The sequence below is a fragment of the Uranotaenia lowii genome, chromosome 2 (assembly GCF_029784155.1).
Source record: "Uranotaenia lowii strain MFRU-FL chromosome 2, ASM2978415v1, whole genome shotgun sequence".
NCBI classification, from domain to species: domain Eukaryota; kingdom Metazoa; phylum Arthropoda; class Insecta; order Diptera; family Culicidae; genus Uranotaenia; species Uranotaenia lowii.
In genome coordinates, this window is record NC_073692.1 from 31,751,748 (window position 1) to 31,823,836 (window position 72,089).

Below are 72,089 nucleotides of genomic sequence, written 5' to 3' on the forward strand. Positions count from 1 at the left end.
CAAATGATAAAAAATCAAACATGAAACTCTACAAAATTGAACCATACCTTTCGGTGGCTCAAAAATACTAAATTTGTAACTTTTGGTCCAGTGGATCCATAGATATACAATGCTTCATTTCGATGTTTCTTGGTTTACATTTTGATCGCGGTCCAAAAATAAACAACATCACGACTCTTAATGAGTTGAGTCCAAACAACAATTAAAATCGAAAGATGGACAATGATGCTGTATAAATTAAGGGGCTTGATTTGTTAACATTACTTAAACTTTACATTTTAACTTCAAAAAATGGCCCTCGCACTATTCCCCTTTATTTTTTTCCTTCAAACTTTACCATTTGACAGGGTTTCTAAACTTTTGTTCTAGACTGGCTTTCTCTTGGAAAATGTCCCTATTTTAAAAAATATCAATAAAAAACTACACCTGAACTATATATTTACTACCTAATACCGTGTTTGTTTTCATCTGGTGGCCAACCAGTTGTGTACTAACTGCTGTCATCTTCATAAAAAACGCTTTGACTGCACTTGATGCATGACCAGTGGGCCACAAGGATAAAAACAAACACGGCATAAGGAAAAAAGTTGAACTCTCTCAATTATCAACCTGCTGCTTCTAAACTAAGCTTGCCAGATTGACCGGTTTTATCCGGGTTTTCCCGGATATTTGATGCAAAATTTCGATAAAATCCGGCCCGGCCCGGTTGCTCGGATATCGTGAAAAAAGTCCGGATCTTTTCACAATTTTCACAAAGAAACAAAAAAAAATCAAAGTTTTTGAGTAAGTTTCAGCAAAATCGATTAACGGTATGGAAATTTTCAACGGTTCTTTCAAAAAATTTCGCTGATTTACTTTTGTTAACCTTTAAATATTTAAGTGTTCCAAAAAGTTTTTGGAAGTTTGCAATTACGTTAATAAAATATTAATTTCAGTTTTTGTACATTTTTCCTTTGCTTTTATGTATGATTACACCTAAATTTTGCCCGGTTTTTGGATTTGAAAAATTGAAATCCATGCCCGGATTTTGCCAGGTTTTTTTTTTAAATGCCCGGAATTGCTAGGCCCGGATGGGGATGGAAAAAATTCTTGCAACATTATTCTAAACGCTTTGATTTGATCAGAAAGGGTGTTTGTTTTGAAGTCTTCGAAAAAATAGATATTTCCAGATTTTGCCCAATTCGAAACTGAACTTATAGGTTTTTCAACATAGAAAAAGTTTTGAAATATTCAAAATTTAGACTTAGTTATTGATGATTATGTGGAAAAATTTCATGTTGATCAAAGTTACCCCGGTGATCAATGTTACTTGTTTTACGGTACCCATTTTCAAGTCGGAGAAAAAGTCTGACACTAAAAATTATCGGGGTATAGAAATCTTATCGTGCATACCGAAACTATTTGAAGCAATAGTGAATGAAAAAATATATAATCAAGGAAATTACTTTCAGGCTCGATACACGGATTTCATTAAAGCTTCTAATAGAATCAACATGGATTAAGTCCTATTTGTCAAACCGTACACAAATGGCTGGATTAAATGGTTCACTTTCGAAGAGCACCTTCTTTACATCCGGTGTGCCACAAGGCTCCCATCTCGGTCCCTTATTATTTATCTTATAAGTCAATGACATTACTTATCTACTAAATCAGTTACACGTGCTTATATATGCAGACGATATAAAGCTTTATATGAAAGTCAATAACGAAGCTGATTTCAGGGTGTTTAAAAATGAAATAAATATAGTTAACAAATGGTGCAGTAAAAGTCCACTTGAACTAAACGTGAAAAATGTTCAAATATTGTATTTACAAAGAAAAAAAATACCCATCATATGGAATTGTTATCTATATTAGGAAACGAGCCTGTGAAGAGAACTAAAAAGCGCGCGCGCGTGTGTATGTGTGTGTGTGTGTGTGTGTGTGTGTGTGTGCGTGTGTGTGTGTGTGTGTGTGTGTGTGTGTGTGTGTGTGTGTGTGTGTGTGTGTGTGTGTGCGTGTGTGTGTGTGTGTGTGTGTGTGTGTGTGTGTGTGTGTGTGTGTGTGTGTGTGTGTGTGTGTGTGTGTGTGTGTGTGTGTGTGTGTGTGTGTGTGTGTGTGTGTGTGTGTGTGTGTGTGTGTGTGTGTGTGTGTGTGTGTGTGTGTGTGTGTGTGTGTGTGTGTGTGTGTGTGTGTGTGTGTGTGTGTGTGTGTGTGTGTGTGTGTGTGTGTATGTGTATGTGTGTATGTGTGTGTTTCAAACTGCTCAAAGTTATGAGTTTGTAATCAATTGCATGTTTATCGGAACTTTATTTTAATCGAGGCGCTTAGGATCAGAGGGGTGCAAGTGCCGAAATGATGATTTCGAGAAAACGGGCCTCAAAGTTTTTTTTTCTAAATCAAAATTATCGAATCAATTTTTCTACTAAATTTTCGATGGAGTGTGTCTTATGAGGTCTAAAATGAACGGTTCTCAAAGAAAAACCAAAGTTTTTGCGATATTTATGTTAAAACGGCGAACGACTTTTATTGATATTTTTCACTTGCACCCTTCTGATCCCAAGAATGACACTTGCACCCCTCTGACTCCAAACAATATGATAGCATCCTTTTGGAACCTGTATGTAACGAGTATTTTCAGTATGATACTAGATGTTTTGTTTTTGTTCACACATTTAATTTTCTGCGTTTTCGGGCTTCAAATTTCTATGCAACACATAATGAACGAGGTTTGCAAGTTCCACTTTCCTAATTCCCAGAATTTGTTGAAAACTTTCAATCTCTCTTTTTCCTTAATGGATACATAAGAATACCTGCATATGCGTTCATTCATTGGAATTAACTGCTTAGCTGGTCGCTTTTTTACGGTAGAACCAACGTACGCTTCCCCTTGGTTTCGTAGCTTTTTTCGCAAGATGAGTTTCCAGACTGCCTGATTTCGTTGGCGTTTTTGGGGTCTTGATGAATGGCTAGTTGACTCTCCAGGAATGGACTCATTCTCGCTAGAAACTGCAGCAGCAGCAACTTCTGATTCTCCAGAAAAACCGTGGATGTTTAATTTTTTTCTTTTTTTGGTCTAATTATACCAGGCCTCTTTCCTAAACAGTTATGTAAATATTCCTTAAAAGACTTAATGTAATTTTTTATAAACTACCTGTCGCAACGACTCATCTGAACTTTTCGAAGTTTCATTTTGTTCCGTGGGATAGTATGTGACATCATGATCAGAGCCTGTCGAAAACTCTGAATCCTCTAAACTTTCATCCGAGTGATTTTTCTTAGATATATTTCCCAAAAAATTATTGTTAAGTGCGTTTTGTGTTTGCCTTTTATCCCTATTAGCATTAGCTAAATTTGCCATAAAAAAGTATTTTAGAATTTTTTGTATACATAACAATGAGATTTTCATGCCGACGAAGTTACACCTGAATCTATTTTCTTCACTTCTTTATCTGGGAACTTTGGATTATCCTAGTCAGAACCAGTAGAAAATCCTAGTCGGAGCTAGATGATGTTGTTTTCAAATGACAAAAATGTATACGTTCTAATGAAATAAGCCTAAAAGTATAATCCTTTGGTGTCAGAAGGGTGCAAGTGCACTTGCACCCTTCTGACACCAAACGAAACAGGATTTTCATTGACACGTTTTTTTATAAATAGCTTAAAAATATCGAAATAATTTTTCTTTTGCCCTGTGTCTTCTACAGAATGTTAATCTATACTTTAACTATCCAAAAAACAGTTTATCTCAGTTTTGAAAAAAAATCACTTGCACCCCTCTGATCCTAAGTGCCTCAATTTATGTATTTCTTAGCAAGTTACTCTACATTTTTTTTTCATTCAATAAAGTTTTATTCAATCAAAACTGTAAGCAACAGTTCACTTTTTTATTGCGAATGTAAATTTATCAAGTTGACTGATGTCAATGACAATGAAACTACAACGTGTTACCTGTATAACGCCAGCTTCCGTAGTAAAGCATTGTGATCAATTGCATATCTTTTCTCAAGTATCTTTTTGTGAATTCCCACAGCTCATAATTCTTTTTCTATTTTGAAAGGTTTTTCGGAATCTCAAAAATACTCCAAATTAATGTTCATGTTTATAAATTAAGACGCCTAATTGTATGTTTATTATATTTAAGTAAACCAAACATACAATGTTAAAAAATGGCATTTAGAATGAAATCATCTGTCAGGTTTTCCAAGACCACTATAGGTATTTGAAGAATTATGTTTCTAGTGTCTTAAAAAAAAGTTACGTAAATAAGTTATTCAAACTAATTTAGGTCTGAGTATTACACTTTTTTTTCTATGATTTATCCTCAAATAAGTTATCTTGCATAAAGCAGTGATCGTGAATATCAAGAGAAGTTCATAAAACGACCATCAATATAATGTAGACGAGATTGCAAAACTCATATTTTTTGGTCCTCCAGCTTTCTTTAAAAATTCATCACTTTCCGTTATCTAAAATATAAATCAGAGTTGTCGTTTTTTTTTTAATCTTGAAAGATTCTCTGACCAAAATCATTATTTAGAATGTTAATGCTATTTTTTATTCTACACAAACTTATGTGAATTCAACATTTCCTCAAGATCGTTTCACCGCTGATTAGTTATTTTTTCTAAATCATTTTAGCATTATTGTTGTCATTTGTTTTTTAAATTTTAAACATTCAATATTTTATTGTTTTCCTATTTCATTGGTTTATTTTTGAATATCTCGTTACCGATACAAAAATTTCCTTAAACTTTCATTTTAAATGAAGGTCTCAAAGATAGAAGAAGGTGTTTAAATACACTAAAAACTAGGATCATATAGGGTGAATAAAACCTATGAGATAACTGATAAAAATGTGTAGAAAAAACATTTATAAAAACTAAGAATTGTTGTATAAACCTTAGATTTATCTTGAAACAGTTAAGAAATTTTAATCAAAGTATAATTTCGGAAATAGGACTGAAAAAAACTACACCACACTGGTCAAAAGTGTTTCCTGATGATATCCTTCCACCCATACTCCAAAACAAAATTATTTGCTAGGATGCAGAGGTGACCTCGGGCGTAAAGCACAAATTTCTTTCTTTCATCCCTTTCTCTATTTTTCTAACTATCTATTGACTACTAGGACGTGGCCGGTGCCGTTACTGATGGTCAAAGAGAGAGTATCACTTTTGTGCATTGAGAATGACCTACTCATCCCAAGTACCATTCTTTTGACCTTTGTGCAAAACTGATAGCCTCGGTCGATCACGGAGTAGCACCATTGGCGATGTGGAAATATTTCTACTGAGCCACGCCTGTGTTCATGGATTTCGAAATGCATTTCTTGTAGAAAAATGAAAATAAAGATAATGTTATAATTAAATGATAATGAAACACAAACTTTTTCAATGAGAATAATTTTGTAAAAATTGATGATGTAGCAATTCGGGTTCTATGAATCAAGTGGATGTGAGTAGTCAATCAAGCTAAGCTAAGCTAATGTTGAAATTTAATTAGAAAGGGTGTTTATTTTGATTTTATTATTTTAACGAACATTCTTTTTTTCTATGGAAGGGGTAACAAAACACGGGTCAGCTAGTAAATAAATAAAAATAAATAAATATTTTTTTCGGAAATGTATGCGCATTTTCTTCTTATAAGTATCATTCAGAATGTTTGAATGTTAAAAATAGTACCCTTCGATCTTGTGATGTTGGACGCTGGTCTACTCTAGAAAATTTCAAACCAAGAGGATAATTTAAAGAGCATTTGTCGTGAAGTTAGGTCAAAACCTTTAGCAATATTTGTTCTGATTCCACTAAAATCGGTCGTACTCGTTACAGAGTTTCATTTATTTCAGTATTCCTCTTCTTAAATCACGTTTCCATATGCTGGAATATATGTTTTGCATCACGCGTATGTTAATTTCAAAATTTACATTAAGGCTGGAACAAATATCAATTTCTTCTATTGTCCCCCACCCCCCCCCCCCACCCCCCCACCCCCCCTTCGAAATTTTCAAAAACCCGAAGGGAGAAATAAATGAAGTTTGAAGTATTTTATGTAAATTTCGAAAAAAAAAGTTCAAGAATCCAAAAGATTACAAGACGATAAAAACAATTTTTGGAAGATGGAAGTTATTCCACCTTTTGTATTCTTGATTTTATTGAATTTTTCGATAAAAATAACTTGTTTTTTGGGTTCTGTGCAATGAATTCAGCTAGTACAATTTTTAATAGTATTTTTTACTCTTAAATGTATGCAGCACCCTTATGCTATTTCATTATAAACATTTTTGATAGTAAAATGTTGAATTTATTACGAACAAAACCGAAAATTACAGAAATTGGTGCAAACACATCAAAAACTATAAATTTTAAAACGTTTTGATTTAATTTTTCATTGAAAATAAAGTTTGTTGCAACTTTCCCCTTTTTCTAAGTGGGGCGAAAATTGCATGTTTTTGTAAATTAAAAAAAAACTGGTGCACCAATAATTTTTCTGACTACATCAATTTGATGTCCCATCAATCTTAAAACTTTTGATGCACAAGCTGTATAACAATATGTGCGCATATAGCTTTTAGAAGGCATTGAAGTTGAAAAATGTTGCATGATGCCCCAGTTGGCGGTATAGTAGCAATTTTCCGATAGTTGAAGTAAATAAGTGAATAGACATCATGATTACTTTGAATCCTTATTAATTTTTTCATAGATTTAAAATTCAAATAAAGGATTTATGTGCTATTATAAAAGAACAAAAAACATGACATATGCTTCCTAAAGAATGAAGCGAAAAAAGTTACTACAAAAACTATATAATGATATTCTAGGACCAGGACTTCTTTCACAACTCTTTCGTTGAACCAATTTTACACTGCCTAGCTAAGTTTGCTAAACTTATCACATAAACTATTTATTATCGCTTTTTGGTCATCAATATTCCATCATTCTCAGCTTCAACTTTCTTGGGATCATTCTTTCGTTTCACGCTTTGCTATTGGAGCATTTGGCATCCGAATGTAGTTATTGTAGTTCCAGCCATAGTTCCCGTAAGGCGTTCCCCAAGGATTAGTCCGAGCATAGTGTGCGTTACCATTGGGCCAATTCCATGCGTTTGCTCCATAAGGATAGTTTCCGTAGGCAGGCTCAATGACAGAGCTCACACCGGCTCCATTCCAACCACTCCATTCACTCCAGCCGAAGGGGCTGTTGTTGTTGTAAGGGCTCGGAAAACCGTTGAAGACATTCGAGTTCCAGAGATCGTTGTTCCACCCATTGGCACTGGGCCAAGCTCCAGAAAATCCTCCATACTGAGCTGATGCCGCTGCCAGGGCCATTGAAAAGATTGCAAGAACCTGAATACGGAACCAAATTTTAGTTTGAATAATGAATGAATGCTTTTATTGAACTTACTTTCATATTGTTTGAAAAAATTAAAATTTTAATAAGAGATGATTTTAGAAGTTCAGACAGAGCTCTTTGCGTGAACTGTGACTTTCAGCGAAGAAAGAACCATATTTATATCATCTAACTCTATGGATCAGATTTCATGCTGAACTTCTAATGGTTATCCGTTATGCGTGAAATTTGATAATTGGATATACTAAAGAAGCCCAAAACAACTGATCCAATGGTTAATGAAGAAGGCTATTGATTTAAGAGTCAAAAAAAATCTATCTTGAATCGTAAAACAAAAAACTACCTTGATAGCAAATTTAGATGAAAACCCCTGTTTTGAAAAATTTGGCAGATGATTGCTCAGCGATTTTATCTCAACCAAAATTTTCGACCAACTAATTGATTATTATTTGTCTATGAAAAAAATCTGATTGATTTCACGCCTAGTAGATCATCATCAAACTCCGCCTGCGATCAAACTGTGGCATCCACTGGAGTGATCTTTACGATAATTTTTTAAGATAGTATAAAAATCACTACGTTTTGTTCAGTGATCACAGTTTTTCCTTAGTTCTTTCAGCAAACTATCTCCTTGTTTAACAAGATCGGTTATTTTGGGTTAACAATGAAGGTAGGTCACTCCTAAAAGAATTCAATATTTTTATTTCAATATTTTCGACTGTTGCAGTTCCTCGTCATATTTTCAATGGCCCTGGCAGCAGTATGTGGTCATCAGTCGGGTGGGTTTCCAGCAGGTTGGCAAAACTCTTATGGTTCTGCTGTTAAAACTTGGAATGCTGGACCTTACAATCCAATCGGTCCTTTCGGTAGAAACGGATGGAACAACATTGGCCCAAACCCGTTGACAAATTGTGGACATCATCCTTTTGGGCCATACGGTGTCAACCCCTACATTGCTCCAGCAACCTCCTGATGGTCTCCAAACGGAATTTACCCTAATGGCATCAATTCTCTGAACTGGAGAGGCGGACTAGCGTAGGAGCCAACAATGGATTGCCACATGGAACGTTCCATGGACCATCTAATGGACTCAATCATCAAGTAAACCCCTTGGCATTGAATCCAGGAAACTTTGGAAGCATTCATCGTTCTTTTAAGCACATTGCAGCCACTCCAGGATCACTGCATATTGTGGCATAAAGGAGGAAATTTTTCATCAAAAAATATGATTTGTTAATTTGTTTATATTATTTTTGAAAATTAATAAACTGATTGCGTTGAATTGTTGAAATCTATATTTAATTGTCCCAAACGTGAACCTAGCTTATTTAAGTCGTACCACAATCCAAAAAGTACTAAACATGTCAGTACTTACACAACAAAACAACACTACGACTTCAACTATGATTATAAAAAAAATATTAATTCTTTAGTCGAGGAATCGTAAAAATCGATTTTATTTTTATTTGTTTAATTTTAGGATTTGTACATTTCAACGAAATTTTCATTATTTTTTCAATTTCTACTTAACATTTCACTTTTCCATTCTGTTAAAGAAAAACGATAGCGAATTTTGAAAACAAAAAAACATTGATCTGACAGATATTATCGGAAATTTCTATCGTACTTTTCATTTTTAAGAAAGGTCGAAACAAAAAATTTGAATTTATTAAAATGAATACTTTTATAAAGTAGATTTCCTAAGATATATTTTTTCAAAAATTTCAAGTTGGTTTTCACCTCAGCTTTATAAGATGATTTTCTTATTAATAATTCATCAATAAGTTTCAAGATAACATTCCAAATTCATGAGGTTTTAAATCCAGGGGTCCAGACTTCAGTCATCCAAAACATACCACATGAAAACTTAAACAAAAAAAATAGACGAACAGTTTGAATTGAAACACATTTATTTAATTCAAATGACTTAGGCAACGATCAGCTTCTGGTTAACGGCGTGTCCGACCAGAGGAGCAACATGAACTGATCCTGGATTGGCAGCAACATACTTGGCAGCAACGACTGGACCACCATGAGCAACATAGTTGTTGTATCCTTGTCCATAACCATATCCGGCCCATGGAAGTCCCCACGGATTGATCTTCGCAACATTGGATTGAACAACTGTGGCCTTTGGACCATACCATCCGTTTCCATTGATCCAGGCATTGTCATAGACGGAGTTTACTGCTGGCCAGGATCCATGAACTGAAGAATAAGGATACGAAACCAGACCCTTGGTGTTCCAGTTGTTCCATTCATTCCATCCATTGTTCCATCCGTTGTTCCAGGAGTTCCATCCCAGAGAGTTGACTGGCCACGAGTTCTCGACATATCCGGCATGAGCAGCAACGGCCAATGTAGCTACCAGGAATGCGACAAATGCCTGTTTCGGAAGGATACAATTTGGTCAATCAATTCGTCTTTTAAAATTTTTCTTTCGTAAAACTTACCTTCATTGTGTTATGGATGGTTGAGTTTGGGATCAACTGTTTGCTTCAATGTGCTACAGACTGAGTATGATTTTTGCTGCCCGCTGCGTGACTTTTTATATTCCAAGCGATCGATTCTGCCGAAAATTGAAAATGGAAGGTGTTTCCAATTACTTTTCAATTTAGGCTGTATGACCGTAAGTCTCTCAAAAAAAAAAAATCATATAAAAAATAATCACATAAATTGTAAAAAAAATTTGCGTGTTTTAACGAATTGAATGAACGTTCTCTAGAGTGAATTTGTTTTTTAAATTAAATTCTTTTGGAAACTAAGACAATACAATCATATTTGAACAGGCATCGCTCATTATGAATCATAGAAACCTAAAAAAAGGAAGTGATTGGAAACGATTTTCTTCCTTACTTTTATTACTCGATGCCTAGGAATCTATGAACCTGTATAAATAGTGAGAAATCGATCAGTAAACATCACACTTATCCAGTGCTCATTTCAAGTAACAATCGCTCTTTATCCAGCATAACACTATGATGGTTGGTGACAATTTTAATGAAGAAAACAACATTTTAATAATAATTGTTCTTTTAAAAAAGGTATTCATCGCATCCCTGGTAGCCAGCTTAGCCGTGGCCGCTCAAGCCGGATATGTCGAGAACTCGTGGCCAGTTAACTCCCTGGGATGGAACTCCTGGAACAACGGATGGAACAATGGATGGAATGAATGGAACAACTGGAACAACAAGGGTCTGGTTTCGTATCCTTATTCTTCCGTTCATGGATCCTGGCCAGCAGTGACCTCCGTCTATGACAACGCTTGGGTCAACGGAAATGGATGGTATGGAGCGAAGCCAACCGTTGTTCAGGCCAATGTTGCCAAGGTCAACCCGTGGGGACTTCCATGGGCCGGATATGGTTATGGACAAGGATGCAACAACTATGTTGCTCATGGTGCTCCAATCGTTGCTGCCAAGTATGTTGCTGCCAATCCAGGATCAGTTCATGTTGCTCCACTTGTTGGACATGCCGTGAACCAGAAGCTGATCGTTGCCTGAATATTGAATACTTAATATAGCATTTTAAAATTTGACTAATTTTTTTTTTATTGATGATGATGACAAATATTTTGGATCAAAATGCCCCTGAAACAAATTAATCAGTTGAAGCTATTCAAAACAAGTTGTTTTCGCTAAGATTGTGTTTAATGTAAGCTTTAAAAAATAGTTTCCAAAGGATCCCGGGCATTTTAAACCCAAACACTACGCAAAATCCGGGCATTGCATTTCAAAATGTTCAACTCAAAAATGGAAATATCTGGGTACCCAGTGAAAATTTAGGATTTTCTAATTCAAATTCAATTTGTACAATAACTTTTTTTTGTTTTTTAAATTTTTTTATTGAAAATTTTAAAATTTCAAATATGTTTGCCAATTTATTGCGATTAAACAAGTTCAAATTTTAGTCGTCATTTGACACAAAATCAGAAATAACAGTTGATCAAAAAATTGTTCGTTCAGAACTTATATCGGCCCCAAAATATTCTTTAAAGGTTCTTTTTCTATCAAGAGTGGAACTAAAATATCTACAATTATTGAAGTAAAAAGTTCTCTTTTCAGATCTATAGGCCTTTTACTCATGAATTAAGCTTAGTTCTTTTAGAAATGGGACAGTTACGAATGCGTGTATCTCAAAAACCTTCCGTTTGATCTAAATACTTTCTATGGAGGAAATGAAGGTAATCTTATGATAATTCATGAAAAAATTTGAAAAAAAATATTTATCGTTTTTTTGTAAGAATTAATTCTACTTTATTCTTGGTACCTCCCTTCGGCAAGCGCACACATTTTTAAACCATGATAATGATCAGTTTTTCAAACTAATACTTCGTCTAATCTGTATTTTAGGTGGCTACATCCCCCTCCTTCAATTTCTGATACTTTTCGGACCAATACTTTTCTTTTAAAAGAAACTGAGGCCACTTTAGTGGATTCAGCTGTTTTGAAATTAACAAATTTGATTATTTTTTAGCCACTTTTCGAGCGTTTTTAATGGAATTTCTGCTGGCAAAAATCTGGCAATAACGAAGAAAAACCATGAGGAGATTAAACTTAAAGAATAATCGGTTAGTATTGATTGTAGGTTGCGAAGGGTACATAAAAGATTAATATTTTTAGGCCTTTGAAAAGAGTGAAAACCATAGTTTTCGTTTTGAAAATTGTTGTTTTTTTCCACAGGAGCCGAATTTTGGCAAATCATTATATTTTATACAAAACTAGCTGATCCCATACGAACTCCGTTTCGCTTTCAACTTGGAATATGTAATGAACAGTTTGTATGAAAGCCAATTGCCAAGCATTTTCCAGATGCACTTCTGAATTCATTGTTAAGTAGGGGAGAGTGGGGATACTTGATCCCCTTTTCTTATTTTCACCATATCTTTTTGGAAAAATTTAGCAATTCGCCGTTTTTGACATTTTCTGTAACTTCAAGTTTCTATGCTCCAAAAATTAGAACGATTGAAGAACCCGTTGAGGAACTAGAAGCATTTTCGTGGGAGTAAAAAAATTGCGATTTTTCTGAAGTTAGAGGAGACTTGATCCCCTATTGAAGGAGACTTGATCTTTTATTCAGGAAGCCCTAATCCTTGTATAAAAATCAAACAAAACCCCAAGATAGAATGTTAATTGACTATTTCGGTCATGTTTGTTCTCATTTCACAATTTATAGCAGACATAAGAAGAAAATTCCATAACTTTGTCTCAACGCTAATTTCATTGCATACTTAAAGGCGCTATTTTTTATAATTTAGAAAAAAATAATTATTTTTGCTCTTTTCTTCAGACAATTGTTTGATAAATATTAGTTTTTGGATAAATATTAGTAATTTCGTAATCAGCAATCATAACGATCAATTCAGAAAAAGAATATGCCGTTTGGAAGGGGGATCAATTGTACCCAACTCTAGGGGATCAATTGTACCCATAATCAACATTTTAGAAAACTTTTTCTGAAAAAAGTTGAGAGTTTTCCATTGATTTGAAAATATGGCATTATGAAGATCATTTTACGCTCGAACTATTGATACATTGGAACAAATATTTTTTTCATAATTTTCCCATGTAAGGAACATTTTAAAGTGATGAAAAAAGATCTTCAAGTTACATTTTGTGAAATTTTTCAAACAAAGTTCAATTACTCAAACAATTATTTTGTTAAAATTTTTTAAACTGCAAGCATTGTTATTTTGCTCCTTTTGGCACATTTTTCTAGAACATTTGATCTTTGTAAGATATTCCAGTTTCGAGATATAGCTAAGGAATCAAGTATCCCCAGGGATCAAGTATCCTCATTCTCCCCTAATAATTGCAAAAATATTGGTCGATTACTTTGTCTGTCGTCTGCTACAAAATTTGAAATAAAAAATCCTTTGACCGTGCCAAAAAACCACGTGTATAAATTTTGATTCGATCATTGCATAACAACGCAATTATTGCCAAAAAGCTAAACCCCTTTCGGGGGCTCTTATACAATCTTTGATGACTGAAATCGATTGCCCTTCCCTCAAAACTCCCGTGTGCAAATTTTCAAAGCAATACATTGTATAATAACGTCAATATTGCTAAAAACAGTGAAGAATTAATTTATATGGACTACCCCTTTCGTCGACCCGTGGCAAAACATTTGACATCTGAAATCGGTTGCTCGTCCCTGAAAACTATCGTGTGCAAATTTACATCCCAATCCGATGTAAAATAACGACGATATTGCAAAAAATATTGGAATAGACGACTATGATTATATGGACGACCCTCTTTGCCGGCCCTTTACACTGAATTTAATACCTGAAATCCATTGCTCATCTCTCAAAACTCTCGTGTACCAATTTTCGTCTGAATCCGATGTAAAACAACGACAATATCGCATCAACAGTGAATAGTTAATATCGACGATCCCTTCGGCCGACCCCTGATTTTAGTTTTGATAAGTGAAATCAGTTGTTTGTCCCTAATAACTCCTATGTGCAAATTTTCACCCCAATCCGATGTATTAAAACGTCAATATCACCAAGATACTGAAAATTTAATATGGACGACCCCTTTTGCCGGCCCCTTACACTGAATTTGATACCTCAAATCAATTGCACGTCACTCAAAACGATCGTGTACCAATTTTCATCTGAATACGATGTATAATAACATCAATATCGCAAAAACAGCGATCAGTTAATATGGACGACCCCTTTGGCTGACCCCTTACACAGAATTTGACACCTGCAATCGATTGCTCGTCTTTCAAAACACCCATGTGCAAATTTTTAACACGATCCGACGAAAAGTAACGTCAATATCGCGAAAACAATATTTGTGTTCTATGGACGACCCCCTTCAGAAGGGGTCATCCGAAAATCTAAAAACATTTTTCATCCTTCCTGGTCCTAATGAACATCCATGCCAAATTTCACATTCACACTAATAAAACATGATGATTAGGAATGTTTTTTTTTCTAGAAATAAACTGTCATCTCAAATATAATCTGTTTTTGTTCGATGACTTGTACACAATATTGCATGGAAAAAAATCTTTATCGCTGAAATATTTCTTAGTGAAATGTTTCGTACGGTTCTGTCAAAAATTTAACTGCCATTGCGATGTCATATAAATGGAAATTTTCTATCTCTTTCTACACAACGATAGTTCATTTCAGAGCGCCTACAGCTACTGCTGTACCTGTTCTGGTTCATTTTACTGAACTCATTGATAGGCGAGAGGCGACCGGTTCGGCACTTTCCGACTCTAATGGGTGTGTCAGGGTTAAGAAGAAGTTAAGAAGTTTTTAAAAACTTTTTTTTCGGGTTAGGTTGGCATCGGTTAGCATTTAAAAGCGATTTTAAACTTCTTTGAAATCCAGCTAACACTAAAAATACAAATATATCTTGTACATTTACATATAAAAATTTACGTATGTTGCATTCATCAAGCAAGTGCATTTAGTTAAAATTGAAAAATAGAAAAAAAAAACTTTGAAATAATCTCGATATCGAACTTAAATAAAATTAAAAAGAAAAAAGATAAAAGTAAGATACAAAAAACACAAACTTTAAAAATGGTCATCTTGTGTTTGAGAACTACTGGATTTATTATATAAACGAGAATGAAGTGGAGTAGAAGAAGCGGTTAGATGAGACGTGAACGTGAAACATGACCACACAGAATGAGTAAACGAGCTGGCAAATTATCACTTAAAGTAAAACAATTAAGGCATTTAGCTTTCTCCTGTCTCATTCCTTATTTACCCGCGCACAGGAAAATTTAGCCGTCAAACATCTGTAAATAGATCATTAATAATAATAATAATAATATAATGGGATAAAATTGTCAGGAAGGAGCGTGAATCGTATGAATTTCTCCAATCTCAAAGCGCTGAACAGCATTGCTGCCACAGGAGACAAAAAAAACCCACAAAAATGATGCCTCCCACTCTGGTACACTGGGGCTTCAATGTATCTGAATAAGGCACATCGACAACACAGCCCTTTTTATTCGACACCATTCATTACGCTCTCCCTTACTCTGGGTTAATGGTATTAGTAGCAATGAAGACAGCACTACACGGTTGTGTGCGTGTCAATGGTGCAAACCGAACTAGGTGCGAATCGGAATGAGAAACAGCGTTAAACACAATTTTTAGGCTGCCATATTTTCGCCTCACGATTTTCGATAAAAACACTTTTCTCGCACTTGAAAACCTTTCATATTAAATCCGCAGATAATTTAAAGAACATTCAACGCCCCCACTGATTTCTGATCCTTAATTTTGCACCCATTCTATGGAAATAAATCCCGTTCCGCCCGGATTTATTCATTGTCCTGCCAGTAAATTAGATTTTGGTCGCCATCTTTCCCTTCGTGGTTGCTTTTCTTCCAAACGATTTCACTTTTTTTTCATCTCATGGACTTCACTCATTGAAATAAACGAAAATAATCATTAGTCCCTTCATTTATCAACACTTTACACGAAACATTTCAATTGATACTTCGCCTCAACAAAAAGTACGCGACGAACTATTGACACCGCGGGAGAGATGCGACCGCTTTCAAACGCTGCACGATTGGAACTCCAGGTCGGATAGTAGGGGAGAGTGGGGTAACGAAGGCCATGGGGAAACGTGGGCCACTTCAAATATCTCAGCTGTGTGTGGAGATAAAAATCCCAATCCAACTGTCATCATCGTCGCTTTGCGTAAGCATGTTTTTCTATATGTTGTTGACTTATGTATGTATCATATGCTTCTTTTATGAAACTAGCCTAGAAAAATGTACTTACATAATTAAACAAGCACTCGCAAAATTGCATCCGTGGGAGACCTAAAGTATAAAAAAAAAATATGCTCATACGCTTATGATCTTGGTTTTGTCATGTTCTTTCACGTGGAAAAGGAATTTTTGATGGAACATAAATAGGTCACACAAACGCAACCAATTTCCAAATCATTGCTTGTGGGGAATCGTGGGCCACATTTTGTGGGGTATCTTGGGCCACCTATATTTTGGTGTTTTTGTACACGTTCAGAACTTAAAATACGTTATTACTATTTGTAAAGTCTTCTTATGCCAAATGAAGAATTATGAAAAATGTTTTGTCCATCTTTTCTATTGCGATAGAGACGAACAAAAATCCTATATATGGAATTTTTCCGAAACGTTCGCGAGCCAGGTTTTAGGATCTTTTCGATCATACACAACTCTCTTTTTAGTTTCCTCACCTGAAATCGCTTTAAAATAACTAAATGAATTATGAAATTTCAGCTTTGGGTCAATAAATAAACTTTGCAAGTTATCTAGTCAATTTGGATTTGGTGGCCCACGTTTCCCCACAATTTTTCAAAATTCAAAAAAAAAACTTTTTTTTAAAACAGTCTAAACTCGAGAAATTCACGTATTTAAAAAATAGCAAAAAATGCCTTATGATACCTCAAACATGAAGAAAAACTTTCCATTTATTTTTTTCATTTTATCTTTTCCAATAAAGAAGTTATGAAACAAAGAAAAAAAGTGGCCCAAGATACCCCACTCTCCCCTACTTTTTACAGGCAACAAAATGCTGTCAAAATTTTGAATGTACGATTACTAGTAAACGAGCTATTAGCAGTGTCCCATTTCTAAAAGAACTAAGCTTTACTTATTAGTGAGAAACATACTGAATCTTAAGTATGCCAAAAAATTGTCTCTACACTGAAGTTTAAAGTGTCTTAGTCTTTCAATTTTCCTCAGATCACAGTCAAATTTTTTGAGATTGTTACTTTCAGTTTCATATTTTTTTTTTACAAATGTTGAATTAGAACACAATCATAACGTCATTTTTCGCCAACCATATAAAAGCATTTACAATGCATACTTAGAAAACCTTTTAATTATTTAATTGGTTGATCATGAATGATGTGAAATGGAAATTCAAAATGAGAAATTATTCTTTGATTAATAAAAATGAACAAAAATTAAAAAAAATTATATCATTATCTACAACATCAATCAACCTGCTGAGTGAAGGATTATGCTTGCTTAATGAACGGTTCTATGAAATGAGAAGTGATTATAATTGAATCATGAATTACCTTTGATGAGTCTCGAACCGAGGATCCCGCAGCAGCCTTTATCTTTCCTTGCGCCTTTACCATTTCGACCGCTCTTGATCCTGATAAGGTAGGTGAAAAAACCCGTACTTCAAGTACTGTTCGGGATTTAAAGCTTCATAAAAGCTTAATATAAGCATTAACAGGAAGTTTTAATGCTACAGTCTCAATGCTGGTTAACTTTATATAGTATATCGTGTGCATATCGTGCATTCATTAGGGCTAATTTTTTTTATTGCTTCTATGCATTAAAAATGCTAACATGAAACTAAAAAGAATTATGAATGATTATATATTGCTAATTTGCATTAGAAATGTTGATTTAATGCTGATTCAGGGTTATGGCTTAATGCTCATGGTTACTTGGGTAGTCTTTAACTTCCGGTTTGATTTTTTTTTTATTTGACGTTTACGTCTCTATTATAAAAACCGTTTACATGCAATCAAAATCAACCATTGAAGTCAATAAATAATAAAATTACTGAATAAGTGGATCGCAAGCTTTCTTTTACAAAAAAAAAATTAGGATAACAGAGCTATTTATCACATAAACTGGTAAAAGTTTTTTAAGAAAATTGTTAAAATCAGCTCAAACTTCGCAACAATTAGAGATACATTATGGGGTTTTCAAAACTATAAATTTAGAAAAAATTGGTTGAGAAACTTTTGGCTTTAAGCAAGGAATGTCAAATTGACACTCAAGGTCTGATAAGGGAGTTATTTTTCCTGGGCTTTGAGGGTGCGTTTATAAAAAAAAAGTAATGATCAGCTACGGAATGCTCAGAATATACTTCAGTTAGTGTACAAAAATGCTGAAGTTTGAAGCTATACCTTGTTATTACACCACAAAAATATGTATGAAATTGACTTTCTGTTGAAAAAAAAATTATTGCGGAAATCTTAGTTTATATACTCAAAATCCAGTGCAAAGACATTTTTTTTGTGCAAAAAATCTGGAAAAAAAGTTCGAAAAATAGCTACTTTTGAAAATTTGTAAAAAATTCTGTGTTTCGTATTTTGAAAATCTAAAGATGCAAAAATGTGCCAAATTACATCAACTTTTGAATCCTTTTTTCAAAATTTATCTGGTGGGACTTTACAATTTTGACGATTCATTGATTGAAAAGTACGGTTTTAACACCACTTTTTTTTTTTTTTAATTTTTGTGCTCATGATCTTGAAAAAAATTCATAAAAAATATATACTTATGAGCAACATAAAGCTTCTAACTTCAGTATTTTTGGACACTTAGTGATTTTTTTTTTTAGAATTCCGTACATGATTTACAGTCTTTTTTCGGAAGCATGTTTTTCGATTTTTTTTCTTAAACTTTGAATTACGGAAAACTGAAGTATTGTAACATAGCATTGGGTGACTACACAAAGTACAGCTTAATCATCAAAACAAACATAAGATGCCAAAACGAGTATCTGGATTCAATATTCGTTTCAAGTGTTGGTTTTAAACATAAGTGTAGTACAATAATGCACACCGCGACAAGTCAATGTAATCATAATGGGGATGATCTGAATCAGCAAAATAAACTTTTCAGGTGCAGAGAACTCATACGACCCAGGGCGCTGTATTCAGATAGGAAGAGGAAGGGATATTTATAAGGGAAATCCTTCTCGGAAAATAGGACTGAAAAAGTTTAGTAAAAGCATTACATTTTTAAAAAGAAACGATCTCACCAAATCCATTAAATGGTATTGATGGTTTAGGCCGGCCTGTCTCCCAATCCTTCCTGATTGGAGTCAACTGGAACGGGTTGCAACCAAATATTTTCAAAATATCTGTCGCCTAAAAGCAACGCGCATCGCAGCAATCTTAAAAAGAACAGCATTTTTTCATCCATCGCGGAATTTTCCCTTTTTCTCTTGCTGTGACCTAATAATAATTGGGCTGCGCCACGGCATTGCTGTATTTTTTTTTTCAAATTATTTAGTTGTCTTTTAAAACAATTTTTCCTGACTTCACCAGCAGTCGACCACTGAGCACATTTCTATATCGAAAAGTACGCTTGAAAATCATTCGATAAATTTGGCACTCCTTAAGCGAAAATCAGATCACACCGATAGCCATTTTTCTTTTCTTTTAAGCACTATTTTTTGAATCGCAATTAATTTATCCCGGGAAACTGCTTTCCAAACTTTACCGATCATTTCACTTTACAATAACGTTATCCTTCCTAATCTTTATGCATAATTTCACGATTTTTGGCTATTTACACTATTATTTTGATAAATTTTCACGGAGCACGAAAAAATTACGTCAGATGTCCAAAATTCATGGCCAACTTCTTTATGTATCATGCCAACTCACGGAAAACTGAAGTATTGTAGGTGAATAATGTATGAAAAACATATTTGAATTTTAATACGGGGTTTTTTTGAGAAACAAGAGAGATATATTGGTTGTTGTCAGGAGTGTTGAATTGACAATCCTAGGACTATAAAGGGTAAACATTTCAAAGATGGATGAGGGTTAAGAAAAACCCGTAAGATCTTCTAAAAGTTAGGTGAAATTATAGCTGCATCCTTCTTGCACTAATGCAAATCTATCACCCAAACTCGGCAGCACTTCCATTGTCTATTTTCTGAGGAGTGATTCAAAGCCTACTTAGTATTTGTCAAATAATCGGTTAACAAACTTTATGTTACTCCAAGATCATGATGCAGCATTGAATAAAACTTTTAAAGCCCAGCAGCCGCTAACGCTGCTCAGTGCTCACCCTTAAGACATTTTACGAGCATTCATTTGTCAACCGTGGCGTTAATTTGACTGTTTTGGTTTTCACGAGCAGCCTAAGTTGTTTCTCTCCTCTTGTCGTGTCAAGCAGCAACACTCTTCCTTTGCTTCCCTCGTTCGTTTGAACCAGAAGGTGTTTTATTCATATTTAACTGATTCCGACCGCCAAGCGAGCGTGTCATGTTATGATAATTAATCAGCTGATTGTGTATGACACATGGCTGGACTACAAATTGTGTGCGGTGCCAGTTCAGCAAAGTTGCTGGTAAGCAGTCGACCGGAGGCTTAATGAGCTACCTTATGGGTTGTTGATGTGGCTTTAGTTGGTGACTTTGATAGGGAAATAATAAAGGCGAAACTTGCTAAAGCAAGAGTGAAGGGTTTTGATGGGGTCTTACCGCTATTTTTGTTATCATTGAATGTGTTAGATAAATAATAATCTGTTTGGAATAGATAAGATAAATTCCAATTATATTAGATTAAGCAAGTGTGACAAATAAGCAGACCCAGGCGATAAATCAACACACGTGTTATGAGGATTTTATAAGATAAAGTAAAGTAAACAAATGTTGTACACACTCAAATATTGTTTAAATTAGTTCAATATTAAATTGTGTTATTTTTAAGAACTACAATCATATGATCTTTTAAAAAGGCTTTTGAGTCAAACTATCATATACGTTGTGATTTACACGTCCCTGCAACACAATTTCCGAATTTTTATACTAACGTTACGGGATTTTCTTGAAATAAAAGGTGAAAATAAAGCTTTCCAATTAAGATTAAGTGCTAAACACAGTTTGACAACATTTTTGAAATTTAATAAAACAACTAGAAGCTCAGTTTGAGAATGGAGAAACTTTATTGAAAATTAAGCAACAATCAGTTTCTGGTTGACGACATGCCCGACCAAAGGAGCAACATGAACTGATCCTGGATTAGCAGCGACATACTTGGTAGCAACGACTGGAGCACCATGAGCAACATAATTGTTGTATCCATGTCCATAACCATATCCGGCCCATGGAAGTCCCCACGGATTGACCTTAGCAACGTTGGCCTGAACGACTGTTGGCTTTGCTCCGTACCATCCGTTTCCGTTGACCCAAGCGTTGTCATAGACGGAGTTCACTGCTGGCCAGGATCCATGAACGGAAGAGTAAGGATACGAAACCAGACCCTTGGTGTTCCATTCATTCCATCCATTGTTCCATCCGTTGTTCCAAGAGTTCCATCCCAGCGATTGGACTGGCCACGAGTTCTCGACATATCCGGCTTGAGAGGCAACGGCCAAGCTGGCTACCAGAAATGCGATGAATGCCTATTTGAAGAAAACAAAATACATTGAGTGAATTTGATAAATGCTAAGGTTCAGTTTGAACTTACTTTCATTGTTAAAGTTGATCGATTTTTGGAGATTCGTGCTGTTTTCTATAAGTGCCAAAGACTTTGTATGATGTCAACTGAACTTTGTCGGGCTTTTATATCCTTGTTCATCGATTTAAGTTCTGCCAAAATGAATCAAATAATCCAATCACTTCCTATGGTTGACTTTTGAATGATTGTTAAAAAAGGTGAACAGTAATTACGTTTTCATTGCCTTTTTTGAACAGGTAGCAACTTCAAAAAGCAATAACAAGAGAATGGAACTGGTAGAAATTTCGATCAAAGAACAGAATATAGATGTGCAAGGATATAAAAACCTCGGCCACGATTAGTTGACGTCATACTTAGTCTTCAGTACTTCAAAGCGAACAGTTGCTCCCAAGCTCAATCAACCAAAACAATGAAGGTGAGTACAAGTTGTTAATTCAAACTGTGAGCTTAAACTCATGATTGTACATGTGTACAGGCCTTCATCGCATTCCTGGCAGCCAGCTTGGCCGTTGCCGCTCAAGCCGGATATGTCGAGAACTCCTGGCCAGTCAACTCCTTGGGTTGGAACTCCTGGAACAACGGATGGAACAATGGATGGAATGAATGGAACAACTGGAATACCAAGGGTCTGGTGTCTTATCCTTATTCCTCAGTTCATGGATCATGGCCAGCAGTGAACTCCGTGTATGACAACGCTTGGGTCAACGGAAACGGATGGTATGGAGCGAAGCCAACCGTCGATCAGGCCAATGTTGCCAAGGTCAATCCGTGGGGACTTCCATGGGCCGGATATGGTTATGGACATGGATACAACAATTATGTTGCTCATGGTGCTCCAGTCGTTGCTACCAAGTATGTCGCTGCTAATCCAGGATCAGTTCATGTTGCTCCTTTGGTCGGGCATGCCGTCAACCAGAAACTGATTGTTGCCTAAAATTCAATTTTCTCAATAAACAATCTTTCAGATTGAATTTTATTTTTTTATTGTTTTATCATGATGACAAAATTCGCGATATTCCTTCCTTGAAGTGTTTCTTCCAAATTTGAAGGGCAGTATGCACGTTTAAATTTGGCAATGTTTTATTCTAAATCGGGGAAGCAAATCGAGCAGAACAGATAATGATAACTGGTAAATAACTGGTTCAACACTTAGCGATTATTATGTGAACGCGAAGACTTTTCATCCGTTTCTAATGCCGATCAAGATAAGTCGTCCGAAATTTTATTCTCCGAGGGATTGCAGCGGAAAGAATATGCTTTGCATTTGTAATGGCAATGATCGAAATTCCTCAACTGCCTCACAATTTACAACAATTGTTCCACATTTTACTCTCCCTGAACACTGGTTTCTCTCATTTTAACTCAAACCTTCTCATTTCCCCTAACGAATTGCCACAAATTACCACAAATTCAATCATGAGCTGCACAATTTGTGTGATCATTAACGATGATTCTCCGTTTATCTCAGTCCCCTGATATTCAATCAGTCAGTTCTAGTTCTGAGAATATTCCCCGACGAAACTAAAAGCGAATCAGAAAACAAACGCACAGAGAGTGTTTTTCCAGCTATATATTTTCATCCATTCTGGCTCTCCGCGCCCTTAACTTTATGCAAAATAGTGAGAAATTTTCTCTCGTCTAGGAGCGAGAACTTAACCTGCACGTTAAAAAAGACGATAAATTTGAATCGGAATGCAAAACTTATCGAGAGCAAAATTGAAATTAGGGGAAAGTGTTCCTAAATGCGCATATTGGGTAATATGCGCATACAGCCGATTGACGATATAGCTGGAGATTCATCGTATCTAATAAGTGCAGTTTGAGGGTAATACGCTTTTAACATATGACATGAAAAAATTAAATTTTTATATTAAGTCAGAAAAATTTAAAAATTCAAACAAGATTATTGTCAGTTTTGTTATAATATATTGAACTTTAATTATCGTGCGCACAGAATCTGTGTGTAAAAATTTTAATGGTTTTTCTTTCTTATTCATCTGGAATCCGAAAATTCAACAAATTGAAGCATTTTGCAAAGTTTTAAATGATAAGATATTGGAATAAGAGACAGGTTCTGAATGCCCATATCAAGGCAGGTTAAATGCCTATATCAAGAAAAATAGATTAGTCTTATAATTTTTTTTACTTTTTATCATTTCAACATCAAATCTACGCTCAAATCACGATCTTACAGCGAAAAAAGAAGAACTTCATACTGATCCGATAAAAATACGATATGAACAAAATATTACCATGAAATATGGCCAAATGGCATACCTAACTATGTTTCATGCAAAAGAACTAGTGATGTAAAAAATTTCACAAAAATTTCAGCCTTGACGTATGCTTAGCATCCCTTTCTACCATTTTCAATTAAATAATATCAAAATATTGCAAGTGTTAATGAAATATATTATGTGTATAGCACCAAACCGAATAGCGACAGTAGGACTAGCGACGCTTTTTTACTAGCGGGATTCCTGTCATTCGAAAATTTGTTTTTCTTTTTTTAGTCGAGTAGGCGATTTCAATGTAGTACTCGAACATTGTTTATGTTATGTATGTACATTTTCCTTTGGCTATCAATCGCATGCTTCAAGTCTCCTAGGAAACTCGTGCTGCGTCGTTATTATTTTCAACGTCGCGACGTATGCGACGTGTCGCTAGTAGGCAAAGCTGCTATGATGATTAGCGCTCATATTTTGGATTTTTTCTGCAGGCATAATACATAAAACATAAATATGCGCATTTAGCCCGCCGGTTTCGGAAATCGGCTATTTTGACTTCTTTTTTTTATAAAATTATTTTCACAAAAACTGTAAGAAATTTTAACAGAAAAATTTCTTTAACGTATAAAAAACAGATGTCCGCTCATGTGTATATAGTTTTCAGACTCCTATCTATTGGAATATGGGAGAAAATGAGTGCTTTCCTTAATATGCGCATATAGCCCGCCTCTCCCCTATATGTGCTAGTAGAGTGTTCTTGCGGATGAAAATCTCTCCACGGGTGTTTTGATTCCCTGCTAAGGATTCAATTATTTTGTTGAATTCAATATATTTTCAGCATTTCTTGTTATCTGAATGAAAATATTTCCTATCATTCAACAAATTTCAAACTGTTTATGTTTCCATTATCCTCATCTTCTCACATTCATATTAGAATAACTTTAATAATATTTCCGTTCTAAACATCTTTTTCAATATAAATAAGTTAACTTTAATGCAGATTGTTCGAGTTTGCAAAGAAAACTCAACCGGACATGGAATGGAATGGAAATAAGAAAAGGGATCTAAAGAAGGGTGTTTGTAGAAGTTTTATATGATTGCTTATTTTCTTTTTAGATTTCAATAAATGTTATGAATTGTTTATTTTGTCTCATTGATACTTATTTTAGCTCCCGATCAAATCATTGATCGGAACGGCCACTTAAAAGACAGAAGATCCGGGATAGCTGGAGAAGGAAACAATATGAAAAAAAAATTTAGCTCCCCCTCAACCATCTCACCCCTCTCCCTTTAAGATTTCTTCCAGATCACTTCAAAATGAACAACTTGGTTTTGATTTGCTCTTTGCTGCTTACAGTTTTTTGGGTCTTCTTACGGTATTGCTAAACTATCTTCGAATATTTTTCGATTGTGAGAAGTTCTGGTGCGTTGGGAGGGTTCTTATCCTTGGGCACAATCTTTTTTTTTATTAGTTGTTAACCCAGGTGATAAATGCATTTTACGGATTGCATTCCAAGGCACGGTGAGCCACCGCGTCCCCCAAGGTTTGCTGCTCTGGATCCATGGGTGCATTTGGAAAACTCATGATACAATGCTAAAGAACATTTTACCCCCTACGCCATAAAGTCCACCTGGGGCCACTAACCTTTGTTCCCATCTCAAACTGTTTGACACACTACACTTCAAGTGGGAGGAAATTTCGCGCTAATGCGCTCCAAGGCAATACTCGTTACCGAATCCTCTCTCAGCTAATACCTCATTCTATCACAATTCGATGCGCAGCCCCTCCTCTAACGAGTTGGGACCCGACATATCATCGTATTAAAAAAGGTCCCCATTTAGCGCAACTACTTACTTTGTGGATCTAGTCCAGGACGTCAAGAAACACAAGGCGAGCTTCGACGACACTTTCTCTGTTCGAAAACGTGGGTCAGGAGGCAAGTTTCCTAAGCCACGTGCAGGACTCAGACTTCTCCGAACTCTCTAGTGTTGACTTAAGGCAGCAATCAGCGCATCTACCCAATTTTCAAGTCGGGTGCTTTACTCCCCAAAGCGCAAATCGAGCTGTAGACCGCCCTCATCAGGTCGCACTCGCGGTTCAGGCGCATTACTTCCCGAAACGCGTGTCAAATCCTGACACCTCCAGCATACTGTGCCTCACTGACACCGACATGTAAAACACGTCCCTAAGTGATCGGTCCACCAATGGCCACCACTTTGCGCATCTACTCGTTTTGCGAGTCGGGTCTATACCCACCGAAACGTTAAACGAGTTGACGATCGCTCTCCCTCCGGTCACGTCCGCGTTTCAGGGCCATGACCTCCCGAACGCGTGTTGGACCCTCACCCTCACACCCAAGTACTGGTACCTAAGTACCCGGGTGCACCATTTCTTCCGCGCGGGTTTGGCAGACCCGTCGACGGCCTCTAGTGGGTTAAGTGATAGTTCTCTTGGCCGTACATCTGCAATACGCCGGACTTGCAGACACGTTTCCGCCCTGGACCACGAGGAGGTGGAACTACCAACCCAGAGCAACCTGAATGTTGTTAGCGGCATACCACTCCATGGCCTTTTTTTTATAAAGGTAGGATACCAAATCCAGCCAAAACAGCACAGACAATTCATGATTCTTCAGGAAAGGCAACAAACACTTTTGATGATTTTCTTTTACATAAATTTCCTGGTTGACAGTCCCATCTGTAACGCATATGTCGCTTTACAAGCCTCAGGAGCAGATAAATATTTGCAAACTTTGATAGTTCAATATGCTTGAAAATGTCTGACACCTTTCCCCTTGCACTTGCTGTTAAAAACTCTTGTCCCGGAAGCTGTTTGAAGTCTGCTTTGGCGAAGGTTTCGTCGTACATTACCACGCAATCTAACTTTGTCAACAATGCCGTATACAGCTTCCGAGATTTTGTTTTTGCCGTGAGGTTATGTTTTCATTGCGATTAGCAGCATCACTACCTTCTTATAAGTCGATAGTCCGGATCGTTTATAAGCTTCATGCAGGGTTGTAGACGATATTCCCAACTTATTGGCGACATCTCGAACGGAGAGATTGGGTTTCCCCTTGAAAGTGCCAGTTACTCTTCTGTTCGTCACTGCAGCTTTCACCTAGATTCCGGCTTGCTAGTTGTCGAAATACGTTCCCCGAACACTTTTACTACTTTTGTGACGTTTGATTTCGCCACATTCAACGATTTAGCTTTTTCTGCTTGCGTGTAGTTTGGATTTTCACGAGGCATGTACAAAATTTTGATTCGTAGCTCTTCTTGCTTGGACGCCATTTTGAGAACTAAGAGCTAATGTCAAAAGCCAAATAGAAGCATTATACTACACACTAGACTGAGTTGATTTGGGATCATTTTGGAATTTCTCAAACCCTGGGGTCTTAAAAGCATCGTTTTGGTTCGAAACTCATCCATGCTTTTTTACAGAATTTTGAAGTAACGTTTATATGAACAATTTTGAGCTTTAAGGTTTGTATGGGAAAATTGAATATTTTGAGCTGAAAAATCATCATAATTTTTGTTTCTTCTGTGGAACCGAGCCTGCTAATGATTTTTGTACCAATTTATAAATTTTCCGAAGAAAATTTTCCACTGAACAACTTTGTCGAAGACATTAACTTAGCTATTTTATTGGGCAAAAAAGTTATAAGCTGTTTAACAGGGGTGTCGAATCGTGACGTGTGTGTGTTCGGCTCAAATCTTCCGACGCTTGCCGAATGATTTCCGTTCCAGTGATGTTGATTTGATTAAGGGCATAAAAACGCAATTTTCTAAATTAAAGTTCCCTTTCAGAAACCGTTATCCGCATTTTCTTTCGTTTGCATTTTATCATACTTTTTTCCCGCAGCGTACAAGAATAGATACATATGACCCATTCCAAGCACCCCTGAACTGGAGAACCGATTTTTCATTATCCAAAAATAAATTGCACAGCGTTAAAAAGGTTTAATCTTGAGTGTCATTCGCCATTAAAAGATTTTCAGCGACTTTTTTTTAGAATTGAGTATGTTATCGTTTAAATTCAAAAATTTTAGTAGGAAACTAAACTGAGTTTTGCAATTATTCTTTATTTAAAACATAACTTTGTCGAAAATCTAGCTATGTCAAAAAAAAATGTTTGCAAAATGATGAAGAAAAGTCATCTTTTAAGCATGATGTATGATAAATAACAGTCACGGCAAGTTTACGCTCTAGAATTGTTGATAAAGGTATTTATTTTTATGCGTTAAGCGTCACGAAAATTCTACTCTTTTTCAAATTATGATTTACTGAAATCGCACTTGAAAACAGTTGATTCAAGATTAAATAAATTATCAAACAAATGAAATCCTCATCGATTTTGTAAAAGAATATTTGTGAATCATAAAGCAGGTAGTTATCTGTGATTTGAATTGAAATCTTGCAAAAAGATCAAGTTCTTCTTATATCTATGTTAGAATGAAAAACACCACTAGTATCTTCCATATCTTTCTGACATTATGGTCAAACAAAATAAGTTCCATGAAAAAAAATTAATGAGATATAAAAAATCTTTGAACATGTAAACTTAAAAGACTAACTTTTTATATCAAAAAAATTCATGAGACTTTCGTAGAAAAATAAATCACAAAATTAATAAATTTTTTCTAATAACAAATTGTCCTTAATTGAAATTTCCACCTCAAAGAATGTCACTAGAAAATCCAAATCAAACCCCGTGTTCATAAAAAATCTCCCAAAAGAGACTTTTAACTGAGTTTTGAAATTATATAAATTAAAATATGTACTAGCACAAGGTCTCATGCAAAATTTATGCCATATTATTCTAAGGTAAGGGGTTGCGCAACGCACCCGAAGTTTGTATGGAATTATGTGGGTGGTATTCAGTATGAACAAAAAAAAACAGTTTTTCGTCATTAATTTAGGTCTTTATCAACCAATGTTTCTTGTAATTTGAGTATTTAAAAGCTTTAATAATGACAATATTTCATCTGAAGAATGCATTTCGATTAGAGTTATCATAAACCAGCTATCACGTTCAAAACGAGTATATGAACGTTGATTGACGATCATTCAAGTATTTTTGTAATTGACCCATCAGAAGCTAATTTTTGAAACTAAATATCATTTTTACCAAACCATTGTCAAAATGGGACTTTGAGATAAACTGTTTGTCATAATCAAAATTGGTGTAAAACTTGGCTTTCATGTTCCTTCCAAACCCAATTTCTAATAATTCCATACAAATTTTAGGGTAATTGAGCCATCTATTTCAATGGTCCAATCCCCAAATTTGGCACTGGACTTTGTGCCAGGCCTAGGATCTATTTTAGCTTGCAACTCATAAGATTTTCATAAGTCGGCTGATTGAGGCACTCTAGTGTCCATTAACTAACTTTTAAAAGATCGAAGGATTTTGAAATTGTCATTTATTTTTCCTTTCCTTTGCAATTAAAGATGAAAAAGATTCAGAAACACCTTTCAACGCTTTTACGAATGAATATTTCCTAGTATTAGTTTTTTTTCTAAATAATATTCATATGAACGCACAATAAACTTCGAATAAAATTGATGTGAGCCTTATCTGCTTATATGGGCCTAGGAGATTTAATTCTCCTTATTTTTTTGGGAAAAAGTTAATCGATTTCATCACCAAATAACATTATTTATTGAAGTTTTATGCATTTTAAGTAAATTCAGCATTAATTTTAAGATTATTATTAATACTTTGATTTATTTCATGTAGCTGACCATAAAATTTCGTGACGTCACAACGCTTTGCAAAACCTTGCTTAAAAAAAATGGCGCGTTGTGACGTCACGAAACTGAATCGCTCTAAAATAAATTGAAACCAAAATTTGAAAAAATAAAAAAAAAAGCAATTTGTTGGTTGTAATGAATCGATACTTTCCTGAAATTTTCATAAAATTTGATCGAATAGAAGAGCAGAAAAATGTGGTATTGTAAAAAAAAACTGAAAAGTAGAAAAAGAGGCGTGTTGTGACACCACGATTCCTTTTGCTTATATTTAGTTAACTATTTGATCTATTGGTTTCAAATTGTAGTGAATTAAATTTTGTCCGTAGAAGGTATAATTTTTTCCAAGGTGCGATATGACCTGTAAAACTTACATAAAATTTACAAAAAAAAATTTGGCAAACGTTGTGACGTCACGCTGGAATGGGTCATATAGTAAACAATTAAATTTGTATTTACTGATTTTATCCGTAGTTTTCAGAAAACCACATCGCACCACACGAGAATACGTCTGGAACTGACAATGCTTTGCTTGCACACAGTTTATTCGAAACGAGTAATATGAATAATATCTATATAATATCGATGGGAATGGTATTTAACCCATTAAGGTCATTCTGGGCGATATTGTATTCAGATTATATGTAGAAGTTTGCCATTTTGCAACAATGCATGATTTCTATCTGATGAGATTGTATTAGGGACATGCAACCAAGGTTGCCGAAAAAAAATCTGACTTTCTATGATTTAACCCCAAAATTCTGTGATGGTTTTCTGTGATGCTATTTCCTTTGATTGCAATGTAAATTCAAGATAAATTGGGAATTTATTACATTTTAGTTGGGTAAAATCAATTAAAATTACCAATCTTATCGTACTTTCCTAATTCGAAGTAAAAAATCTAAAATTTATATTGACCAGAAAAATTAAAATTTATGAAATTCATGCAAAATTCTAAAATTCTGTGAAATCTGCGAATATTTCAAAATTCTGTGTTTTGTGACACAGATTCCGTGATGAAAATTTACTTAAAATTCTGTGAAATTACAGGTTTCTCTGTGATTCTGGCAACCTTGCATTCAACCATGATGTGTATTATGGTTATTATTGTGTCACAGTATGGGATCTTTAAATTTTTTTTTATGTTTCGATTACAGTCGTTGTAACATCTTAATGTCATTCGTGACTTACACTTTAAAAAATGGAAAAGGTTCAGTGTTGAGTGGAATCAAGTCTTAGATGCAATGTTTTGGAAATTTCTCATCTCGAAGGCTACCGTAAAAAAAATATTTCACCAAGTTTCAACTTCGTTGCTCGTTGATTGAACAGGCACACTTAAACCGAGGAACAGAAAAACTCAATTGCGAATAACACATTTGATCGTATTGCTTCTATCTTCGTCTATTTTTTCCACCCTCCAAAAAACTTACCAGTATTTCCTTCGGGATTAATCGTTAGGAAACGCTTAGAACATATTTAAATCCCCACGTATTCACTAGAAAAAATGGATCCAGACGGTTCTTAGAGGTTTCAGCGTATTTTTTTTCTTAAAATCTTTTCCACGCGATATAGTTAGAGGGAAATGAAAATTCCATTATCCTTGCATTATTTTTTTATTTTCGGATAACACTTTGTTAATTTTTTATAGAACTAAAAATGTAATAGCTAAAGTTAATTTTCGACGTCAAGCTAATTGGAAAGTAAATTTCGAAAAAAAACGGCCACTATTGCACAAAATTTTACTTCACAACCAACTCAACGACTAGACTCTTGATTGGCTTCAACACATCTCTTACTGCGCATTCGTAGCAACTCGACCGGGTCCAACGCCAGCCGGAGGACTGGCCGTCACGTATCGACCGAAAGCTGATCCGTAATTGCTTGGAGCTTGATTGTCGTTTCCGGTGGAGGTCGTTACTGGCTTTGGCAGTCCATTGACTCCCTGGGCCGGAGCTGCTGATGCAGAATCATCTGTCTGAGATGGTTGCTGTTGCTGCTGTTGGGGAGTGTTATTGTGAACCTGGAAGCTCGAGTAGGACACAGCAGCTCCATTTGGCTGAGGATTGCCGGGTTGAAGCAAACGTTGATCCAAAAATGGAGGAATTTGAGGAGGTTGCGCAAATGGTGGTAATTGAGCAGGAGCAAGTTGTGGAGGAACTTGAGGAATCTGCGGAATCAATGGGAATTGTGGGTAGGCTGCTGGTGGTCCAAACTGTTGCGGAAACTGGTATGGCAGTGGAAGGAACTGGTTGAATCCTGGCTGGGCAAACTGAGGAAATCCTGGAACGAATCCTGGTCCACTGTAAGGATTAAACCCGTAGAAACCATCCGGGGCAACGTTGAACGGAGTCGTCAAAGGCTGGATAGGGGCAAACTGCTGCGGGTAATCCACTGGGGCTGGAACTTGTCCACCGGGATTCACCGGAGGCACTCCCTGAGCCCCAACAGTGGCCACAGCGGCCAAAATCGTCACGAAAACCTGATATTTCAGAGAGAAAAAACTCCAATCAATTCACTTGTTCACAAAACGAAACACCACCCAATCAAACTGCGTTGCTACCTTCATTGATTTGCACTGATGATCCACACAGATTCGCTTCACTTAAACCGATTCACCGAAGGCTTAACTTGCGTTTGACCCATCTTGGCCGGTGGCCGACAACTTTTATAGATATTAAATCAAAACAAGCTCGAAAAATCGATGCGATGACCTCCAGAGTGCCATCAAATCGGTCACTTCTGGTGTGAAACTTTAGTGACCCATCCACACGGGGCGGAAAATAAAACTTTAGCCAGCCATGGTTGAATTCAAGAAAAAAAAAACAAAACACTCAAAATTGTCTTCTGTGAGAAAAATATATTATGGTATGTGCTTGTTTAGTAGTTCAATAAATTTTCGTTCGATCGTAAAGTATTATTTAAAATAAAAATGTTTATACCAACTATTCGAAGAACTACAACCCTGTTCAACAGATTTACGATACATACAGTTAGGTCATATATGAAGAGATGTAATTCCACAAAATGGAAAAAAAACGGAGGCCAAGGTCGGACCCGCACGTAAGTTCGACCCAAATCCGTTACGGTTAATCGTCGCAATGCATTTTTTTCGGTTGTTTTTCTGGGCTGTTGACTCGGAAATAACTTAGAGTGGATCTAGAAGTTTGTTGATTTTTTTCTCACCTTCACCTTCACTGCAGGATTAAATAAAACGTAGGCACAATTGGTTTCAGATGGCAACCTACCAAAAATTATAATATTTTAATTTTGATTTTTATAAAAGGGGCAAATAACAAATTTGGAAGTATTTGTGAACTACACTCACGTGAACTACTGTGAACTACACGAAGTCAAAGTAGCAATGAAGGTTCTTTAATGCTACTGTCCAGACTTTCTTCGAACAAAAACATACACAACAAATTTTAAATTGCTGGAAACCAGCAAAATTTTGCTGGTTTTTGTCTTGCTGGTTTTCTAGCAAAATTTCCAGCAATTTGAATTGCTGAAAAAGATCAGCAAACCCAACTGCTGGAAGCCAGTCTGAAAATCAGCTTTTTTTTTCAAAAAACAACCGGAAATTTTAAGTTTCTTAATTTGATTTAAAATTTAAATATAATACCCTCATGATGGTCATATTTATAAAAAGAAATTAGTTTGTTCATTTTTCTTGAGCGACATTTATTTAAATTTTTATTTCAAAATACAATATCTGCCAGTCAGTCGGCCGCTTTTCACCAAGCCTTTTACATTATGCTCCATCTGAAATAAAAATACAAAATATAAGATTCTTCAACGAAATACTTAATCGCTTCCAAAAATTATACCTTTGGTTGAAATGCTTCATAGCTGGAATAGAGAACGAAATAAAATTCGGTGACTGTTGCAACGAAAAATAACTAGAAAAAAAAAAAACAAATTCGAGTTTGACAGACCGATCGCTGGTTTTTTCAGCAACGCAGAACAAGTACTGGAAAAATCAGCAAGATGAAGTTTCCAGCAAAAATTGGATTGCTGAAGTTTTCCTGCAATTTTTTTTACTAGAAACTGAGGCATAAATTTACTGTGTACACTCTGAGTTAAATTTCAAATACTGATTGGAAAAAGTAAGCTAATAGCACTGATTGGTAGGAAAAGAAACTTGAAAAACATTATCCCATTGTTTTATGATACAATATTTTTAGTCGAATTTGAAGCCGAGATCCACCCTAGTTTTACTTATTTTTCAATGAGTTGTTTTATCTGCCCCTTGTTATACTATTTCAACTCTGCGACCGGAACCGCCCAAGCTCGACCGCATCATTTAACACTTAAAAGCATGTAAAAAATCAAAAGTTGTCGGAACTAAGTCGCTCAAAAGGATTACTTTTATGAATTTCAATCCAACTTAAAAAATATCAGCTTTATGATATATTCTTAACCTTTTCTCATTTATTTTTTTCAAATGTTTTTAATCGTTTTTTTATGGTGAAATCTTTCTAAAAATTTACAATATTCCAATGTTATGGAATTTTTTTTAAAGATTGTTTAAATAAAAACATACCAACGTTTACAACAGCTTAAACATAAAAAAACAAAATTGATTGATTGGATTCGGAAGTGATCAAACGCATCTTGATTTTGTTCACCGAAAAAGTCTCTTTTGGTTCGTCTTGTTTTGATGACTGGCGATGATTGATTGCAATCGATGACGAGTTGGTAGCAAAATAGCTACAAATTGGTGATTGATTGCCAATTAAATTCAGATCGTCATGATCACTGAAATTTAAAGAAGAAAAAAAGAGTCCAACACAAGCTTTTTTCAAAAATCAATCATAATTCCATCCAATTTCAATCGACTTTGATAATTAATATTCATTTTGACAATTTTTAACAATCAAAACAATTTCGACCATTTCTATTAAATTTGACAATTCAAAAAAAAAAAATCTAAACTCCTCGCAATCTTTCAGAATTCTGAGGAAATTTTCGATATTTCTATTAAATTTGACAATTCAAAATAAAAATCTAAACTCCTCATAATCTTTCAGAATCCTTAGGAAGTTTTCGAAGCTTAAAGGTTTCTGAACTTTACAAAGATTTTCAGAAATTTTACAAATAGTTTCAAAACAATTCAAAACAATTCATAATTTCAAGAAAATAATCACAATTTTCATAATTTTCAAAACTTTTCAAGTAAAAGTTGATTTTGAAACTAAAAATATATTAGAAATTTCATACTTTTTCCAGTATTTCATAAAATATTTTAAGAGTTCATATAGCTCAGAAATTATTCAAAATTATTTAGAATTTTCAGAAATTTTCAAGAACTCTTCAATTCCATTTTCAAGAATTTTCAGAAACTTTTCAGAATTTTTCAGAATTGCTCAGATGATTTAAGATTTTTTTCAGAATATTTTAGTATTCAGAATTTTTCGAGATTTTCAGAATTTTTCTGAATATTTCAGAATATTCGAGAATTTTTCTGTTTTTTTAAGTTTAAAATTTTTTAAAATTATAAAAAAATATCAGTGCTATTCAGAATTTTTCAAAATTATAAGATTTTTTTTTACAAAAATCGTTTTTTTTTTTTCAAAGTTTAACAACCTCTTCAAAATTTTTTTAAAAAAATTAAGTAGTTTTTAAGTAGTTTTCAAAAAATTTCAGGATTTTCTCAATTTTTTCTTCACAATTTTTAATTATTTAACAGTTTTTCCACATGTCTTTAAAATATTTCAGAAAATTTCAGAGATTTTTTCATAATTAACCAGAATTTTTCAGAATTTTTCAGTTTTTTTTCAAATTGACTGGCGATGATTGATTGCAATCGATGATAAGTTGGGAGCGAAAGAGTTTAAAAATGCTGATTGCTCGCAAATAAGATACAGAATATTTCAAAATTGTTCAAAATTCATTCAAAAAAAAATTCAGAATCTTTCATAACTTTCATAACTTTCAAAACTTTTCAAATTTTTCAGAATTTCCAGGAATTTTTCAGATTTTTTCAAAATTTAGTTTCTGTGAAAACTTCAAAATTAAAAAAAACATAGTCCTTTTTAGAATCTCTCAGTTTTTTTTTCATATTTCTAAGATATTTCCCAATATTTTCAGAGTTTTTATAGTTCAACATAAAATTTCAAAAAATTCCGAATTTTTTTCAAGATTTTTCAGAACATTTCCAAACTCTTATGTAATTTTTCTTAAATTTCCAGGAGTATTTCAGAATTTTACAGAATTTTTCTGAGGTTTTCAAATTTTTTGAGGGGTTTCAGAACTTTTTCAAAGTTTTTTAGAATTCAGATTTCTGAAAGATTAAGATTTTTTCAGAATTTTTCGGGAATATCAGAATTTAAAAAAAAAAATTGTCTAAAGTTTTTCATATTTTTTTAAAATTATTTTTTTATTTTTTTCTATGACTTTTCTTAAATTGTCGGGTGAATTTCAGAATTTTTCAGTGTTTTCAGAGTTTTTCTGTGTTTTCAAAAGTTTTCAGAATTTTTCAAAAAATTCCATATGTTTATGAAATTTTCAAAAAAAAAATCTTAATCTATTTTTAATATTATAAATGAGTTTTGGATAATTTTTCAGAGCTTTTCAGAATTTTTAAGAGTTTTCCAGAATTTTTTTAAATTATTCAGAAATTTTCAATGTTTTTCAGAATCTATTGGAACTTTCGGAATGAGCAAAATATTCCAGAATTTGAATATTTGATAATATCACATAGTTTCTCATAAATTTTCAGAATTTTTAATAGCTTTTTTTAAACGAAGTTTATTAGGCCTTTCGCTTTAACAAAGTTTTAGTGCTTTGAAAATTATGTATCTACAGATTTTCAGATAGCCCATAAAATTTTCAGATTTTTCCAGAATTTTCAGTTATTTTCAAAAGTATTTCAGACTTGAAAAAAAAAATCAGTATGTTACAGATTTTTTTCGTTTTTTAAAACTTTTGAGTGTTTCAGATTTCAAAATTCTCAAAGTAATACCAAATTTTACAGATTTTTCTGAATATTCAAAGATTGTATAAAGATTTTGGAAATTTTCCAAAACATTTTAGAGTATTGAAAATTTTTCAAAATTTTGCAAAATTTTGCTTAATTTTAAGAATTTTACATAATTTAACAGAATTTTCTATATTTTTAAAGAATTTTACCGAATAGTACAGAATTTTCAAAAATTTTACAGTATTTTACAGAATTTTACAGAATTTCACATAATATTACAGTATTTTACAGAATTTTACAGTACTTTACCGAATTTTACAGAAATTTACAGAATTTTACAGAATATTACATAATTTCACTGAATTTTACAGATTTTTTTTAGAATTTTACAGAATTTGACACAGTTCAACTGAATTTTAAAGAATTTTATAGAATTTTACAGATTTTTACTGAATTTAAAAAAATTTAAAGAATTTTGAAGAATTTCAAATAATTTTACAGAGTTTTAAAGAATTTTGCAGAATTTCTAGGAATTTCATAGAATTTTCAAGAATTTCACAGGCTTTTGCAAATATTTAAATTTCAACTTTTATAGAATTTTTCAGAATTTTTCAGAGCATTTCAGAATTCAACAAAATTTTTTAGAATTGAACTGAATTTTTTTCGTTTTTAATGATCTTTTAATATTTCTCAGAATGGTTTCAGATCTTTTCAGTTTTTTTCAGTAATTTTGAGAATGTTTAAGAATTTTCAAGAATTTTTTTTTCTCAAGATTTTTTCAGACTTTCAAAGAATTGATCAGAATTTTTAAAAACATTTGCAATTTTTGAAATTTTAAAGAATTTTCAAGAATTTTTAGAATTTTCAAGAATTTTTAAGAATTTTCAAGAATTTTTAAAAGTTTTCAAGATTTTTTAGGAATTTAGTAGAATGTTCAAGAGTTTCGAAAATTGTTTATGGAATTTTAAGTTTATTTCAAAATATTTCAAGAATTTTGAAGCATTTCATAGAATTGTAAAGAATTTCTAAGAATTTAAATTTTTTAAGAATTTTTAAGAATTTTTAAGAATTTTTAAGAATTTTTAAGAATTTTTAAGAATTTTTTTAGAATTTTGAAGTATTTTTTAAATTTTTAAGAATTTTTAAGAATTTTCAATAAATTTTATGAATTTATTAAAGTTTTTAAAAAAAATCAAAGTTTATAAAATTATCAGAATTATTCTGAATTTTACTCAAAATGTTCTCGACATCATTCAGAGTTTTTCTGAATTTTGAGGCGTTTTTCAGAAATTTTCAGTGCTTTAAATTTAAAAAAAATTCAATAAATATCAAAATTTTCCATTTAACCAAATTAAAAAAAAATTGAGATTTTTTTTCCTGAAATTCTTTAATTTTTTTTTTTTGCCGAATCGTCCCAAAATTTTAAATTTCTTAGAGATTTTTTTAGAATTTTATTGAATATTATTGAAGTTTTTTTTTATTTATTTTAAATTTTCAAATTTTGTCAGATTTAATCAAAATCGAGAATGTGCAGTATTCTCAGTTATTTCTTACAATTTTCCAAAATGCATCAGAGATTTTATTGAGATTTCAGATTTTTTTTTCTTAATAATTATATGATTATTTTTAAATAGATTCGGAAGTTTCTATATTAAAACATATTTCCTGTATCATTTAAAGAAATTATTGGAGATTTCATGATATTAAATTAAGGTTATATATATTATCCATGGATGTTTGTTTAATTTTTAAGAGATTTTATGAAAAAAGAAAGGTTAAAAAAAAACTTTCGAAATATTTTGAAATTTTATAAATAATTAATTGTTTTTTGTCTATTTTTACATATTTTGACAATGTTTCAAACTTTATAAATTGCGACAACTGACTTTTGAATTTTAAGTTTGATACCTTCACTTCTTCTTTGTTTTTGGATTTTGGATTCACCGTTTATAATTTTGTAGCATTTTATTTCATTATTAAATGCATCCTTTTTTTCAAATAAATTTTCAATCAAAAGTTAAGCTTAAGGTTGTCGATTTCTTTCAGCACGTATGCGGGCAGGACAAATCCGGTCATTTTTTTTAAAAACATTGCAAAATTAAGACTTACTTACTTACTTAATGATCCCGCGCCGATCCTCCGGTGCATAGGGCCGTGGTAAAAGACCTCCACTGTTGACGATCCGGAGCCAGCGTCTTCACCTGGTCCCAGTCAAGATTCTCGTCGACAGTTCGGATTTCAGCGGCTAGGCTTCGCCGCCACGAATTTCTGGGTCTGCCTCTTCTTCGATGACCTTCTGGATTCCAATCTAGCGCCTCTCTGCAAATCTCGTTTTCATCTCTTCGCAGCGTGTGCCCAATCCATCTCCACTTACGTTCCCGAATCTCGATTTCTAGCGCCTTTTGATGACACCGGCGATGTAGTTCCTCATTCGATATCCAATTGCCAGGCCACCAAGCGCGGATGATATTCCGCAGGCAGCGGTTTACAAATACTTGCAGTTTTCGCGTCGTTACCGCATATGTGCACCAAGTTTCGCACCCGTACAGCAATACGGATTTGACGTTTGAGTTGAAGATTCGGATTTTCGTTCGTAGAGAGATCTGGCGTGACCGCCAGATGTTTCGGAGACTCGCAAACGCAAATCGGGCCTTTCTTATCCGGGTTTCGATGTCTTTTCTGGTACCACCATCAGGCGTTATCTGGCTACCAAGATACTGGAAGCACTCCACTTTCTCAACTTGTTGCCCAGCTACCATGAAACTGGAGGGATTTCTGTGTTGATCTCCATCGACTTGGTCTTTCCGACATTGACTTTGAGACCTGCTGCCTTGGAACTTTCGGTGAGGTCGTCGAGTTTGCTCTGCATATCTGGTTGTGTTTGGGCGAGCAAAACAATATCGTCAGCCAGGTCAAGGTCGTTCAGTTGCTCCATTGTTGAAGGATTCCACGGCAATCCTCGGTTCGGTGCACAGTCAATCGATCCAATCAGAATCTCATCCATTACGATTAGAAAAAGTAGCGGTGATAGAATACATCCTTGTCTCACTCCAGCAGATACCGGGATTGGTTCGGACAAGACACCGTCGTGCAAGACCTTGCACGAAAATGCCTCGTACTGTGCTTCGATGAGATGGACTAGTTTCTCTGGGACCCCTCGTCGCCTTAGAGCCGCCCAGATGTTTTCATGGTTAAGTCGGTCGAATGCTTTTTCGAAATCAACGAACACCAGCAGAAGAGAGTCCTGGAATTCGTTGATTTGTTCCAGTATGATTCGTAGCGTTGTGATGTGGTCCACACATGATCGTCCGGATCGGAATCCAGCTTGTTGCCGTCGGAGTGTAGCGTCTATTTTCTCCTGGATCCTGTTCAGGATAACTTTGCAGAGTACTTTGAGGGTTGTACAGATCAACGTTATGCCTCGCCAGTTACCGCACTCTGTCAGGTCTCCTTTTTTCGGGACCTTTACGAGGATACCCTGCATCCAGTCGGCCGGGAATGTTGCAGTATCCCAGATGTCAGCGAAAAGACGGTGCAACATTTGTGCTGATAGGGCAGGGTCGGCTTTCAGCATTTCAGCAGGGATGCAATCGATCCCAGGTGCTTTGTTGGATTTCATGTTTTTGATTGCCGCTTCTATTTCAGCCAGCGAAGGCGCTTCCGAGTTGACGCCATTTATGCGACTTACTGTTGGCGCTTCCAGCTGCAGATTCTGTTGGCCATCGCTATTCGTGACTCGGAAGAGTTGTTCGAAGTGCTCAGTCCATCGTTTGAGCTGATCTGTTCGATCGGTCAGTAACTGACCTGCTCGGTCTTTTAGCGGCATTCTTGCATTAGTCCTTGCACCACTGAGGCGGCGAGAAATGTCATAAAGTAATCGGATATCTCCATTGGCGGCGGCTCTTTCCCCCTCTTCGGCTAGGGAGTTTGTCCAGGCTCTCTTGTCTCGTCTACAAGCTCGTTTAACTGCCTTTTCCAGCTCCGCATATCGAAAGCGGGCGGCTGCTTTGGCTGACCCGGTACATGCCTGCTCAATTCCGACTTTCGCCTTTCTCCGATCATCGACCATCCTCCAAGTTTCATCCGACATCCATTCACTTCTTCTTCCACAAACTTTACCGAGAGTACCATGGCTCGTCGTGATAAAGGCATTCTTGATTCCACACCACTGTTCTTCGACTGTTCCGTCTGTCGGCAGCTCCGAGGCTCGGGATTCTAGCTGTTCAACGTATGCCCTTTTCACCTCTGGATTCTCCAACCGGCGGACGTCGTATCGACACCCGACTTTCTCCTCGCGCCGTTGGACACGCGCAACTCTCAGTCGTATCTCGCCAAGGACGAGGTGATGGTCAGATGCAATGTCTGCGCTTCGTTTGTTGCGGACATCAAGAAGGCTCCTTCTCCATTTTCGACTGATGCAGATGTGGTCAATTTGATTTTCTGTTCGGCCATCTCGGGATACCCAAGTGACCTTATGTGCTGGTCGATGGGGGAAGCGCGATCCACCGATCACCATGTTGTTGTTGCCACAAAATTCTACAAACAGCTCTCCGTTTTCGCTCATCTGTCCTAGGCCATGGCGCCCCATGATGCGCTCAAGGCCTTGATTGTCGGAGCCAATCTTTGCGTTGAAGTCGCCCAAATGGATTTGAATGTCACCCTTCGGAATTCTCTCAACCACGCTGTTCAGTTGACTGTAAAACTGCTCTTTCTCCTGCAAGTCGGCAACGTCAGTTGGCGCATAACACTGGACCATTGTAAGGTTTCTAACCCGTGTTCTAGATCTGGCTACGATTATTCTTTCGTTTATCGGTTCCCATCTAATGAGGGCCGCGTAGGCCTGCGGGCTTAACAGGAAACCAACTCCTCGTTCCCGAGTAGCATGTTCTCCTCGTATGCCAGAGTAAAGCAGGACTTGCCCGGATTGTGTCTTGTGTTCTCCAGTATTAGGCCAACGGACTTCGCTCAGTCCCAGAATTTCAAGCTTGAGGCGGCTAGCCTCTCTAGCAAGTTGTTCCAGTTTGCCTTGTTGGGCAAGGGTTAAAACATTCCAAGTTCCAATTCGTGTCCGTGTTTTCATGCTAAAAGTCGTCGCCAAAGTTCCAGGTCGGTCATTTCTTTCGGATTCCGTAACAATTTCAAATCGGGAGCAGTAGGTTGTTAGCCTAAAGTAAATTAAGACATTTGATTTTAAAACTGTCAACCAAAATCGGGCCAATATTTGGGAAAATTTTGTCAAAACATAAGAGTTAGTCATCGAAAATCAAGATAGAAAAAATTGAAAAATATTTATTTTCATCAAAATTTATCCGCAGATTTTAAATTGCATTTTAATCTTTAAAAACCTTTCATGATTATTTTTATGAAACTTACTTTAAAAAAAAAATTACGACACAATTTGTTTATTTTTTGATCGATTTTTTTAGCGAATGAACATACACGTATAGGATCTCAGTGAAACTTCATGTTTTTTTGAAGAGATCAAATTAACTTAACACGAAACCGTACGTCTTTCAGAGATAAATATGATGGCTAGCATCTTACAAACGCTAAAACCTCCAGCACACAGAAAAAGTACTATGTTTTCCGTGACAGAGCTTTGATCTCATGATTGCACTATGGGGTTTGAGGCGGCAAAAAGTCAAAAACTGAACTTTAACGGATCGCTTTTTTATTTTTACTAGTTAATAACTTAATATTTAACTAAGATATTCCCAGTTTTTCAACTCATTATCTTGAATACTGAACGCACCACAGACATCAAACTTTGAAAAATTGAAAAATTTATATGATGAAGAAAAGAATTTAAATCACATATATTTCTATGGAAAATTTATTTTCTTAGATTCAAAGTACACCATATGAAAGCTTATATTAAAAGCTATCATTTGAACCATTCAAAATTTTACACACTAAATCGATCTATGATAAAAATGAGTGAATGATGATTTTTTTCAAAAGACAAAAACTTAAAAGCCTTGCCAAAAAAAATCCCCGCATTTCTTCATCCTCTTTTTACTATCAAGATCTATTTTAAAGTCCTAAAAATACAATGAAAGAGATTCCAGGCACCTTAAAGCACCGTTTTTTGATTATAGTCAAATAAAGCTGAAAATATCATGCAAATGGGTAATTTTTACCCATTAATGAGTATAAATTCAACAAAGTTGATGTTGGTTTGTCAAGAAAAATGTTTCTCATGATTGATCAATCATTTCACATATTTTTCTCTTGAGTTTCATGAAATGTCTTAATGTTATTAATCATTTAATGATCAATTAGTCCAAAACCCAGTTTTCAAAAATAAAAAGTAGGGTCAAAAATAACACCAAGCATCGTACTTTAAAAGTTATTTATACAAAATTTTTGTTAGAATTTATTTTAAGATAGTTAAAATAGTAATTTTCATACAAAATTTTCAAAAATAACAAAATAGTCCAAAACACCTAATCATACTTTTTGCCGCCTCATTGTATGGAACTGCCCCATAGTGGATTGCTGGATTAGAGGACTTGAGAATAAATCCGGGAAAAATCTGGGCTTTTCCAATGAAATCCGGGCAACTGAGCCTGACCGGATTTTTCCCAAATTTTATATTTAATATCCAGGCAATCTGGCAACCTGATGTTAGCTTAGTATAAAATATCTCGTATTTGGTCTTTAATGATGCTCTTACGACAGCATAAAAAAAGAAAACAAACCATTTATTCGATGTTTGTATCGCCAGTCCGCAGTATTAAGTTTTTTGTTTGCGCGGCCATACTAATCGACCTGTTCGATTTATTACGTCTTAGATATCAGTCCACTGGAGCAAGTTGATTTGAGACTTTCTGAATAAAAAAATTAGATTATTTTCCTGCTCAGAATTTAGCAGCCTAAACTAAAACTCGGCACTTCAGGATGTCTTATTTACAAAAAAAAAAAAAGTTTTACAGAAATTAATTTGTCTAGATTAAACATGGTCTAACACACATGTGGAATGCTATAGTAAACGCCTTCCGCCGGGGGGATTGTTTGAAACATAAAACCTGTAGGTACCGATCCAAGAAACTTCTCCCGAATTGCGATTTCATCCATCCATAAAAGACCAGCTTTGGCGCAAATTTGGTCCCATATATTTTTTCATCTTGCCCAGACTAAGCAAGACTCGAATGAGGGTCTGAAAAACTGTCTTATGCTGATGCTGGAGGAAAGCTTGTAAGAGGGAGAATGGGTAGGTTGTTTGGACTCACTCACCTGGAGACCTCAAGTTTTTTCTCTCTCTCTGATTCTGAGGAAGGCAGGAAGGTAAAAACTATATCAAGGTGGACAACACCTCTTCCAGTAGAGACTCCGCCATCGACGGCCAAGCAATGGACTGATTGAGGAATGTGTGTTCGATTCCGAGTTTGTTTGATTGGTGTAACAAATCGGCCCAGATGAGGTGACGGGAAAAAGTGGGAAGAAGTAGGAAGGCGGCTTGATTTTCTTATTGGCCTGGTAATATTTAGCTAAAGGTACTAAGAGTGCTCTCCATCTGTGGACTCCAGCTAAGGTAGCCTTACTTGGAAGGAGCTGGGGATTGAATCGAAAAGTGGCGATCGCTCGCTCGCGCCACATGAAGGCTTTTTTTTCCTTTGGTGCCAGCAGTGTTTGTGGTCATAATTCATGGGTTCTGATAAATCTAATGTGTCACGTACGAGAAACTTCATTCGAAATGGGGGCCGGAGTTCGCTCGTTTTCCAGTCGTTGAAGATTGGCTCGATCCCTGAATGAGGTGCCAGGGGCAATCGCTTCATTCCGTGCGCGCGCGCAGATTCTTGCCCCAAAGATAATGATCTGTTTCTGTTTATAAATATGTGCCGGATAGTTTTTGTAACGGACCTCAGCTATGCGGATAACATAGAATTGACGAAGTTTTTTTCCGGAGTCAGCTCGATTCTGCTCTAATTACACGGTTAAGAATAATTTCAGGTGAAGGGCTTGCGCTGAGAAGGGCTGGAGGAAAGGCAGAAAAACCATTATCATAAATACATTAGAGCGCTTGAGGTGGCTTTGTACCGATACACGCTTAACTGTGGGTCAGTTTAGTTAGCTAGCAGGGCAGCAAAATCAGTGCCACACCCATTGAGTATTAATCCGTACTCTGATTAATAGTAATTTTTTCTACTAGCTGGAAGCTGGGGCTTCATTATTACTACTGTTAATAGTCACTCAAAAACGAATGAAATCTGATTAGCTTAATTAAACCGGATTCTGATTGATACCTTTTCTATACGTATGTACATGAATGTTAAATACCTCCCTCATGTATGTCTTTTAAACTTAGAAATCAGCCGGTAGTCAAAAAATAAGGGCAACCAATTAATAAATCTATTGTCCTTTGAAATGCACTCTTTGAAGCAGAAATATTGGGGAAATTTAAAACCACAGTGTCCAAGTTCGGGGAAACTTAGACATTTCGCATTGTAGTGATTGAAGAATTTATCAAAAATGTGCATTTGATAAACATTTCTAATTAAAAAGTCCCAATTGTCAAAATGGTCAAAATTATCAAAATAGTCAAAATTGTCAAAATTGTCAAAATTGTCAAAATTGTCAAAATTGACAAAATTGTCCAAATTGTCAAAATTGTCAAAATTGTCAAAATTGTCAAAATTGTCAAAATTGTCAAAATTGTCAAAATTGTCAAAATTGTCAAAATTGTCAAAATTGTCAAAATTGTCAAAATTGTCAAAATTGTCAAAATTGTCAAAATTGTCAAAATTGTCAAAATTGTCAAAATTGTCAAAATTGTCAAAATTGTCAAAATTGTCAAAATTGTCAAAATTGTCAAAATTGTCAAAATTGTCAAAATTGTCAAAATTGTCAAAATTGTCAAAATTGTCAAAATTGTCAAAATTGTCAAAATTGTCAAAACTGTCAAAATTGTCAAAATTGTCAAAATTGTCAAAATTGTCAAAATTGTCAAAATTGTCAAAATTGTCAAAATTGTCAAAATTGTCAAAATTGTCAAAATTGTCAAAATTGTCAAAATTGTCAAAATTGTCAAAATTGTCAAAATTGTCAAAATTGTCAAAATTGTCAAAATTGTCAAAATTGTCATAATTATCGAAATTGACGAAATTGACAAAATTGACAAAATTGTCAAAATTGTCAAAATTGTCAAAATTGTCAAAATTGTCAAAATTGTCAGAATTGTCAAAATTGTCAAAATTGTCAAAATTGTCAAAATTGTCAAAATTGTCAAAATTGTCAAAATTGTCAAAATTGTCAAAATTGTCAAAATTGTCAAAATTGTCAAAATTGTCAAAATTGTCAAAATTGTCAAAATTGTCAAAATTGTCAAAATTGTCAAAATTGTCAAAATTGTCAAAATTGTCAAATATGTCAAAAATGTCAAAATTGAAAAATTGTCAATATTGTCAAAATTGTCAAAATTGTCAAAATTGTCAAAATTGTGAAAATTGTCAAAATTGTGAAAATTGTGAAAATTGTCAAAATTGCCAAATTGTCAAAATTGTCAAAATTGTCAAAATTGTCAAAATTGTCAAAATTGTCAAAATTGTCAAAATTGTCAAAACTGTCAAAATTGTCAAAATTGTCAAAATTGTCAAAATTGTCAAAATTGTCAAAATTGTCAAAATTGTCAAAATTGTCAAAATTGTCAAAATTGTCAAAATTGTCAAAATTGTCAAAATTGTCAAAATTGTCAAAATTGTCAAAATTGTCAAAATTGTCAAAATTGTCAAAATTGTCAAAATTGTCAAAATTGTCAAAATTGTCAAAATTGTCAAAATTGTCAAAATTGTCAAAATTGTCACAATTGTCAAAATTGTCAAAATTGTCAAAATTGTCAAAATTGTCAAAATTGTCAAAATTGTCAAAATTGTCAAAATTGTCAAAATTGTCAAAATTGTCAAAATTGTCAAAATTGTCAAAATTGTCAAAATTGTCAAAATTGACAAAATTGTCAAAATTGTCAAAATTGTCAAAATTGTCAAAATTGTCAAAATTGTCAAAATTGTCAGAATTGTCAAAATTGTCAAAATTGTCAAAATTGTCAAAATTGTCAAAATTGTCAAAATTGTCAAAATTGTCAAAATTGTCAAAATTGTCAAAATTGTCAAAATTGTCAAAATTGTCAAAATTGTCAAAATTGTCAAAATTGTCAAAATTGTCAAAATTGTCAAAATTGTCAAAATTGTCAAAATTGTCAAAATTGTCAAAATTGTCAAAATTGTCAAAATTGTCAAAATTGTCAAAATTGTCAAAATTGTCAAAATTGTCAAAATTGTCAAAATTGTCAAAATTGTCAAAATTGTCAAAATTGTCAAAATTGTCAAAATTGTCAAAATTGTCAAAATTGTCAAAATTGTCAAAATTGTCAAAATTGTCAAAATTGTCAAAATTGTCAAAATTGTCAAAATTGTCAAAATTGTCAAAATTGTCAAAATTGTCAAAATTGTCAAAATTGTCAAAACTGTCAAAATTGTCAAAATTGTCAAAATTGTCAAAATTGTCAAAATTGTCAAAATTGTCAAAATTGTCAAAATTGTCAAAATTGTCAAAATTGTCAAAATTGTCAAAATTGTCAAAATTGTCAAAATTGTCAAAATTGTCAAAATTGTCAAAATTGTCAAAATTGTCAAAATTGTCAAAATTGTCAAAATTGTCAAAATTGTCAAAATTGTCAAAATTGTCAAAATTGTCAAAATTGTCAAAACTGTCAAAACTGTCAAAACTGTCAAAATTGTCAAAATTGTCAAAATTGTCAAAATTGTCAAAATTGTCAAAATTGTCAAAATTGTCAAAATTGTCAAAATTGTCAAAATTGTCAAAATTGTCAAAATTGTCAAAATTGTCAAAATTGTCAAAATTGTCAAAATTGTCAAAATTGTCAAAATTGTCAAAATTGTCAAAATTGTCAAAATTGTCAAAATTGTCAAAATTGTCAAAATTGTCAAAATTGTCAAAATTATCGAAATTGACAAAATTGACAAAATTGATAAAATTGAAAAATTGAAAAATTGAAAAATTGAAAAATTGACAAAATTGACAAAATTGACAAAATTGACAAAATTAACAAAAATGACAAAAATGACAAAAATGACAAAAATGACAAAAATGACAAAAATGACAAAAATGACAAAAATGACAAAAATGACAAAAATGACAAAAATGACAAAAATGACAAAAATGACAAAAATGACAAAAATGACAAAAATGACAAAAATGACAAAAATGACAAAAATGACAAAAATGACAAAAATGACAAAAATGACAAAAATGACAAAAATGACAAAAATGACAAAAATGACAAAAATGACAAAAATGACAAAAATGACAAAAATGACAAAAATGACAAAAATGACAAAAATGACAAAAATGACAAAAATGACAAAAATGACAAAAATGACAAAAATGACAAAAATGACAAAAATGACAAAAATGACAAAAATGACAAAAATGACAAAAATGACAAAAAATGACAAAAATGACAAAAATGAAAAAAATGACAAAAATGACAAAAATGACAAAAATGACAAAAATGACAAAAATGACAAAAATGACAAAAATGACAAAAATGACAAAAATGACAAAAATGACAAAAATGACAAAAATGACAAAAATGACAAAATTGACAAAATTGACAAAATTGACAAAATTGACAAAATTGACAAAATTGACAAAATTGACAAAATTGACAAAATTGACAAAATTGACAAAATTGACAAAATTGACAAAACTGACAAAATTGACAAATTGACAAAATTGACAAAATTGACAAAATTGACAAAATTGACAAAATAGACAAAATTGACAAAATTGACAAAATTGACAAAATTGATAAATTGACAAAATCGACAAAATTGACAAAATTGACAAAATTGACAAAATTGACAAAATTGACAAAATTAACAAAATTGACAAAATTGACAAAATTGACAAAATTGACAAAATTGACAAAATTGACAAAATTGACAAAATTGACAAAATTGACAAAATTGACAAAATAAACAAAATTGGCAAAATTGACAAAATTGACAATATTGACAAAATTGACAAATAGGCAACATTGACAAAATTGACAAAATGGATAAAATGGACAAAATTGACAAAATTGACAAAATTGACAAAATTGACAAAATTGACAAAATTGACAAAATTGACAAAATTGACAAAATTGACAAAATTGACAAAATTGACAAAATTGACAAAATTGACAAAATTGACAAAATTGACAAAATTGACAAAATTGACAAAATTGACAAAATTGACAAAATTGACAAAATTGACAAAATTGACAAAATTGACAAAATTGACAAAATTGACAAAATTGACAAAATTGACAAAATTGACAAAATTGACAAATTTGACAAAAATTGACACTTTTGCCATTTTTGTCATTTTTGTCATTTTTGTCATTTTTGTCATTTTTGTCATTTTTGTCATTTTTGTCATTTATGTCATTTTTGTCATTTTTGTCATTTTTGTCATTTTTGTCATTTTTGTCATTTTTGTCATTTTTGTCATTTTTGTCATTTTTGTCATTTTTGTCATTTTTGTCATTTTTTTCATTTTTGTCATTTTTGCCATTTTTGTCATTTTTGTCATTTTTGTCATTTTTGTCATTTTTGTCATTTTTGTCATTTTTGTCATTTTTGTCATTTTTGTCATTTTTGTCATTTTTGTCATTTTTGTCATTTTTGTCATTTTTGTCATTTTTGTCATTTTTGTCATTTTTGTCATTTTTGTCATTTTTGTCATTTTTGTCATTTTTGTCATTTTTGTCATTTTTGTCATTTTTGTCATTTTTGTCATTTTTGTCATTTTTGTCATTTTTGTCATTTTTGTCATTTTTGTCATTTTTGTCATTTTTGTCATTTTTGTCAATTTTGTCTTTTTTGTCATTTTTGTCATTTTTGTCATTTTTGTCATTTTTGTCATTTTTGTCATTTTTGTCATTTTTGTCATTTTTGTCATTTTTGTCATTTTTGTCATTTTTGTCATTTTTGTCATTTTTGTCATTTTTGTCATTTTTGTAATTTTTGTCATTTTTGTCATTTTTGTCATTTTTGTCATTTTTGTCATTTTTGTCATTTTTGTCATTTTTGTCATTTTTGTCATTTTTGTCATTTTTGTCATTTTTGTCATTTTTGTCATTTTTGTCATTTTTGTCATTTTTGTCATTTTTGTCATTTTTGTCATTTTTGTCATTTTTGTCATTTTTGTCATTTTTGTCATTTTTGTCATTTTTGTCATTTTTGTCATTTTTGTCATTTTTGTCATTTTTGTCATTTTTGTCATTTTTGTCATTTTTGTCATTTTTGTCATTTTTGTCATTTTTGTCATTTTTGTCATTTTTGTCATTTTTGTCATTTTTGTCATTTTTGTCATTTTTGTCATTTTTGTCATTTTTGTCATTTTTGTCATTTTTGTCATTTTTGTCATTTTTGTCATTTTTGTCATTTTTGTCATTTTTGTCATTTTTGTCATTTTTGTCATTTTTGTCATTTTTGTCATTTTTGTCATTTTTGTCATTTTTGTCATTTTTGTCATTTTTGTCATTTTTGTCATTTTTGTCATTTTTGTCATTTTTGTCATTTTTGTCATTTTTGTCATTTTTGTCATTTTTGTCATTTTTGTCATTTTTGTCATTTTTGTCATTTTTGTCATTTTTGTCATTTTTGTCATTTTTGTCATTTTTGTCATTTTTGTCATTTTTGTCATTTTTGTCATTTTTGTCATTTTTGTCATTTTTGTCATTTTTGTCATTTTTGTCATTTTTGTCATTTTTGTCATTTTTGTCATTTTTGTCATTTTTGTCATTTTTGTCATTTTTGTCATTTTTGTCATTTTTGTCATTTTTGTCATTTTTGTCATTTTTGTCATTTTTGTCATTTTTGTCATTTTTGTCATTTTTGTCATTTTTGTCATTTTTGTCATTTTTGTCATTTTTGTCATTTTTGTCATTTTTGTCATTTTTGTCATTTTTGTCATTTTTGTCATTTTTGTCATTTTTGTCATTTTTGTCATTTTTGTCATTTTTGTCATTTTTGTCATTTTTGTCATTTTTGTCATTTTTGTCATTTTTGTCATTTTTGTCATTTTTGTCATTTTTGTCATTTTTGTCATTTTTGTCATTTTTGTCATTTTTGTCATTTTTGTCATTTTTGTCATTTTTGTCATTTTTGTCATTTTTGTCATTTTTGTCATTTTTGTCATTTTTGTCATTTTTGTCATTTTTGTCATTTTTGTCATTTTTGTCATTTTTGTCATTTTTGTCATTTTTGTCATTTTTGTCATTTTTGTCATTTTTGTCATTTTTGTCATTTATGTCATTTTTGTCATTTTTGTCATTTTTGTCATTTTTGTCATTTTTGTCATTTCTGTCATTTTTGTCATTTTTGTCATTTTTGTCATTTTTGTCATTTTTGTCATTTTTGTCATTTTTGTCATTTTTGTCATTTTTGTCATTTTTGTCAATTTTGTCAATTTTGTCAATTTTGTCAATTTTGTCAATTTTGTCAATTTTGTCAATTTTGTCAATTTTGTCAATTTTGTCAATTTTGTCAATTTTGTCAATTTTGTCAATTTTGTCAATTTTGTCAATTTTGTCAATTTTGTCAATTTTGTCAATTTTGTCAATTTTGTCAATTTTGTCAATTTTGTCAATTTTGTCAATTTTGTCAATTTTGTCAATTTTGTCAATTTTGTCAATTTTGTCAATTTTGTCAATTTTGTCAATTTTGTCAATTTTGTCAATTTTGTCAATTTTGTCAATTTTGTCAATTTTGTCAATTTTGTCAATTTTGTCAATTTTGTCAATTTTGTCAATTTTGTCAATTTTGTCAATTTTGTCAATTTTGTCAATTTTGTCAATTTTGTCAATTTTGTCAATTTTGTAAATATTGTTAATATTGTCAATTTTGTCAATTTTGTCAATTTTGTCAATTTTGTCAATTTTGTCAATTTTGTTAATTTTGTCAATTTTGTCAATTTTGTCAATTTTGTCAATTTTGTCAGTTTTGTCAATTTTGTCAATTTTGTCAATTTTGTCAATTTTGTCAATTTTGTCAATTTTGTCAATTTTGTCAATTTTGTCAATTTTGTCAATTTTGTCAATTTTGTCAATTTTGTCAATTTTTTCAATTTTGTCAATTTTTTCAATTTTGTCAATTTTTTTAATTTTGTCAATTTTGTCAATTTTGTCAATTTTGTCAATTTTGTCAATTTTGTCAATTTTGTCAATTTTGTCAATTTTGTCAATTTTGTCAATTTTGTCAATTTTGTCAATTTTGTCAATTTTGTCAATTTTGTCAATTTTGTCAATTTTGTCAATTTAGTCAATTTTGTCAATTTTGTCAATTTTGTCAATTTTGTCAATTTTGTCAATTTTGTCAATTTTGTCAATTTTGTCAATTTTGTCAATTTTGTCAATTTTGTCAATTTTGTAAATTTTGTCAATTTTGTCAATTTTGTCAATTTAGTCAATTTAGTCAATTTAGTCAATTTTGTCAATTTTGTCAATTATGTTAATTTTGTCATTTTTGGCATTTTTGTCATTTTTGTCATTTTTGTCATTTTTGTCATTTTTGTCATTTTTGTCATTTTTGTCATTTTTGTCATATTTGTCATTTTTGTCATTTTTGTCATTTTTGTCATTTTTGTCATTTTTGTCATTTTTGTCATTTTTGTCATTTTTGTCATTTTTGTCATTTTTGTCATTTTTGTCATATTTGTCATTTTTGTCATTTTTGTCATTTTTGTCATTTTTGTCATTTTTGTCATTTTTGTCATTTTTGTCATTTTTGTCATTTTTGTCATTTTTGTCATTTTTGTCATTTTTGTCATTTTTGTCATTTTTGTCATTTTTGTCATTTTTGTCATTTTTGTCATTTTTGTCATTTTTGTCAATTTTGTCATTTTTGTCATTTTTGTCATTTTTGTCATTTTTGTCATTTTTGTCATTTTTGTCATTTTTGTCATTTTTGTCATTTTTTTCATTTTTGTCATTTTTGTCATTTTTGTCATTTTTGTCATTTTTGTCATTTTTGTCATTTTTGTCATTTTTGTCATTTTTGTCATTTTTGTCATTTTTGTCATTTTTGTCATTTTTGTCATTTTTGTCATTTTTGTCATTTTTGTCATTTTTGTCATTTTTGTCATTTTTGTCATTTTTGTCATTTTTGTCATTTTTGTCATTTTTGTCATTTTTGTCATTTTTGTCATTTTTGTCATTTTTGTCATTTTTGTCATTTTTGTCATTTTTGTCATTTTTGTCATTTTTGTCATTTTTGTCATTTTTGTCATTTTTGTCATTTTTGTCATTTTTGTCATTTTTGTCATTTTTGTCATTTTTGTCATTTTTGTCATTTTTGTCATTTTTGTCATTTTTGTCATTTTTGTCATTTTTGTCATTTTTGTCATTTTTGTCATTTTTGTCATTTTTGTCATTTTTGTCATTTTTGTCATTTTTGTCATTTTTGTCATTTTTGTCATTTTTGTCATTTTTGTCATTTTTGTCATTTTTGTCATTTTTGTCATTTTTGTCATTTTTGTCATTTTTGTCATTTTTGTCATTTTTGTCATTTTTGTCATTTTTGTCATTTTTGTCATTTTTGTCATTTTTGTCATTTTTGTCATTTTTGTCATTTTTGTCATTTTTGTCATTTTTGTCATTTTTGTCATTTTTGTCATTTTTGTCATTTTTGTCATTTTTGTCATTTTTGTCATTTTTGTCATTTTTGTCATTTTTGTCATTTTTGTCATTTTTGTCATTTTTGTCATTTTTGTCATTTTTGTCATTTTTGTCATTTTTGTCATTTTTGTCATTTTTGTCATTTTTGTCATTTTTGTCAAAATTGTCAAAATTGACAAAATTGACAAAATTGACAAAATTGACAAAATTGACAAAATTGACAAAATTGTCAAAATTGTCGAAATTGTCAAATTTTTAAAAATTGTCAAAATTGTCAATTTTGTCAATTTTGTCAATTTTGTCAATTTTGTCAATTTTGTCAATTTTGTCAATTTTGTCAATTTTGTCATTTTTGTCAATTTTGTCATTTTTGTCATTTTTGTCATTTTTGTCATTTTTGTCAATTTTGTCAATTTTGTCAATTTTGTCAATTTTGTCAATTTTGTCAATTTTGTCAATTTTGTCAATTTTGTCAATTTTGTCAATTTTGTCAATTTTGTCAATTTTGTCAATTTTGTCAATTTTGTCAATTTTGTCAATTTTGTCAATTTTGTCAATTTTGTCAATTTTGTCAATTTTGTCAATTTTGTCAATTTTGTCAATTTTGTCAATTTTGTCAATTTTGTCAATTTTGTCAATTTTGTCAATTTTGTCAATTTTGTCAATTTTGTCAATTTTGTCAATTTTGTCAATTTTGTCAATTTTGTCAATTTTGTCAATTTTGTCAATTTTGTCAATTTTGTCAATTTTGTCAATTTTGTCAATTTTGTCAATTTTGTCAATTTTGTCAATTTTGTCAATTTTGTAAATATTGTTAATATTGTCAATTTTGTCAATTTTGTCAATTTTGTCAATTTTGTCAATTTTGTCAATTTTGTTAATTTTGTCAATTTTGTCAATTTTGTCAATTTTGTCAATTTTGTCAGTTTTGTCAATTTTGTCAATTTTGTCAATTTTGTCAATTTTGTCAATTTTGTCAATTTTGTCAATTTTGTCAATTTTGTCAATTTTGTCAATTTTGTCAATTTTGTCAATTTTGTCAATTTTGTCAATTTTGTCAATTTTGTCAATTTTGTCAATTTTGTCAATTTTGTCAATTTTGTCAATTTTGTCAATTTTGTCAATTTTGTCAATTTTGTCAATTTTGTCAATTTTGTCAATTTTGTCAATTTTGTCAATTTTTTCAATTTTGTCAATTTTTTCAATTTTGTCAATTTTTTTAATTTTGTCAATTTTGTCAATTTTGTCAATTTTGTCAATTTTGTCAATTTTGTCAATTTTGTCAATTTTGTCAATTTTGTCAATTTTGTCAATTTTGTCAATTTTGTCAATTTTGTCAATTTTGTCAATTTTGTCAATTTTGTCAATTTTGTCAATTTTGTCAATTTTGTCAATTTTGTCAATTTTGTCAATTTTGTCAATTTAGTCAATTTTGTCAATTTTGTCAATTTTGTCAATTTTGTCAATTTTGTCAATTTTGTCAATTTTGTCAATTTTGTCAATTTTGTCAATTTTGTCAATTTTGTAAATTTTGTCAATTTTGTCAATTTTGTCAATTTAGTCAATTTAGTCAATTTAGTCAATTTAGTCAATTTTGTCAATTTTGTCAATTATGTTAATTTTGTCATTTTTGGCATTTTTGTCATTTTTGTCATTTTTGTCATTTTTGTCATTTTTGTCATTTTTGTCATTTTTGTCATATTTGTCATTTTTGTCATTTTTGTCATTTTTGTCATTTTTGTCATTTTTGTCATTTTTGTCATTTTTGTCATTTTTGTCATTTTTGTCATTTTTGTCATTTTTGTCATTTTTGTCATTTTTGTCATTTTTGTCATTTTTGTCATTTTTGTCATTTTTGTCATTTTTGTCATTTTTGTCATTTTTGTCATTTTTGTCATTTTTGTCATTTTTGTCATTTTTGTCATTTTTGTCATTTTTGTCATTTTTGTTATTTTTGTCATTTTTGTCATTTTTGTCATTTTTGTCATTTTTGTCAATTTTGTCATTTTTGTCATTTTTGTCATTTTTGTCATTTTTGTCATTTTTGTCATTTTTGTCATTTTTGTCATTTTTGTCATTTTTTTCATTTTTTTCATTTTTGTCATTTTTGTCATTTTTGTCATTTTTGTCATTTTTGTCATTTTTGTCATTTTTGTCATTTTTGTCATTTTTGTCATTTTTGTCATTTTTGTCATTTTTGTCATTTTTGTCATTTTTGTCATTTTTGTCATTTTTGTCATTTTTGTCATTTTTGTCATTTTTGTCATTTTTGTCATTTTTGTCATTTTTGTCATTTTTGTCATTTTTGTCATTTTTGTCATTTTTGTCATTTTTGTCATTTTTGTCATTTTTGTCATTTTTGTCATTTTTGTCATTTTTGTCATTTTTGTCATTTTTGTCATTTTTGTCATTTTTGTCATTTTTGTCATTTTTGTCATTTTTGTCATTTTTGTCATTTTTGTCATTTTTGTCATTTTTGTCATTTTTGTCATTTTTGTCATTTTTGTCATTTTTGTCATTTTTGTCATTTTTGTCATTTTTGTCATTTTTGTCATTTTTGTCATTTTTGTCATTTTTGTCATTTTTGTCATTTTTGTCATTTTTGTCATTTTTGTCATTTTTGTCATTTTTGTCATTTTTGTCATTTTTGTCATTTTTGTCATTTTTGTCATTTTTGTCATTTTTGTCATTTTTGTCATTTTTGTCATTTTTGTCATTTTTGTCATTTTTGTCATTTTTGTCATTTTTGTCATTTTTGTCATTTTTGTCATTTTTGTCATTTTTGTCATTTTTGTCATTTTTGTCATTTTTGTCATTTTTGTCATTTTTGTCATTTTTGTCATTTTTGTCATTTTTGTCATTTTTGTCATTTTTGTCATTTTTGTCATTTTTGTCATTTTTGTCATTTTTGTCATTTTTGTCATTTTTGTCATTTTTGTCATTTTTGTCATTTTTGTCATTTTTGTCATTTTTGTCATTTTTGTCATTTTTGTCATTTTTGTCATTTTTGTCATTTTTGTCATTTTTGTCATTTTTGTCAAAATTGTCAAAATTGACAAAATTGACAAAATTGACAAAATTGACAAAATTGACAAAATTGTCAAAATTGTCGAAATTGTCAAATTTTTAAAAATTGTCAAAATTGTCAATTTTGTCAATTTTGTCAATTTTGTCAATTTTGTCAATTTTGTCAATTTTGTCAATTTTGTCAATTTTGTCAATTTTGTCAGTTTTGTCAATTTTTTCAATTTTGTGAATTTTGTGAATTTTGTCAATTTTGTCAATTTTGTCAATTTTGTCAATTTTGTCAGTTTTGTCAATTTTGTCAATTTTGTCAATTTTGTCAATTTTGTCAATTTTGTCAATTTTGTCAATTTTGTCAATTTTGTCAGTTTTGTCAATTTTGTCAATTTTGTCAATTTTGTCAATTTTGTCAATTTTGTCAATTTTGTCAATTTTGTCAATTTTGTCAATTTTGTCAATTTTGTCAATTTTGTCAATTTTGTCAATTTTGTCAATTTTGTCAATTTTGTCAGTTTTGTCAATTTTGTCAATTTTGTCAATTTTGTCAATTTTGTCAATTTTGTCAATTTAGTCAATTTTGTCAATTTTGTCAATTTTGTCAATTTTGTCAATTTTGTCAATTTTGTCAATTTTGTCAATTTTGTCAATTTTGTCAATTTTGTCAATTTTGTCAATTTTGTCAATTTTGTCAATTTTGTCAATTTTGTCAATTTTGTCAATTTTGTCAATTTTGTCAATTTTGTCAATTTTGTCAATTTTGTCAATTTTGTCAATTTTGTCAATTATGTCAATTTTGTCAATTTTGTCAATTTTGTCAATTTTGTCAATTTTGTCAATTTTGTCAATTTTGTCAATTTTGTCAATTTTGTCAATTTTGTCAATTTTGTCAATTTTGTCAATTTTGTCAATTTTGTCAATTTTGTCAATTTTGTCAATTTTGTCAATTTTGTCAATTTTGTCAATTTTGTCAATTTTGTCAATTTTGTCAATTTTGTCAATTTTGTCAATTTTGTCAATTTTGTCAATTTTGTCAATTTTGTCAATTTTGTCAATTTTGTCAATTTTGTCAATTTTGTCAATTTTGTCAATTTTGTCAATTTTGTCAATTTTGTCAATTTAGTCAATTTAGTCAATTTAGTCAATTTTGTCAATTTTGTCAATTATGTTAATTTTGTCATTTTTGGCATTTTTGTCATTTTTGTCATTTTTGTCATTTTTGTCATTTTTGTCATTTTTGTCATTTTTGTCATTTTTGTCATTTTTGTCATTTTTGTCATTTTTGTCATTTTTGTCATTTTTGTCATTTTTGTCATTTTTGTCATTTTTGTCATTTTTGTCATTTTTGTCATTTTTGTCATTTTTGTCATTTTTGTCATTTTTGTCATTTTTGTCATTTTTGTCATTTTTGTCATTTTTGTCATTTTTGTCATTTTTGTCATTTTTGTCATTTTTGTCATTTTTGTCATTTTTGTCATTTTTGTCATTTTTGTCATTTTTGTCATTTTTGTCATTTTTGTCATTTTTGTCATTTTTGTCATTTTTGTCATTTTTGTCATTTTTGTCATTTTTGTCATTTTTGTCATTTTTGTCATTTTTGTCATTTTTGTCATTTTTGTCATTTTTGTCATTTTTGTCATTTTTGTCATTTTTGTCATTTTTGTCATTTTTGTCATTTTTGTCATTTTTGTCATTTTTGTCATTTTTGTCATTTTTGTCATTTTTGTCATTTTTGTCATTTTTGTCATTTTTGTCATTTTTGTCATTTTTGTCATTTTTGTCATTTTTGTCATTTTTGTCATTTTTGTCATTTTTGTCATTTTTGTCATTTTTGTCATTTTTGTCATTTTTGTCAGTTTTGTCATTTTTGTCATTTTTGTCATTTTTGTCATTTTTGTCATTTTTGTCAGTTTTGTCATTTTTGTCATTTTTGTCATTTTTGTCATTTTTGTCATTTTTGTCAGTTTTGTCATTTTTGTCATTTTTGTCATTTTTGTCATTTTTGTCATTTTTGTCATTTTTGTCATTTTCGTCATTTTTGTCATTTTTGTCATTTTTGTCATTTTTGTCATTTTTGTCATTTTTGTCATTTTTGTCATTTTTGTCATTTTTGTCATTTTTGTCATTTTTGTCATTTTTGTCATTTTTGTCATTTTTGTCATTTTTGTCATTTTTTGTCATTTTTGTCATTTTTGTCATTTTTGTCATTTTTGTCATTTTTGTTATTTTTGTCAATTTTGTCAATTTTGTCAATTTTGTCAATTTTGTCAATTTTGTCGATTTTGTCATTTTTGTCATTTTTGTCAATTTTGTCAATTTTGTCAATTTTGTCAATTTTGTCAATTTTGTCAATTTAGTCAATTTTGTCAATTTTGTCAATTTTGTCAATTTTGTCAATTTTGTCAATTTTGTCAATTTTGTCAATTTTGTCAATTTTGTCAATTTTGTCAATTTTGTCAATTTTGTCAATTTTGTCAATTTTGTCAATTTTGTCAATTTTGTCAATTTTGTCATTTTTAGCTTAGCTTAGCTTGGTTGACTACTCATATCCACCTTAAATCATCGAACTGGAAACGCTGTGTAGATATGTTCATACAACGAAAAAAAAAGTATTCAGATATGACGATATATGATATGCTTAGATATGATCATTTTTTAAACTTCAGATAACATTTTTGATTATACTTTGCTCAACTTATGCATTTCCAATTCCATGATCGCTGGCGTGGCTAGACAGAACAAGTTCTACTTCGCCAATGGTTGCTACTCCGCGATTAACCGAGGCCATCAACTTTGTGCAAAGGCCAATAGAATGCTGCTTGGGATTAGCAGTACATTCTCGTTGCACAAAATTCATGCTCTCTCTCTTTGAATATGGTTAATAGCAGCGCCGGCCACGTCCTAGTAGTCAATGGGGGAAACATGAAAGGATGTTAGTTAGTTGGATACTTTCTAGGTTCAATCAACAACCATTTGTTCCTAGATATTCCAAATACTAGCTTTGAAAAATTTAGAAACAAAGGTAAGTCAATATCGCCAACTATGGAAACCGTCTGTACGTCTGCGAATCTATATTCAAATATCCATGGAAAGGGTTTTGTTAGTAGGGAAGGGTTTATAGATCAGGATCCATTTTGGTTAATGGTGCGATCGTTTTTCCTACACCTTCTATGCTCCTAGATTTTTCTTAAGGAAACTCCTATTTCTATCCTCGAGGCAGTGAAAAAAAGTTTAAAAGTAAAGTAAAAAATGTGTTTCAATTTTCTTTTAACTAACTTGTTTTCCTAATTCTTGTTCCTGATATACCAATGTGTTTTCAAAAACGACGCTTCAGAGTGAAGACTACCAAACTTCGATGAATATGAGGAGATATTTAAAATATTAAAATTTTGTTGGTGGATGAAGTGAATCTCCTATTTGTTCTTTTAATTTTTGTTATGTAGATTGTGATAACTGAATTATATCGTTTTTAGAAACTCATCGGTACATTTCAACTCTTTGCCTCGTATTGATTACAATATTGCACGGAGGGAACACATCAACCAAAAACGTTGGTTATTCATAGTATAACAATAATTTCCGTGATGAATATATGATTATTTTTTAAACCCCCTAGCAGTAATTTCTAGATTTTCAAAACAATCTTAGTTCAAAGAAATGTATTGTATAATTTATTTACTTACTATTAGTTATCACACATATTTATTGTATGAACCGTCAACTATTTTTTCTGAATATTAAAAAACGGAAAAAGGATCCATCTAATAGCCTGTTTCGATCCTAATGAGTTAAAAAGCGAATTATAAAAATTAAAGTAACCTATACACTCAGAAAAATACTATTATGTATGCCATAAGATTCTCTTATGAAGTGGCGCCATAAGAAAAATTAATGAAATTCATAAGATTGTCTTATGACGCGAATGAATTCTGAAGATGAACGCCTACTTCAATGAGAGATTGTTGCTTTTCATAAGAGATTCTTATGAAAACAGTAAATCACTTTCTAATAAGAAAAATTCTCGATATTTCATGCTGAAAACATTCACTTTATTGTTTGCCAAATTCGTTTAAAATTAAATCCTTCATTGTCACCATCAGCAGCGCATCAACAGACGGCTCCATCAAAGTTTTTTTTTGCCGCATCTTAATCTTCGACCATTCGTTTTTTGCCGATCAGCTTGCTGAAAAGTAAACAAATAATGTATTTTAGTTTACTAATAGCATTCAACGTTCACACCAAAAACAGCAAATCGAACTTACCATTTGATTCAAATGCACACAACGTACAAAATATGTTCGACAAAATCACAGGGCAATATAGTCTCGCAACTGAGCCCTACAATTAGAGTCCTCCGACGGAAGGCTCGATTATAAGAAGAAGAAGAAGAAGAAGAACTTACCATTCCGGAGATAACAATAACATTTAACACTGAAGGAAAACTATAATAACTATGAACTGGCGATTGCTTCGTACTGTTATAATATGATAAAAAAAAAACTGAGGCTATGAATGAATGTGTTCATCATTTTTTCACAATGCCGTTTCTTCTATTTTTCAAAAGAACATCGTATGAAAATTGAAAGAATTTCATAAGACTCTTATGAAAAATTAGTTTGGACACAAAAAAGTGGTTCATAAGATGTATCTTATGAAATTTATAATAAGATTTCCTCTGAGTGTACGTTAAAATTCTTGTGAAAAAAAAACAAGATTCTTAATAACTGTGTTTAATTTCAGAATTCAGAAAAGCAAATAAACATAAACTTCTGAAATAAGAAAAATTGGTAAAAAACATATTTAAGGGTGAAAAATTCACCAGAGATGGGCTTGTAAAACATTTAATAAAATCTCATAAAAATCTTACTATTTCATTTAAGCTTCAACAATGCCTTTTCACCCAATGGATGGAATAAGAAAGCCGATCATCCCAATTCGATTTACGAAGCCTATAAATTATTTAAAAATAGAAGCGAATTACTAGAAACTAAACATAGCGCTCCTACAATACATTTTGATTCATTAACAGAAACAATGCTTCTGTCTCGATAATACCTCAAACCTACAAATGTTTCATCTGCGAACTGTATACCCCAAAAAAAATAACATATTAACTTTTAATTAGTCGAAATTTTAACATTATTTATTACCATATTTCAATGTTGACCGTGTGTTCTGATGCCAAAGACTTCTTATCGTTCCAAGCAAGTTTTCAATCGCGCCTTCAGGAATACGGTATTATTAATAGATAATCAAATGACTGCAGGTAACACTTACGCCTGGCATGATACTATCCATTAGTTTGCTAGTGATATCTTAATTTTGTTTTACTACACATGGAGGTATGGATTAAACTGTCTGTAACGCTGCAACTGCCGTAACGCTTACGCCTGGCATGATACTGTTCATACGTTTGCTAGTGACATCTAGATGTTGTTTTGCTACACACGATAGTACGGATTAGACTGTCATGAAAAAACAGAATACAACTATGATTTTCCAGGAAACTGTTTTACTTCACAGGAAAACAATCAATCTACGGAAAAACATAATTCAACTCAAACTAGGTACCTTACACCATCAAACATACCAATTAAAATGAACTTGCAATTCGAATTAGTATCTAAATTTCTACAACTATAAAAGAGATAGACGTGATGAAATATATTTGTTCATCTAAATGTCATATATATATTTATATATTTAACGACTGTTAAAAGGAACATGATTTTTAAAAGAATCAGCAAACGGCTGACCAAACCGAAGATTTTAATATTCATAATAGAAATGGGTACTTAGCTTCATGTTGTCGATGGTGAGGCGAAATAGGATCAAACGCTAACGCTAGCGAAGATAAGAACCATCTGTTACGTTTTGCTTAGCGCCATCTTCATTTGTTTTATGATCGTTGAAGTTTCCAAAACAAATATCACTTTCGTGTCATCCGATGACCAAATTATGAAAATTTATTTCACGATTTATTCCAAGTACATAATATTATTTATACAAAATCCGCACTGAACTTTATCCGGCACACTTCAGTTATCGATTGCACTAAATTTTTCGAAATTAACCCAACTAGAACCTACACAAGTAAATTTTTATTCTTTAGCAGAAAAAAATCGCGTCTAACCAAAAACAGGGCTACCAGTCCTCCTTTGTCAATTTTGTCATTTTTGTCAATTTAGTCAATTTTGTCAATTTTGTCAATTTTGTCAATTTTGTCAATTTTGTCATTTTTTTTCAATTTTGTCAATTTTTTTCAATTTTGTCATTTTTGTTTATTTTGTCTTTTTTTTTATTTTCTCCATTGTTGCATTTTTTTAATTTTTTATATTTATTTTTCAATTTTGTCAATTTTTATTAATTTTTCAATTTCGTCAATTTCGTCAATTTTGTCAATTTTGTCAATTGTTTCATTTTTGTGATTTGTGTCAGTCGTGTTTTTAACGGATTTTACTTGTTTGTCTACTGTTTCATGTTTTACTTATTTTTGTCAGAGTCAATGTTGCTTTGCTTTGTTATTTTTGTTCATTTTTCTTTCGAGTTTGTGTACAAAATCCATTGGTGTGATTTTCTTTTCCAGAAAATTGATTCTTGCTAGTTTTCCTCAGGTGGTCAGATGTGAGAATTCGATAATTTGATTAAACTGTCCAAGAGTTGGGTCTAAATGGGCTGTCAACAGTTTGTAGCCCAGCTTCATGTGGCGTTTTGTTCTATTTTCGGACACATAGCTTCCATCGAAAGATTTGTGTCGCGCCAGGGCAGATTAATTTTTCAACGGTCAATAACCGCACCGAATTTCGGTTTTTTCTTCTCTCTTGGTTGTAATTGGTTTCGATTGCTGGTTCCGATGCTATTGTTCGTCACGAAAATTAATAATGGATATGTGCATTAATCATTTCGTTAAGGCTTTTGTTGTGCTCGGAGATGATTGAGGAAAATTTGTCGGGTGATGATGGTGGAAAATTGGCGGCGTCTGACCTTAAACGGTTGGATTGGTCGTCTTTGGAATTTAATCGGAATAATTCGGCTCTCGATGGCTCTCCGGTGAATCCGTTTTCAAACCTTGGAGGAGGACACATTCGGATCTTGGCGGAGTGAATCTTGACTCTCTTATCATCGATTTTAAACGGTATAAAAGATGTTCACGGCTAGAATCATCAATTATAGTATCTACGATCTTTCAACAGTGCAGTCGGTGGGGTTTTCTCAGTGCTTGGTATTGGGTTTTGTGGTTAAAATTTTTTTCTACATCATGAAGGTGATTACGTGATCAGTGTTTGGTTTTTGTAGCAGGAAGTTCTCAAACAAGGTGTTCTCGATTTCAACAGGTTTTTGTAACAATTTGTGCTCTCGTGGTGGCTGCAGCTGCTGACATTTCGATTCAGGAACCGCTGGGAGATCTGCAGCCTCCATTCGATGGATACCCTTCAAAGGACTTCAACGCTCCATGGACAGGAGACTTGAACGATCCTCAAAAACCCATCAACGTCATCCAGAACAACGAAGTGGCTGTTCCTCAAAATGACCATCATCAACATCATCATCATCAAGAACAGCATGTCGACAATCATCAAAACCAACATCATGGTCCAAGCACATCCTCCGTCAGCGTTAACGTGATCCACCCCAATTGGGCCACTTCCTTCGCCAACATTCAGCGTTTCGATCAGTGGCCCTCCTATATGACTCCGGTGTCTTACATCGCCCCGGCTCCAGTGACTCCAATCTTGGCCTCTTACTCTGCCCCAATGGCTCCAATCGTTGCTCCATACCCACCAGCTTTTAAGCCATCGCCAGAATGGAACCACTGGAATGAGCCAGCTGCTCCCATCATCGCTGCTCCAGTTCCAGCTCCAGTTCCAGTTCCAGTTCACAGCCACGCTGGCTGGGCCAAGGCACCGATTCCAGTAGCCAAATACGTTGCCGTCACTCCCGGAGCAGTGCATATTGCTCCACTTCCGGGGCACACCGTTTCCCAGAAGATCATCAACCTCGCCCCTGCTCCTGCTTGGTGAATTTCTCATCTGTCAATCAGTAGCGACAGACTGTGTTGTTGTTGACTAGTTGTAAATAAACCGAAGACTGCATTCGACTAACATGTGATCATACATTAAAGTCAAAGTGTTGTAACTTGTAGCGAAATGATCACGGCCCTGAATGTTCCTAAAAAAAAAGTGTTTTTTTTTCTTATTATAGAGACTTTCAGCCTTGGGCTGGTTCGTCTCTTTCTAAGAGCACATCTTTCGAAGTAATGATGGCTAGCATCTCACAAATGCTAAAACCACCAGACCACTGAAAGTGTACTATGTATGCCATGACCGGGATTCGATCTCATGAACTTTGGCGTAGATGACTTGAACTCTAACCACTACGCCGAAGCCGCTGGCTAAAAAAAAAAAAAAAAAGTGAAATTTAGGGAGATCCCAGAAAACAGTGACACAATTAAAATTCCTCAAAAAAACATTCTTCAGTTAGAAACCCATAAAAATACCTCTTATTGACCCATTAACTGAAAACTTTAAATAGAAATTCTCAATTCAATTTTCTAATTTTTAGATAAAAACAGTTTTTTTGAACCTTTTTATCAGGTAACTAGCTGACCCGGTGTGCTTTGCTACACCTTCCAAAAATCAATAAATTGTGTGTAAATTATATCCCCGAGCAACCAAAAGTCACATATTTACTTGAATGAAGGCTTTGAAAGTTGAGTGAACATTATGGACTCATTAATGAACTTGATAGTTGCAAAAGTGATTTATATGTACGTTATAAGGGACATAAGTCACATAAAGAGCACAGAAGTACTCAAAACGGGATTAACTAAGTCACAAAAAGTGCATTGAAGTGCTTTCGAAATCACATCACTACTTCGAGTTTCAGTTCCGCTTAGTACAACATCCAGACGTGGTCTTGTGGTAGCGTGTTCGATTCTTATCACAAAGGTCGGGGTTCGATCCCCTAGCCGGACAATTTTTTTTCACTAATTATTTTAGTACTTGAGTGACCATTCTGATGCGATATATGTAGGAAATGTAGGAAAGAAGTAATTAGGAATTTGTGGAGTTTGGAATCCAGCGCATGGCATCAGGCCGGTACCATGCACTGAATATAGTAAATAATCAAGAGAAGGTTATATGAACCGATTCCAAGGATGCAATGGAGATAGAGAGAGAATTTTTCGCTCATGTTATAATTTTTTGGAACCGTATTAAAAGGCCACTAGAAGCTGAATAGAAGATCATTAGGATTTGTTTTGGAACTTGAAGTTATCAATAAGCACTCCTTTTTTCTACATAAGTACGTATTTTCTTAAACAAATTTTCATAAGGACTTGTTTCGTACTACCTATAGTATTAATTTTTCCCCTAAAAAGAAATATCCTTTTTATCTTTACAGAAATATTAAATAATAACCAGCTAGGTTATCAAGTGACGAAAATATTATAATTTTTGAGCACCACCAAATAAGCTTTTATGACCTTTAAATCATCTTGATCTGAAATGTACGCACTGGAACATGATCTACACATTGTTTCTCAATTTTTAGCATCATAAGATTTTTGATTTTTCACTTTAATCAATTTTAAAACGCGGTTTTACTTTAAATTGTTCACTGGAGGCGAAAAGAGCACTTTCAATGAAGGCATAATGAGCGTTTCCTGCCGGGGAATCTAGCAGCGAATTCGACTCGATGAAATCAACTGGGTAATAGAGCTACAGCTTAACTTATTATCGTCTGACGATTTGGCCTATTGGTTAGATGTCGGAGAGGTAATCAGTAGACTCGAGTTCGATTCCTGTTCAAGGGGATTTTTTTTTGCACATACCATTCATGATTGATTTTTTTTTTATTGTTACATTATACGGCTAATAGCATCAAAGCATCATCCGTCAAACAAAACACCAGAAACATAATGTATGAGCATGTGTTAACTCTTTGAATTCTACAAACAGACCTAGATTATTTTGTTATTGCTTTGTTCGATGAATCTTCGCCTCACCGTTTAGTGCAATCATGATCATGAATGATAAATGAAAAAAACCACCTCCACCAGGAATTGAACTCGAGCCTACTGATTACCTCTCCGACATCTAACCAATAGGCCAAATCGTCAGACGATACAAGTTAAGTTGAAGCTCTATTACTCAGTTGACTTCATAGAGTCGAATTCGCTGCTAGATTCCCCGGCAGAAAATGCTCATTATGCCTTCATTAATGGTGCTCATACTGCCTCGGGGGGTTTCTCATTATGCATCTACAGTGACTGGTTTTCAGCTTTCGGCAAAATTTTTTAAAATGCATTTTCAAACGTTTTTATCTACTTTTTTCAAGTTTCATCCAATTAGGCAATAGACTATTTGAGTGTCTGAACACGAAACAATGATGTAATTCACATATTACAGCTGTTCTCAATGATTAAATAAGCATTTTCCTTAAGGTGGCCATTATGCCCTCATCTCCCCTACTTGAATTTCGAGCTGCTTAGAACGAACTTCATATCAATGCTTGGGCTGAGTAAACTTTTTTGTACCTGTTTTATGGGACTTTTGGTGGCTTGGGTCGTTATAAATAAATTTTCGATATCTTTACGATGAAAGCTTTCAAATCAAATTATTATTGCAATACAAAGAAGTTTAGGTTTTTTGAAATGATTTTTTTAAAACTTGATTTGAAATTGATTTTCAATAATGGTGTTCAATTAGATATTTTTAACTCGTTTTTATTTTCCTTTCCTCCCTGCAATGTGGGGAGGGTCCATGAACTGCACGAACATAACATCATTTTTCGTAACTAAATAACATTTGCTTGATAAGTTTTCCAGCTATATATGTATTCTTTCCTTCTTCCCGTTTCTCCTCTCGAAGATGGTGAGGTCTTGAGTCTTAAAAAAACCTCTCATGTAAAATATGGTTTCGTAGCTTGAAAAGTTCTGAAAATTATGCTATAAAATCTCCCCATTCCCGTGTCTGTACTGCATGGAATCTCTTCTAAAACAAAATAAACAAACATTTTTCGTATTTGAATACTTTTTCTTTCATATTTGGTTTCATTTTTTTTTCATATGTTCTCAAGTTATACAAGAATAGTGCGGATCTCCTTGCTCCTCTCTTATTCCCCACTGAAAAAGATTTTTTTTAAATAACTATAGAATCATTTCTTGTACCCTTATACTCTTCCCTGTAAAATTTGGTTAAATTTATTTGATGAGCTCTTGAATTTATCAAAACAAACGTATGACACCTATCTTGTCTTTTCTATCCCGAGAGGGGAAACAAATCATCTTACAAATATTTTTGGTATTTGAATACTCTTCTAAATTTGTTACCATCTGTTAGATTAGCCCTCAAGTTTTGTTTTAAAAAAATGTTTGAGAGCTCTTCTTTCCCTTTCCTATCGAATCAGTGAAAAGAGGAAGAAGTCTTAAACAAACATATTTTTTTAATCAAATATCTAATCTCTGTTATTTTATTTGAATAATCAGTTCTCGAGTGATCCAAAAATATTCTATGAAAACCTCCCTATTCCGTCCCCTCTTCCCGTTGGTGAGAGGAAGGGGTCTCGAAACATGAAAAAAAAAAACATTTCTGGTACTCGAATATACTTCCATGATAAATTTGGTTTTTTTGTTCGATTAGTTCTCGAGAAATGCATAAAAAGGAGATCCCCTCCCTCCTTCTTATCACCCCAGTGCACTGCAGTGGAAAGATATATGGATCTCAAATATCGAAGAAACTTTATTCGTCGCCTTATTATTGTCGAATTATGTATTCAATTGTATGGAAGACCCCCTTTCTCCATTTGTATCTCTCAAGGCCGGATTAAAGGGGGGGCAAAAGGGGCAATTGCCCCGGGCCCCCCCCGGCTCAGGGGGGCCCCCCGAGGGAAAAATAAAATTTTACATTACTTTAATCATACTACCTCTACAAAACTATGAAAAGAAATCAAAACAAGAAAATCGGAATAAAAACTGGAAATATCTCAACTAATGGGGCCCCCGTGAAATAATATCTAGAATAGTTTTTCTCTAACATAAATTAAGGGGGCCCCTTAGAGAAAGCAGTGAAGAAGTTCTTCCGCATTTTTCGGTCTGAGAACATCAAAATCTTGGTTTTTTTATTTTCAAATTTTCAACCCAAAATCTGGACAAAAATAATGTAAACCTAATTAAAAAAAATCATGCAAATATTAGGAAAAACATCTCAAGTCTCAAGTTTTCTTTTTTATCGAAACATCTCAGTCAGGTAAAATAAAGAAAAACATCTACTAATTTTCATTACATGCAACGTCTTGCACAATTATAATGTTTAGTATTTCGTTAACTTTAAAATTAATGGTTTCTGCTCTTAAATAGCAGCTTATTTCGTCAAAACTGGCTCACAGTGCTAAGAGAGAACAGAGAAGCTTTATGATAAACATTTCAAAATTTGACCAGGGATCAAAATTTTGGATCAACCGACAGTACTGAGTTGCTTTATAGAATTTCCATCCCAATTTTTGTCTTAGGTTTAAAATACGTATTTAAACATTTTCAACTGATTTAACCAAAATTTTACCACATACTGACTGAAGTAAATATCCTGAATTTAGCATATCATTTTCCAAATGATCATTCTCAAATTATCATTAATACGATTGAGTTGAGTTGCTAATATCATTGAGTGATTCTTTTGACATGAATATTCCCTTTTATTTTTCCAGATTTTCAAGTCTTGTGTTGTTACTTCAGTTACTGAATTTCATATCCATGGTTTTTCTGAATTTTGAGAACTCATGATCTTTGTTTTAGGTTCTTAACTCATTTGGATTCCTCTTCTGAATTTTTTCAATGATAACTGATTCTGTATTTTAAACATTTAATCTTTATTCTGAATTGATTTTTTTCAAACGATCAATTTTTCATTTATACCCCTTTGTCTTCGGGAGCATCGAATGAAACTTTTATCACATTCAGAATAACATTTTGATAACATTTTTTTTATCTGATTAGAATCATTTTCATAAACATCCCACGAAAACGATTTGTTTGTGTTTCAAAGGTATAAAATTGAAATACACATTTGGTGCAACTTCTGCTTAGGCTTTGGAATCTCAATTTTTTTTATTTAATTAATATTTCGTTCCTCAAAACTTGATTTGAAATTATGATTTAGATTTAAGACACTGAATTGTGGTTCTGAAAATAGCAGTATTTAACCTCTTCCTTCCCACGAAGTCTTTCTCGTTTTGAAAATAGAAATATTCATTTACAACTAAAATTCTGGAACAAAAGATGCTTAATTTAAGTCTACTTCAATGATCCAGTTGATAAATTTCGGTTTCGAGGTGGATCATTGGAAAAATAACAACATATAAGCTGCAAATTTACACGAAAGCCGTGAAAATGATAAAGTGTCTCTAATATTATTAATAATAATTAATAAGGTGCAAATGAAAATAAGAAATAACGGCAAAAATTCGTGAAATTTAATCACCGTATTGATCACAATCTAAAACGATCCTAATTTGTAAAATATTTCTAGGATATAGCCATCCTTCAAAACTCGAACTACTGAAATTTACGAAATTTTTATTTTTGCCTTGAACAATGGCCGCCATTACACTTGTCGCAAGAAAAAAACTGAATATTGCGTTTTTATAAGAACTTACATAAGTTTCAATATCTTTCAGATCAGTGGTTATTTTAGTAGCTGAAATACCTATCCTGAAGAGAAAAAACTTTTGACGGAGAGATTTTCATGTGTATTGATAAAAAGCTCAGCAAAATGAGTAGTACGTTTTGTTCCTAGTGTATCACCTGTGATCCACTTTACTTATTCGAAAATTTTTGTGAAAATCTAAGCAAACCATTATTTGATTTTTTTTACACAAGCAACCTTCTGCACGTCAGTATTTTATTTGATGATAATTATGAAAACTAGTCAAGCAACTGAACAACAAATGACAACTTGATTGAAATTCGAAAAAAATACGATTTTGTACAGCTTTTGACCTGCCGAGCAAAACGTAGTGAATCGATTTTCTTAAAATTTGGTGCAATGTTTCTTCATTCATATCTACACATTTGGTGAGGTAATGGTGTTGATCCAAAATTCTCAGTTCAATGCGAGCTGTGCAAAGTTGTGGATCACCTGTGCTACCATGGGAAGCTAAAAGTTAAAGCTTTGAATTCTCAAACTCTTATATCTGTATCTCTATAGAGTTTGAATTTAATTATTTTGTTTATTTTTTTGAATTTTGTATTTTATGTTTCAAATTTTCATGATACTTTCCAATTGTCCAATTTTCAATGATGAAATGAAAAACATTTAAAATATCTATCCGGTCATTATTCTAAATCAGAGGATTTTAGTTGATGATAAGGGTATTGAAAAAAGTTGAAAATTTAATTTTGCATTTGGAAGCTCAAATCAGAGCTTTCATTTGAGAGAAATTTCTTAATTCTTCCGCAATGTTTGCAATTGATTGATTGATAATTTTTATTTGAAGGTACCAGAAACCATCTTTTACACAGACAACGTGACAATTTTAAGAGAGTATATTGAACTCATATCCAATTCTTTAACACGTTTAAAATGTTCAGGATAGTATTTGAAAAAAAAAAATGAATCATAGGGGCCCCCCGAGAAAAATTGCCCCGGGCCCCCCGATGGCTTAATCCGGCCCTGGTATCTCTTCAATCGAAGAAGGTGGAGTCCCAAATATTTATAGAAACATTTCTCGTACCCGAAATAACTACCCATATCAAATTTGGTTCCATTTGCTTGATTAGTTCTCGAAATTTGCAAAAACTGTATGGGTGGTCCCTCTTTTCCATCTCATCACTGAAAAGAGGGTCTCATTAGTACAGAAGCTTCCCTTTTTTGGATTCGGAGGGGTGTAGAATTATTATAGCAACCATTCCCGGTTTTGAAAATCGGCTACAAACAAAATTTTACGTTAATTGGCTCAGTAGTTTTCAAAAATTGTTCGAATTGTGTCATATTTTCATTAATTTTATATGGGAGCCCTTTTCTCCTCCTTTAACTCGTAACGGTTTGAAAGCATTTTAGAAACCATTTCCGATCACAAAAACTCTTACAAACTAAATTTCACGTTGATCGGTTTAGTAGTTTTCGAGTCTTTAGGGAACTGACAGACAGACCGATAAAAATTAAAGCTCCCCCACGCACCCCGCCAAGGGCCTTCATTATTCAAAAGGAAAGAGTATCACATATCATCCATATCACAATACATCATTTCAAATTATTTCATCAAAACCTGTTTGCCAAATCAATAAACCATCTCATCATATTAAAACGCTTAAATTTATCAATTTTTGACAAAATTTGTTCAAATATAGTTCGAATTTAATCATTTGTTTGAAAATTTAGTATAGCAGCCCCCTTTATAAAAACGGTAAACGTATAGAAATCTTTAAATAATCTCATTTTATTATGCGCCAAATTTTGTCAAAATGTTGACAGTACAAAATACATTCAATTTTCCCATACAAACCTAAATGTTCAAATTTACTCATGTTTGACACGAAACCTTGGTCAAGTGTCACAAATTAACAAAAAAAATTAGTCATGTGAACGTTACTTAAAAATTTTACTACAAAACATGGATGAGTTTTGAACCAAAACGAAGCTTTTCAGGCACCAGGGTTTGAGAAATTAAAAAATGATTACAAATCGACTCAGTCTACTGCAACATCTCATCTCGGCTTGCCAGTCGGATATCTTACCGAGTGCACCATCTTCGTCGGTTAGATGAAACCAAAATTGATCAAAACAGTTTTTCATCCGGAAAATTGTTGGCACACATTTCAATGTGTTGTGATTGTTTCTTTAAGATTGATGAAATACTACAGAGATTACAGATAATCCCATTTTCATAAAAATGATATTTAAATCAATAAACCTTCTGGACAGATAAATTCTTTACAAAATTGCATATTTTGAGCAG

General features: G+C 32.4%; 5 protein-coding genes across 5 annotated transcripts; 3 read left to right on the forward strand and 2 right to left on the reverse strand.

Annotated features, from left to right (window-relative positions):
• Window positions 1–9,255: 9,255 nt before the first annotated feature.
• LOC129741222 (uncharacterized) lies at window positions 9,256–9,787 on the reverse strand. The gene is made up of 2 exons (XM_055732935.1): window positions 9,782–9,787; window positions 9,256–9,714 (listed from the first exon to the last, which is right to left on the reverse strand). The coding sequence occupies exons 1-2, from the start codon at window positions 9,785–9,787 to the stop codon at window positions 9,256–9,258; spliced, it is 465 nt and encodes a 154-aa protein (XP_055588910.1).
• A 164-nt stretch (window positions 9,788–9,951) lies between these two features.
• Window positions 9,952–10,831, forward strand: LOC129741223 (uncharacterized). The gene is made up of 2 exons (XM_055732936.1): window positions 9,952–9,957; window positions 10,373–10,831. Exons 1-2 carry the CDS (start codon window positions 9,952–9,954, stop codon window positions 10,829–10,831), a joined length of 465 nt encoding a protein of 154 aa, XP_055588911.1.
• An 11,110-nt stretch (window positions 10,832–21,941) lies between these two features.
• On the forward strand, window positions 21,942–22,466 carry LOC129741224 (bifunctional endo-1,4-beta-xylanase XylA-like). Its single transcript, XM_055732938.1, has 2 exons — window positions 21,942–21,947; window positions 22,008–22,466. The coding sequence occupies exons 1-2, from the start codon at window positions 21,942–21,944 to the stop codon at window positions 22,464–22,466; spliced, it is 465 nt and encodes a 154-aa protein (XP_055588913.1).
• Window positions 22,467–31,236: 8,770 nt separating this feature from the next.
• LOC129741225 (uncharacterized) lies at window positions 31,237–44,208 on the reverse strand. The gene is made up of 2 exons (XM_055732939.1): window positions 43,975–44,208; window positions 31,237–31,990 (listed from the first exon to the last, which is right to left on the reverse strand). Exons 1-2 carry the CDS (start codon window positions 44,206–44,208, stop codon window positions 31,304–31,306), a joined length of 921 nt encoding a protein of 306 aa, XP_055588914.1. The 3' UTR covers window positions 31,237–31,303.
• A 19,111-nt stretch (window positions 44,209–63,319) lies between these two features.
• LOC129748505 (protein eyes shut-like) lies at window positions 63,320–64,239 on the forward strand. Its single transcript, XM_055743156.1, has 2 exons — window positions 63,320–63,399; window positions 63,470–64,239. The coding sequence occupies exons 1-2, from the start codon at window positions 63,394–63,396 to the stop codon at window positions 64,154–64,156; spliced, it is 693 nt and encodes a 230-aa protein (XP_055599131.1). The 5' UTR covers window positions 63,320–63,393; the 3' UTR covers window positions 64,157–64,239.
• Window positions 64,240–72,089: the final 7,850 nt, after the last annotated feature.

What these genes read in the sequence shown, in the direction of transcription:
- LOC129741225 (XM_055732939.1), bottom strand. Translation starts at nt 44,208, where the DNA reads ATGAAGCGATTGCCCCTGGCACCTCATTCAGGGATCGAGCCAATCTTC. An exon ending in CAATCCCCAGCTCCTTCCAA is followed by an intron (nt 31,991 to 43,974) that starts GTAAGGCTACCT and finishes CTGAAATATCAG; the next exon opens with GTTTTCGTGACGATTTTGGC.